This window comes from Rattus norvegicus, chromosome 12 (assembly GCF_021556685.1).
Source record: "Rattus norvegicus strain SHRSP/BbbUtx chromosome 12, alternate assembly SHRSP_T2T, whole genome shotgun sequence".
In the NCBI taxonomy this organism is placed as follows: Eukaryota; Metazoa; Chordata; class Mammalia; order Rodentia; family Muridae; genus Rattus; species Rattus norvegicus.
The window spans coordinates 9,352,726-9,424,814 of record NC_141545.1 but is presented as its reverse complement, the minus strand read 5'-3'; the positions used below and the strand labels follow the sequence as shown (position 1 = coordinate 9,424,814).

At 45.2% G+C, this 72,089-nt stretch overlaps 2 protein-coding genes across 2 annotated transcripts in view; one reads left to right on the top strand and one right to left on the bottom strand.

The window, feature by feature from the left end:
* Vom2r60 (vomeronasal 2 receptor, 60) overlaps positions 1-11,298 on the top strand; it is a 114,462-nt gene extending 103,164 nt beyond the window's left edge. Inside the window, 2 exon segments of the mRNA NM_001099480.1 lie at positions 4,136-4,259; positions 10,379-11,298. Coding sequence (NP_001092950.1) covers positions 4,136-4,259; positions 10,379-11,298 — 1,044 coding nt within the window.
* A 3,379-nt stretch (positions 11,299-14,677) lies between these two features.
* Cers4 (ceramide synthase 4) lies at positions 14,678-49,623 on the bottom strand. Its single transcript, NM_001107117.2, is given in 12 exon segments — positions 14,678-16,827; positions 16,921-17,077; positions 19,104-19,210; positions 19,684-19,812; positions 20,059-20,151; positions 20,846-20,896; positions 21,686-21,743; positions 22,021-22,139; positions 23,605-23,722; positions 24,884-25,057; positions 49,056-49,241; positions 49,581-49,623. Coding segments are annotated over 10 exon segments (1,182 nt in total). The 5' UTR covers position 25,057; positions 49,056-49,241; positions 49,581-49,623; the 3' UTR covers positions 14,678-16,650.
* Between the last annotated feature and the right edge of the window lie 22,466 nt (positions 49,624-72,089).

Below are 72,089 nucleotides of genomic sequence, written 5' to 3'. Positions count from 1 at the left end.
CCAACAACTGACATTTTTAATTCCTTTCAATAAAATATGGTACTTTTTTTAAAAAGAAAAAAAAAACAGAGACAGAAGGAACACCCATTCAGAGCCTGCCCCACATGTGGCTCATGCATATACAGCCACCCAATTAGACAAGATGGATGAAGCAAAGAAGTGCAGGCCAACAGGAGCCGGATGTAGATCTCTCCCGAGAGACACAGCCAGAATACAGCAAATACAGAGGCGAATGCCAGCAGCAAACCACTGAACTGAGAACGGGACCCCCGTTGAAGGAATCAGAGAAAGAACTAGAAGAGCTTGAAGGGGCTCGAGACCCCATATGAACAACAATGCCAAGCAACCAGAGCTTCCAGGGACTAAGCCACTACCTAAAGACTATACATGGACTGACCCTGGACTCTGACCTCATAGGTAGCAATGAATATCCTAGTAAGAGCACCAGTGGAAGGGGAAGCCCTGGGTCCTGCTAAGACTGAACCCCCAGTGAACTAGATTGTTGGGGGGAGGGCGGCAATGGGGGGAGGATGGGGAGGGGAACACCCATAAAGAACGGGAGGGGGGAGAGGGATGTTTGCCCGGAAACCGGGAAAGGGAATAAAACTCGAAATGTATATAAGAAATACTCAAGGGGCTGGAGAGATGGCTCAGCGGTTAAGAGCACTGACTGCTCTTCCAGAGGACCTGAGTTCAATTCCCAGCAACCACATGGTGGCCCACAACCATCTGTAGTGAGATCTGATGCCCTCTTCTGGTGTATCTGAAGACAGCTACAGTGTACTTATATATAATAAATGAATAAATCTTTAAAAAAAGAAATACTCAAGTTAATAAAAAAAAGGGAAAAAAAAGAATTCCAGGTCTATGCGTCTATTATTCGGGTGCTAAAAAGAACTAGAACAGATGTAGAAATTCCTGGAGTTATTCAGGTACATGGGAGGCAAAGAAAACCCTCAAGAATTACTTTTACAGGGGATTTACCTTCTACCTCTAGGGAGGCAACCAAAGGCAATAGAAGTAGTCTACACTTACGAAACTTTCTGGGACAGCCCTGGCCAACAACTCAAAAGATGGCTTCTTCCGTCTGATATTGGAGTTTTGTTATTCAAGATCACTCAATATGGTCTCTTCTAATTCCATCTATTTCCTCACAAATTCATAATTTTATTTTTTACAGCTAAATAGTCTTCCATTTGTCAGTTGTAGGACATTTAGGTTGTCTCAGTTTCCTAGCTATTATGAATAGAGCAGTAATGAGAAAGTACCTAGAGTAGGACGTTAAGTCCTTTGGACACATTCCAAAGAGTGGTATAGCTGAGTGATAGGATAGATTCATTTTTACTTAGTTGAGAATTTTCCTGATATTCTTAGTGGTTATACCAGTTTACAGTCCCACAAACAGTCAGTAGGGTTTGCCCTTTCCCCAAGAGCCCTAAAGCTTGATTCTTGTTCCATGGGGCATTTCCATTCTGACTTACGTAAGACAAATCTCAAAGCTATTTAATTTGCATCTCCCTAATTTCCAGAGATGTTAAACCTTTTTCAAAATATTTTAGTCACTTATAATTTATTTATATGTATTGGTGTTTTATCTGCATATATGTCTGAGGATGTCAGATCTTGATGCTATGGTCAGTTGTGAGCTGCAATGTACAAGCTGGGAATTGAACCTAGGTTCTCTGGAAGAGCAGTCAGTGCTCTCAACCACTGAGTCATCTCTTCAGCCTAAACTTAGCGATTTTATTTTTATTTTTAATTGTATTTTATGTATGGGGAACTCTCTATTCATGTCCCAACCCAGTTTTTGATGAGTCATTTGCTTTTTTTTAATTTGGTGGGAGGATATGTTTTTTGTTACACTTTATTTTTTTAGTTCTTTATATACTGTCAATGTTAACCTTCTGCCACATGAATAGCTGAAAAAGATTCTTTCCCACTCTGAGAGCTTCCTCTTCATTTAGCTGTTCACAAGTCTCTGAGTTTTATTAGGTCCCAGTTGTGAATCATAGGCCTTAATGTTTGGACAAATAAAGTCATATTTCAAAAGTCCTTTCCTATACACATGTCATAAGGGATGCTGCCTAGGTTTTCTTCTAGCAGTTGACTGTTTCAAGTTTAATGTTTAAGACTTTGATTCATTTGGAGTTAGTTCCTGTGCAGCATGATAGATACAGAACTAATTTTCTTCTAAACATGGAGAGCCATTTTCCCTGGCACCATTTGTTAAAAGTGCTTTCTTTACTCCAGTTTTTCAACTTTTGTCACATATTAAGTAGCTGAAATTACATGTACTCATTTTTGGATCTTCAACTTTGTTTCAGTAGTATACATGTCTGGTTTTGTGTCAATACCTTATTGATTTGTTACTTTGACTCTGTAATGTATCTTAAGATTTGGAATTGTAATCCCTTCAGCATTTTTCCATTCAGGCTAATTTTTCTATCCAGGACCTCTTGAGGCTTCATATAAAATTTAGAATAGTCCTGTTGCTGTGAGAATAAGATGGGGATTTTAGTTGAGATTGTATTGAATCTGTACACAGAGGTTGGAGTGGTTATTTTCATATTAAATCTATGCATCTTTGAGCATGTGATGTCTTTCCATCAATTACTGCTTCTAATGGGGAAGAGTCAATAACAATAACAAATACAGTAATTTCACAAAAATATTGAAGTGAATTTGCATTAGAAGACACTTGTATGTTTTTCCTGTTTCCCTACCATGGTTCAGAGATAGCATCACTAGAGTACTGATCAGACAAAATATCCCTAACAGATAGAGCACCCTTGATTCAGTTGTAAAATGAGGAGGGAATTGTGAAAATAAGGATAGAGAGAGTAAAGTAGGAGTGAGAAACATAGTACATGTTTTACAGGCATGAATAATAGTAGATAAAATATCTCACAGTAGTTCACCAAGGCATTGACAGGGGTGTATTCTGCTCAGGCAGTCATCTCCAGGATGCCCAGAGAGAATCTCAACTCCAAGCTCCTGTTCCTCTTTTCGGCTTCCATGTGCTCACCTGGTTATGTTCCAGTCATCAAGCCACCCACCGTGTGCCTCTCTGTACACTGGGTTGACACAATTCTACCTGCTGTTTTTCTAGTGTTGATGTCTAGAAGACACAAAATCTCATTGGCTGCTACCTTTGTCCTTTATCTGGTGCAGGCAAGATGGTGAAACTTGGTGCTCATTTGGCTATTCCTTTGAAAAGAAAAATTCCAATAGGCTTATTTCTTTTTTTTTTTTCCTTTTTTATTTCTATGCTAAAAGTAGAATCTCTTGTTCCTTACTGGGACTCTTTCATTGAGTCTTTTCAGAAGCAACTTTTAATCCACCATCATACCCAGCAATCTCCTAAACCATGAATATACTTTTTAAACTTTATATTTCCAATTTAAGGAAAAGAATTTTCTCATCTATTTTATGTAACTAAAGCACATTCATTACTAATGTGTATGTAAATGCTGTGTGTTTTCATTATTGACAACATATCTTCAGGATGAGTTTGGTGGTTTATATCAGAGACACATTTAACTGTTACTTTTGAATTTGTGGTGATGTACAGTAGTGTGGTGTGATTTGTAGAAGTAAAAGCCACTCACCTCATGGCAGCCAGCTAGCAAAAACAGAGGTAGGATTAGGCCATTGTTGCAATATGTCTCCCAATGACAAACCTCCAATGACTAACTTACTTTCCTTTAAAAATTTTTTTTGTTTTTCATTAATTCTATGAATACACACATATCTACCTGTTGAGTGCAGGTGCCCATGGAGGCCAAAAGGGGCTATTTGATTTCCTGAATCTGGAGTTACAGGCAGTTTTGAGCCATGTAATATGGGTTCTGGGAACCAAATTCAGCACCTCACCAAGAGAGTTACATGCCCTTATACTTAGCCATCTTCCCAAGCCCAAGATCTCCCCAATTAAAGGCTTCACCATGTCCAAGTCACAGCACACATTAAAGCTCATCACCATTCATTGGACATGTCATGTACAATCAATAGCAACATCCAGTTATTTATGGATAAAAGACTATGTTGATTAATGATCCACTTCTATGAGCAATATGCTCATTAGAGGAGTAGGCAAAAATCAGAATATAACCTACACATATGTGATTATCCTCAGACTCCCAGGTCTATATGCAGTGAAAGTTGTGGTCCTGGATTCAGAAAATCCCTCCCAGAAGGAAAAGTGAGCTGTTGTTTTGACTGCGTTCCATGCCCAGAGAATGAAATTTCCAATGAAACAGGTAAGTGTATGGAGAAATTCTCTACTTCTAACTAATAGTCCATTTTTTTATGAGAATTGAGGGCATCTAAGCTCAAATTCTCACATTTACTGTAAAGACTTTACACAATGAGCCATCCCCCTAGCCCAAGTTGTTTATTAATAAGAAAATGAATGTTGAGCAAAGTTTAGTGGTGCACCTACTTTCTTCATTCAGGAGGGAGAGATAAGCAGATGTCTGGGTTTCCAACCAGCATGATTTTCATAACAAATCCCAAGACAGCCAGGGCTACATAGTAAGAACTTGTTTTAAAAATAATTTTATTGCAAATAAATTGCCTTCTCAGAAATATCTTTGATTGTTATCACAGGGCTTAGAGGACTCATCAGTGCTCCTCTCTGTGTCTTCTGGGGTTATGTACAACATACAAAGAATGACTAGGTGCTTTCACACTCTCATTCACACTCTCATTCAGGTTTCAGTACTTAAAAGGTGATTGGCAGAAGTGATTTGACTGTGATAGGAGTTAAAATTCCTCTCTTTTATATACTGGGAGGAGCTGGTGGAGGATTTGGAATGAGACAGACAAATACTATGTTTCCCTGGTGGATGTTATCTCTGGATATGATCTTCAAATATCTCTAGTGGAAGAGGGAAGAAGGACAAACATGATATGCTACCCTCATTCTTAGAACTCTCACACTTGCATCCAGGCTTAAAACATAGGCAGCTCTCAACTCCCTCAGACTCAAAGAGGTATCTAAAAATGATTTTCATCTGTTTCCAAGGAAACCACTTTTTACCTCATTCTGTGAGTCTTGATTCCACAGTGCTGAACTCCACAGGTTTAGGTGAAAAATGCTCCCCAGAGCAAAGATTCCATTCTCTGCCAAGCCCCACACACAGGACTGAGGCCATATTGTTTGTCAAAGTGCGGTTAGTCCAATTTTCAAAGTTCCCATAACACTTCTATAACAGTGTCAATACTGTTTAAAAGTCCAAAGTTCAAAGTCTCTCCTGAAACTCAAGGCCATCTCTTAATTGCAACACCCAGTAAAATATAAGTAAAAATACTGATCACATACTTCCCACATAAAATGATGCAAAATAAGCATTAGCATTTCAAAAGAGAAGAAAAGGACCAAAGTCAAGAAATACTGGATCAGTGCAAATCCAAAAACAGGCAGGGCAAACCAAATTCTGCATCCCCATTTCTGATGCCAAAGCATCTTTAAGTACTTCCAACTCCTGCCAGATTTGTTGTCTGTGTTGTTGTAAAATTATGAAAAAAATAAATAAAGCAGTCTTTTTACCCGCTCTTGGTCCGGCACTGTGGTGCCCCAAGATATCTGATATATATCTTAATCTCACTCAGCAAAGCATCTCACCCAGTCTGCTCCATCCCATATCACACTGCCGAAGGCCTCTCTCTGAGCCAGCAACAATCTCCTACCCATCCAGTTCCCAAGGCAGGTTTCCATGACAGAAACACACATCCCAACTCTGTAGCAGCCCAGGCTCTCCAGCCATCACACACTCTCTTACACTTAAATCACTACATGAAAGAACACACAACAAAATAACCTTTGATCTAATTGATAAGATATAATTGCCCACCTAAACATACAAAGCCCAGTACACATTCATACCTTAAGAACATTCATAACAACCTGTAAAGATATAGCACAGAATCTTAACATCAGTTTCCATGTTGTGTCCCCAGCTTCTCTGTCTTCTCCTGCTCTCTCTTCCTCTTACCTTAAACCCTTTCTCCTGCCCATCCTTCCTTCTCATCCAATGACAGGCCTCATTCTATCCTGTACTGGCCCTGACCTGTATTTTACAAATTAAATGGTGAGAAGGATCTGGTGAAGTCACCTGAGTCCTGAGTACATGAATAGGCAATTGTCCTTGGGGCAGTGGAATTAGCATCAAAATACAGACAACTCCAGAGCAAACCACAACATGTCTGCAATAATTTCTCTCTCTTGGACTCATCCCACACCTGGTCAGAAGATACCCCACAACTGTGGCATTTCCAATATCTTAGGATCTCCAACATAATCTAAACTTCACCTTCACAGCTTCACTCAATGGTCTCGTTGGGTCTCAATTCAGGGATACGCCTAAAAAAATCCTGATAATTTACTTAGCTATGGAGGAAGACTCCACAGCTCATTTCATGGATTCTTGATCTAAATACAGAACCATGTGGATGAAGCTGCTACCACTCCACTATTTGCTGGGACTGGAACATGGCCCCCTCATTCAACTACATCTTTATTGGCTTCTGTTGTCAATGTTTTCTTTCACTGCTTAACCTTTTCTTTAATTTCTTTCCACAATTTGGAAGCTTAGATGGGTGGGATGGTGGAATCTTTCCCTGAGATTACCACTCCCTTTATTTATTTAGCATTTGGCTTTTCTCATGTATTATCTCCTTGAACACTGGTCTTATCTCCATTACATTTTCTGGTGTTCCTAATCTCCTAGAACCATACATTTTAGTTTGCTCAAATTACTCCTTTCCATTATAGGCCTGCACAAGGGTGACCACAAACAACCATGCAGCACTCAATACTAGACTGTCTTGAAATCTCCTCTACCAGTGCCATTAATCTAAATTCCTTCAATTTAGCCTTAGATAGATTTTTTTTAACAAAGTCAGAAAGCCGCAACGTTCTTCGCCAAAATATCATGAGAACAATCTCTAGGCTAGTGAGTAATATTCTCCTCCTGTGAAGCCTCTTGAGCCATCATAATCTACATTGCTCTCTGCACTGTCTTCCATGCTCTATCGAAGATAGTACATTAAGACCCACTTAAATCATCCAGCCACTATTCTGGTCCAAAATCCAAAAGTCTCCCACATTCCTACAACAAACATGGTCAGCCCAATCACAGCAACACCTTAGTTCTGTTATCAACTTCTTGGTCATTGTTCTACTGCAATGAAAATCCACACTGACTTTGACAATTTCTATAAAAGAAAGCACTTGTTAGAGCTTAACTTCAGAAGTTTAGTACATTATCCTCATAGTAGGCTGCCTGGTGGCACAGGCAGACATGGTGTTAAAGAAATAGCTCAGAGTTCTACATCTGGGTCTGCAGGAAACAGGAAGAGAGCCACTGGGCCTGACTGGCTTTTGAAAGCCTCAAAACCTATACCCCCCACCATGACACACTTCCTCTGACAAGACCTTGCCTTCTAATCCTTCTCAAGCACTATCACTCACTGATGTCCATGTATCCAAATATATGAGCCATAGGTGCCATTCTTATTCAAACCACAACACACATGGGACATACATGGAAATGAGAAGACAACGGTGGGAGATCAGTTCTCTCCTCTCACCTTTTTGCAAGTCCAGGAATGAAACTCAAGTTGTCAGGCCTGTAGAACAAGTGCTTTCCCCAACTAAACAATGTTGCCAGTGTCTCCAACGGGATAATTTTAGTTAAAATTATGATTCCTTCGCCACTGGCACTGTTCAGCTTTTACCTGAGTATGTTAATGTACACAGAATTAGACTTCATGGCAGCTTCTATGAATGTTCAGTGTTCTATGGCCCTTGCATTCTGACTATATGGGATAGATTTTAGAGATGGGAAAACCAAGTTTTCTACTTTCTCAAGCACAGTGGTAGTGCTGATGGTGTGAGGTGGGGAGTAGGATGTGCACACATACAAGTGTGTATCACCCTCCACCTTCTTTTCTGAGACAGGATCTTTCACTAAAACTGCAGCCTGCTAATTTGGCTACACTAGCTAGCTAGAAAGACCTTCCTGTCTTTGCCAAACTAGTTCTGAGAGTATACGTGCTGCGAATTGCACTTGCACTTTTACATGAGTGCTGGGAATTGAACTCAAGTTCCTCATGGTTACATGCATACATTTAACTAAGACATTTTCCCAGCCCCATTGGTGGATTTTGTCTATGATCCACTCCCTCTTTGTCCCACTTTAATAAGTTAACTTGACACAGCTGGTATCCTGTCCCTTTGCAGCTTCTATTTCATACAGAACATCAGAATCCCTTCCGATGGTTTGATTCTAGGACCTGCCATTCAAAAATATTTTAATGTGCTATTTAGTAGTTTTATACATGGATCCTCCAATATTCTCCTCTCAATTTCATGCCATCTTTAATTTTTTTGTTTGTTTGATCGCTTTTGACTTTATAACCCACTAAATCCAATCAGTGCTGCTAAAACACACATCTACTAGAAAATGGTAGACTTACCCGGAACATCCCAAAAGGTAATTGACTTTCCTTCCCCCAAACCCATAAACTTCTCATAGCCTAAGCTAGAGTGGGAGCTTATGAGACCCTCCCTGATCCATATGGAAATGTTAGCTGTCTCGATCTTATACAAGTCTTGTTCAGGCAAATGCATCTGCTCTGAGTTAATGGGTGCAGCTGCCACATCACGCCCAGAAGCCTTCCTACAGCATTCCTCCTCACCATTTTGCTCTTATATTACTTCTACCTCTGCTTCAATGATGGCCCCTAAGCTTTGCGAGGAGGGATGAACTATACATATCCCATCCAAAAGTTTGGTTTACTAGGGTTGTTTCTGGAGAATTTCCCCTCCTCTTTGGCTTTTCACTCTAGAGTGGAGGGGAAGTGACATTCCCACTTCCTTAGCATGTTGTTTGATGGTCTATGTTGAAGTCAGCTGAATCTTTTGTAAATCTAACATTAACTGTCTTTTAACAAGCCATAGGCTAAAGAGAATTGCAATGGGGAGATGGCACAGTAAGTAAAGTACTTACCCATAAGCCTGGGAACTTTGGTAAATTTCTAACAATTGTGAACCTCCTTCTCACCCAGGGCTGCTGGCCACTGGCTGTCAAGGACAAAGGGAGTGGGGGTAGGGGCAGGATCCAGAGGATGTGAGTACAGATAGACAGATTGACTTTAGGAACCAACTTCATTCAACTTTATTTGGGGTGAACAGGGGTATATAGATCTTAGGGAATCGGTAAGGAACTCAAAGGTAGATATATATTAATGGCTAGGGTAGGAATACTTCTAGGCAGGTTCTTGTATGGAAAGAGGAAGTTGAACCTACAATCTGGCCATAGGCTACAGACCTTCCTCAGAGGTTTTTTAGAGTTACAGGCAGTAAGGGCTAATTGGAGAGCTTTTCCAGACATGGTAGACTGCAACCTTAATAGCAGGGTTTGCCAACAGACAATCACATAAAAAGTCAGGTGTGGTGGTGGAATGTGCCTATAACACCAGTATTGGAGAGGCAGAAATACAAATCCCTGGCACTCCCTGACCAGCCAAACTAGACTAATTAGCAATCCCCAGAGAGACCACACATTACAAAGCAAATTAGATGGCTCATGAGGAATGTACCTTAAGTTGACCTCTGGGTAACACATGTACAAATACAGGTGTGCATACATATTCATGCACACATATGCATCAGCACAACTACAAATACTCACTTATTTACTCACAGTATAAAGACTCCCAAGTTTGAAAATACCACTGCTCAAATGTGGCAAGTGTCACGAAATTTGTTACTTTTCTAAATTGAGAGAGTCCTTGTGAGCAGGAGTGCATGTACCATGTTGCACATATGGAATCGGGGAGCCAGTCATCACCTGACTCTTTTGCTTGAGACTATGTCTCTCCACAGATGAATTAACTAGGCTAGATGTCCCATGAGCTCCCAAGACAAATTCTATCTCTGTGTCTCATGTCACTGTAGGGGGGCCCTGGAATTACAGACATTTCGGTTTCTATGTTCAGCCTTTACCTGGGTCCTGGGCATCCAAACTCACATCATCAGGCTTGGGCAGCAAGTACATTTACCTGGTGACCATTGGTCCCCATCCCAGGAAGTGCTTCCTATGGAGGCAATATTGTAATCAAACTGAGGCTGTGTAGTGTACATTCCTAAGTTTCTGATGGTGTCAGAATCTTCAGACCAATGTATAATTGATTTAGGAGAAATCATAACTTTGTCCATGTCACAATGCTGTAGTCACATTACTCCCTGCACAATGTTCATCTGATATCTGAAGTAATAGAGAAAGGCTATCAGGCTAATCTACTCAAATAAGAGGGGCTATGAGCGAAAGAATAATGATCATGAAATAACAAAAATATACATTTTCACCAGATGTGGATCAGTGTATGCAGTGTCTAGACCATCAATACGCCAACACAGCACAAAACCACTGCCTCCAAAAGTCTATGACCTTCCTGGATTATGAAGACCCCATGGGGATAAGTCTGTCCTGCATAGCCTTGTGCTTCTCTGCACTGACATCTCTAGTTCTTAGCATCTTTCTGAAGCAGAAGAACACTCCCATTGTAAAGGCAAATAACCGCACTCTCACCTACATCCTGCTCATTGCCCTTAACTTCTGTTTTCTCTGCTCTTTTCTCTTCATTGGCCATCCCAACACAGCCACTTGCATCCTGCAACAGACCACATTTGCAGTGGTGTTCACTGTGGCTGTTTCCACTGTCTTGGCCAAAACGATTACCGTGGTTCTGGCCTTCAAGGTCACCGCTCCAGGAAGAAGAATCAGGTGGTTGTTGGTAACTCGGGCACCTAACTTCATAGTTCCCATCTGTACCTTGATCCAAATTATCTTGTGTGGAGTCTGGCTGGGAAACTCCCCTCCGTTCATTGACACAGATACATGCTCTGAACATGAACATATTATCATCATGTGCAACAAGGGCTCAGTCACTGCCTTCTACTGTGTGCTGGGTTACCTGGGGGCTCTAGCCCTGGGAAGCTTCACCTTGGCTTTCTTGGCCAGGAACCTACCTGACACCTTCAATGAAGCCAAGTTCCTGACATTCAGCATGCTGGTGTTCTGCAGTGTCTGGGTCACCTTCCTCCCTGTCTACCACAGTACTAAGGGGAAGCACATGGTAGTTGTGGAAGTCTTCTCCATCTTGGTCTCCAGTGCAGGACTTCTTGGTTGTATCTTTGCCCCCAAATGCTACATTATTTTGTTAAGACCACAAAGGAACTCTATTCAGGGTCACAGAGACAAAATACATTATAATTATAAGACTTCATAAATTTTTATTAATTTTTCAAGTTAGTACATTATATTTCCATACATGTATTTTGTTCCTATTCATCCCCCTCACAAACTGATACCCCCATCCTCTCTGTTTCCTCTTTTTTTTTTCTTTTTCTTTTTTTCGGAGCTGGGGACCGAACCCAGGGCCTTGCACTTGCTAGGCAAGCGCTCTACCACTGAGCTAAATCCCCAACCCCTCTCTGTCTCCTCTTGTTCCTTGTCTTAAAACAATCTTTATTTCTATATTCATATATGAATCATTGCCCCTCCCCTTTCCCAGCTCCCAGACTTTCTTCCCTCTCGGTTACTTTCTACTTTCATGTTACTGGAGAGAGAGAATAAATGTGGTATCTATACTTATGATCATGGCTTAAGTCACATAACTTAACAATTTCCAAATCCATAAATTTCCTCTTAAATGCCTTGACTTTATTCATTTTTAAGGCTGAATAAATGCCATTGTGAATGTGCTCCATATTTACTTTATCTATTCATCTAGCATTTTTCCTTTTTTTAGTTACCATGCAAGTACATGGATGTGCAAATACCTCTAGATGGCTTCTGGGCCTATATACCCAAGAGTGGTATGGTTAGATTCTATGGTAGTTCTAGTATTCATTTTTTGAGTAACTTCTATGTCTTATATAGTGGTTAAAAATAACACTAAATGTAATTAAAATCACAAAGGAAAAAAAGATTAAGTATTGGGCCAGCTTCCTGAGGTTTCAGACTTTGTGAAGACCGGCAAAGAAATCAGTGAACTTGTGGTGCTTACTTTCCCTGTGGTCTAAGCTGTTGATGAAATTCACCACCACCACCAAATCTCCAAAATCAAGAAAAGACATATAAACCCAAAGACATGTAGACTGTGACAGAAAACACAAGAAACATTAAAAAAAGAAAGGCAACATTCTGAGATAGGTAAAATATCAGATGAATATTTCATTTCAAAGTTTTCTTGTAAAAAAAAAATTGATCAATGGCCTGAAAGTGAATACTCAATGGGAAAATTAATCCAATACAGGACCTACAGAGAAAGTCATCAATACAAAAGAAAAAGGCAGCAAGAGAGATGATAGAATTCAGCAATATTAAAGAAAACTTAAGCAATGAAACTTGAGAAGAGAAGGGACAAAAGGGTTGAAGATGAAAAAAAAAAAACAAAGCTAAAAAAAGCATATGGGAAGCATGGGCAATGGACTCAAAGCAGAAGAAAGAATGTCAGGATGGGGATGGGATGAGAAATAATACATATAGATACCAATAAGCAAAAAGTAAATGATCATGACCACAATGTCCAAGACCAAACCCAAGAACCCACAGGACTAGTGAAGTAAACACTAAAGGTACAGGAAATCCATTCAACCACATTAAGGCAGAAAATTCCCCAAGGCCAGAAGAAGAAACAAACATTCAAACACACGCACATTCAGAACCCCAAACAGACATGACCAGGAGAGAACCTCTCCACGGCATCCTAGAGTCAAGATGTCAAAGATACAAAGCAAAGAAGCAGTATTAAATGCTGTACAGGAAAAACAGCAACAAAACAACAACAACAAAAGAGAAGCGCTGGTGTACCATCAGCAACCCTGAACCAAGGAGTCATGAAATGACGTATTTCAAGTTTCCAAAGCAGATACTGGCTGGTCAAGACTACTATTGCAAGCCAAGCGGTCTTCTGAATTTAAAAAGAAATCAGGACATTATAACAAAAACACGACTGAAGGAGTTCCTGGCCACCAAGCTGGTACTTCAGAAGGCACTAAAGGAATACTGTAAGCAACAGAAGAAATTTCATTCACAAGACCACACAGGAAAGAACTGATTTCATGAACAGATGAGTTGAACAAAGGGGAGCCAGGAGGAGTCCATTGTAGCCAACAAAGTAAACCAGATACAAATGTGGGACAATATAAAGAACAATCAATACAACCAACAAAAGTGGGAAAAATCAGTAGATACTTCTCAATGATAATCTACATGTAATACAATGAAGAGATCAAACTAGTTGACTGGATTAAAAACTGAAAAACTCCATGGAGAACAGTGGAAGGTCACCACTTGACAGAGGTGACGAGAAGAGTGCAGAGGACTAGGGGCTGTGAAGTGACTCTGTAGGGTATTTCAGTGAGGTCATTACATATCTGTCAATATCTACCAAATGTAAGGCACAAAATATGAACTCCAGTTTGGTATCATGGTGCTCTCATGCAACTGCAGCATTGGGAAGCTGTTGAGAGGGCAATTTGAAAGGTAGCCTGGGCTACAGATAAAATCCTGCGTTAAATATAAAAGAACAAGGAGGAAAATAGGAACACTAATGAGAAGTGTGGACTTTGGGTGAGGATGGGTCAGTGTGGATTGTACCGCATACAACGCTGTGACAGGAAGATGTTGGTGATGAGAGAGGCTTACCCATGACAGGGAAAGGGAGCAATAAAACCTCTCAATGTTCTTATAAACTTCAAGCTCTAAATAATTTTCAACCAGGGTTTCTTCGGGTATCCCTGTTTGGCTATCCTAGACCTAGCTCTATAGACAATGCTAGCCTCAAACTCATAGAGATCCACCTATATCTGTCTCCCAAGTGCTGGGAGTAAAGGCATGCACCGCCACCAGCACCCAGCAACTAAATAATTCTTATAAAACGAAAATAAAATCTATTCATATATTTAAGGGAAGAAAACTAGATCCAACTCTATGAGATCTCCAAGAAACACACACACCCCCGATAAAAAACCAAAAGATGGAAAATACTCTATCGAGAGCACTAAAACCAAACACACCATGTGTTGAGGCTCCAACTTCATAAATCAAACATCAAATGGGAAAATAGGTTCCTATATGATACTAGTAGGTGAATCCAATACTAAACTTTCACATAGACAGGTCATCCAAAGATATACCATAGAGGAAATGGACTTAGCATATACAGAATATTCCATTCAATCAATATGAACAATCACATTTGGCTATACACATTCTTCTTAGCAGGAAATGGTGCCACTCAAGTGTACAAGTCTTCTCTCTTCAATCACCTTAATCAAAATATCCCCTAGAGGCCCATCTCCCAGGTGATTCTAGATTTCATCAAGCTGACAGTGCAGGTTAACCATCACAACTACTATTTTAGGAATCCAGCATTACTCTGTACTGACATTATTAGTAAGGCCAATGTGCACTTTAAGTTTATAAAAAGTAATGGGTTTCATCCTGACATCTTAATAAACAGGAATCATTCACTCATTACTCTTCCTGTACCCGTCCTCCATGCTGTCCCTTTCTGGTTGGTTCTTTTGTTTCCATGTCACATAGACTGTATTTTTCAACTCTTCCTTCCTTCCTTCCTTTTTTCTCTCATTTATTGTTTTTTTTCAAGATAGGGTTTCTCTATGTAACAGCCCTGTCCTGGATTTGCTTTGTTGACCAGGCTGGCCTCAAACTCAAGAGATCTGCCTGCCTCTGCCTCCCAAGTGCTAGGATTAAAGGCGTGTAACACCATGCCTGACCCATGACCCCTCTATTTTCATGACCTATAAACATACAAATGCAAAAAACACATATACACAAACATTTATCATTTGAATCTAATTTTTGCATAAAAAACATTCAGTATTTGTCTAACTGTTTTACTCTACCAAACATGGCTTCCAGTTGCATCCATTTTTCTGCAACTATCATGATTTATTCTTCACAGCTAAAAAGAAAAAAGAAAAGAAAAACGGAAATCCATTGTGTCCATGTATACCTCCACGCATTTCCTGTTGCAGTTGTTGCTTTTTTAGGTTGGTACTCCTTCCCAGGCTGGCCTCAAACCTAGGATCTTTCTGCCTCAGCATCAGGAGTACTGTGATTTCAGACTTGTGGCCACATCTTGTTTCCATCCCTCAAGTGCTCTAGAAGCTGTTACTCTGGTCAATGGCCCTCTGCCTTCCTTCTCAAATACCCTTTCCCGATCTTTTCCAGTTTTCTCATCCATGCACCATCAACACCATTTTCCTCTTTCTGTTCTTTTTGGTGTTGTTGTTGTTTCTTCATCCCTCCCAACCCCCTTTCCTTCCCTATCAGTTGCTTTGTCTTCCTGTCTCTTTCACAAGTCCCTATGCATACTCTACCAGTGTTACTTCTGTTTCTCCTACTGTTGTTCTCTCAACAGAAGCCACATTTCTCTTCCTTTTCCCCATATTTCTCCAAAAGACAAAAATCCGAATCTCACCTCACCAACCTGCTCTGCACCCAGAGTCACCCCTCATTCTTTTCCCATCCTTTTCTTAGCTGTTTCTATCTCGGATTCCGATTGTTTTCTCTTCTGGAGTACCTGTTCCTTGACACGCCCACCTGTTGTTTGTTTTGAGACCGGGCCCTGCTTTGTATCCCAGGTTCCTATGTTCTTCCAGTCTATTCTTCCTCTCTGATGTTAAAGATAGCCATGGGTCACCATGCCAGGCTCTGCTCTTTGTACCAAGAGCCTTTATTTTTGGAAGTCCCCTGAGACGACCTCTTCTCCCCACTCTCTTTCTCCCACGACACAAGGTTCCTCTTGCTCCCAAAGATGGCACGGTCTAACCATACATGGATCCTCTAGCTTTGATTTCTGAGTTAAGTAACACTGGTCACCCAGCCTCCAATCTTGGAGGAGGATCTCTTCCTATAGCACTCCTGAAGACAGTAACCTCATACCAAATCTTAGCTCTCCGCCATCCCAAGGGAGTATAAAGACCCCAGGGTGGGCTGCAGGTTGCTTTAAGCGAAGGACTACAAGGATATCCACAGGTTTCAGCTCTACCCTCTGGCTTGGACTGCAGACAGAGAGAGAGGTTGCATCTAAGCTTAATAATCTCTTTCCTAAAAGTCAGCCGGTATCGGCTAATGCTAATGTCCTGGAGGGATACTCTAAAGGAGAACAAATTGAAGGCACTGACTGAGGAGCAGGGAGTATCTTCATGCTGTGGTGCTATACCGGCAAGAGTGGACATAAATCCTGATGTGGCAGTGAGGAATCTTGTCAACACTGTAAGTAATGGAGAGGAAGAGCTGTGAAGGGAACTCAAGCTTTGCGGCAGAGAATTCGTCGCTGTTGAAGTTTTATTGGTCCTTGGAGCCAAAGCTCCCCAGAGCCCCCAAGCTATAGCCTGGGGGTGGCTCTGGCCAGATGCAGAGTCCACTGCTCCCCCAGGTTCTGTCAAGTTGTTCAAAGGGATAAAGTGAGAAGAACAGAAGGGAAACAGATCACCAGTCTTCTTCCTACTTTAAGGTAGGGCCTCCCTGTCTCCCAGAGTTACCAGTCCAGCATCTAAATATCCACAATGCTGGAGGCAACCCCTCAACGTCAATCTGCGGTTGTCTATGTGGCCCGGGTGTGCCCATTGGTCAGGCAAGCTGCTGCCCGGCTCCGGGGGCCATTGGTAATGGCTGCTCTAGACCCTCGAGCCATCCCATTCTTCAGCTGGGGACCTTCAGAAACTGCCTCGTCATCACTGGAGTCTGATTCTTCCACATCACTACGAATGTCCTCTCTCATCTGTGAAAACAGATGGGACCAGAGCTCAGAACAGGGCGAGGAACTATGAGCCAGGGCAGGGTCCTGGGAGCTGACCCTGTCAGGCTTCCATACCTGACCCTTCCTCAGGAAACTGCAGATCATGCGCAGGATGAGGCAGAACCAGTACACATGAAGAATCTGTAGCATCCCCAGGAGCACAATAAAGAAGTAGTAGCCAAAGAAGGGGCCTGAGTTCTTGATGGAGTCAAACACAGCAGTGTAGATGACCCTAAAGCAGGAGGCAGAAAGGAGTTTCACCAATTGGTATAGCTCCTCGTTCTATGAACTTGTGTGGATGAACTCTGTGCTCCCAAACCTCCCTGGTTCCCCCATCCTTAGATGGTCACCTGCTTACATTAAGACAGTGGAACATACAATTTGTCAGCTGGCCTTTCTAAACTCCAAGCTCCAAGGCAGTACCTAGTGTCCCACTGGCCCTTCTCAGTGACCCTCCATGGTTACTCATCTCTCCTTAGATACACAATGACTTCGCATCAACCTGAGACCTAACTACTCACCTCACAGAGCTACCAGAAGCCATTCAGAAACAATGTTCCTGAACCGGCTCTCCCTGTACCTCCGCCCTCTTGCCAGCTGTCCCCAGACAGTCTTTAACCGCAGCTCTGCTCACACCGTTTCTTCAGCAAAGTCACACACAGCTCGTTTCCTACACACACCCATTACCATCAAAACCAATCCTGCTGCTATTTCATATGCCAGAAAGAAAAATCCAGTCACACACCCATGACCAATCTTTGCCCCTGCTACTTCGTTTCTTTTCCCCTAGAATCTAGCACTTTCTAGGAGCACACGCCTCTCCCTCCTCCACATCTATCTCCCTCCTTCTCCTCTTCCTCCTCCTCTCCTTCATCCCTCCTCCACACTCATATCCCTTCCTCCTCCTCCTTTCTTCCCTCTCCCACTCATCTCCCTTTCTCTTCCTCCACACTCATCTCCTTCTCTTTCTCTCCCATACCCGTCCTCCATCTCCATCTTCCACATCCTCTTTTTCTTTCCTTTTCTCTTCTCCATTTTTCTTTGTCCTCTCCCCTTTCTTTTTACCTTCTTTCTTCTATCTTTCCCTCCATCTTCCCCCTTTACATTCTTTCCCCCTTCCTTCTCTCTCTTCCACTCCCTATCCTCTTCTCTCTCCCCTCACCTATCCTGTACCTAACAGGCACTAGGCAAACTCTTTACCACTGAGCTTTGCTAGGGATTCCATAACTTCTCCATCAGGGAGCTCCAGGATTTGGCTCGTATCCACACCTTTCCCCAGGTGACACTGTCCCTCCTCCTGCTGCAAATGCCTACAACCTGGCAATGCCTGCATTTACACCCCACCCTCCTAGAAAACTCAGCCTGGAATGCCATTTGCCTCCCCCAAGTCTACAAAGGAGCACAGCTCAAAACCAGCACAAAGCAACTGGACTGCTGATGCCCCCTGAAGTTTCTCCCAGACCTGATGGTGTCTCTTCAGTCTGGTCTCCTCTCACCTGCTCTGGTTCATCTGTCCCAGCATCCCAGCATCTGCCCCTCAACTCGCCATGGCTCCTATCTCCCTTTGGATAGCATCCCTAAGATCCTTCATGACTTGCCCTGGTCACCTACCTGCATTCATCTTAGCCTTTTCTCTGTTGCAACCATATGGACTCATTTCTCCTCTCTGATGCTGGAACAGTCTAGCCTCACAGAGCACATGCTGTTCCCTCCACCTGGACCATCTTCCTCTATGATCCATGACTCGTGAGCCCCATTCATTCTCTGTATATGATGCTATCAGTGAAATGTCCCTTGAGAGATACTCATCGAAGGCCAACCACTCATACACGTGCTTCCTGCACACTCCCAGTCTTACTTCCTTTTCAGTGTTATCGATGCTTTGCAACTTGTTTTCTGCTTGTTTGCTATCTACCCTTTTTCTCACCCAGGAGGCAGTCGTCTGCACTGCTCTCTTTGATATCTCTTCGCTTTCTGACACATTCCAGGCTCAACAAATATAACAAAACATTTACTGGACAAGCTTAGCAACCAGGCACTCAGACAGTGTCCTCTTCTCGCTTCCTTGTTCTGAGACTGCACTACACTAGTGCTGTCCTCAGGTTTCTGTTTCTCTTACCTCTCTGCCGCCTTTACATATGTTGTACTCTGCAAAACTCCCAGCCAACACCTCCAGTTCACTGAGGTAGGGCACCAAGGGTGAGGCCTGCCAGGATCCTGGACACACCCTACCCTCTCCCTAAATCCTCAGGACTTACTCGGTGGGGAAGAATACGAGGCGTGTGTAGAAGAAGACTAAGGAGAAGATGATGAAAAGAGTATCGCACCCTCGCTGAAAGTGGGCATAGTTGAGCATCTTACAGCCCTGAGGAGAAAAACAGAGAAACAGGCTTAGGACCACAAACCTATGGAAAGTGGTGGATCACATGGGAGACGATAAACTATGGGTGAAGTCAAGTGAACGGAGGTAAAGCCATGTGTCCAGACCTACCTAAAAAGGATAAGACAGAATATTTCATCTCTAGGGATACTGGGGAGTGGCACCTCTAGTCCCTGGAAGGCTTGGAGGGGCAGGGTCTCATATAAAGGAATCAGACAGAGATGGGGACTTCCTATCCCAGAGAGACCAGGAGGGAATAGGACGTATGTCACAGGGAAACGATATAGGGAGGGTTGAGCTTTCACCTTCCAAAGAGGTTGAGTGGGCAAGGCATTATCATCTTAGCGGATTAGGAGGGGCAAGGTCTCATCAGATACCCCAGTTGAGCAGGGCAGGGCCTCCTCTCCACAGCCAAGAAAACAGCAGGGCTGGCAGGGCAAATGCAGAGACAAACCCACCTCCAGCAGGTAGTCGGAGCAGTCATGCAACAACAGTACCACAGAGCCAATGCGGAGGAGGTTGACGCTGTAGGAGAAGACGATCAGTCCCACGGTCACGAAGTGGTGCGCCACCTGCTCCTTGAAGTCCTGCAGAAGACAGTGGGTCACCACCAGGACAAGACTCTGTGGCTGGATGGCCACATGCCTGTAAGCAAACCTTTTCAGAAGATCCACAGGGCCTCTGGACCCCATACTTTCTGAGGAATCAAGGGCACCTCAGGGTACAATGTTGAGGCCAACTCTTCCCACTTCGGGCCCTGCCCAGAAATTGGAAAGTATCCCCCTCCCTCACGGAACCGACATCTCCAGCTAGACTCTTGGCTCATAACTCACCTTGCGTTTGATGTCAAAGGGCAGAGTGATTAGCAGTGAAATGTAGAAGCCCAGCTCCAGGAGGTACCACCAGGACAGGGCCAAATTCAGGGTCTACAGCAGAGTAAGGGAAGATTAGCTGTGAAATGTGGAGGCTAACCTGAAAGAGACTTGGACGGAGGTTCTCCAGGTTGCCCAAAACCTGGACACTTGAGCAAAGCATGCACTCCCGATCCCTAGAGTTAATCAAGAACAGTGGTCTAGGGGAGCTCCTGGTATATTTTCCTCCCTCTTGACCCCTCTTTCTTCCAAAGAACCAAAAATAGAGGTGGGAGCACAGTGTCCTCACATCTAAGAGTCAGAAAAGAATGGGATCTCTTGACCCAGGGGGGCCCTAAGATGTGGGGCTGCATGGACCAAGGATTTGAGGTAAACCTTCGAGTCCCAGGAGACCAGGAGAGACTAGGCATCATAGCCAAAAGAGTTGTGGAAAGTTACAAGGACTCAACTTATCTGTCTGGGAGACTAAAGAGGAATGATGCCTTACATCCCAGAGAGGCTGTGAGAGTCAGTCTCAAGTATCAAGAATACTAGAAAGGCTGGGCCCTCAGCACTGAGGCAGGCAATGAAAGGTCAGGTTTCCTCACACAGGCAGGTAGGCAGGGAGAAGTCTCATAATCCAAGCAGGTAAGAAGGGCAGGACCTCAACATACAGGCAATTATTGGGGCTGGGCCTCATCAGCTAGAGAGCATGGCTCTTTTGCCTTGACCACAAGAATGGAGCTTCTGCACAGTCCCTGCCACTCACCTGATGTGGGTAATTCTCCCAGCACAATGCCGGTGTCCACAACCATGACTCCTATGGAGGAACAAAGATTCTCAAGCTCTCCAAAGGCAAAAGTCAGCCTCCTACCCTGAATCTGGATTCCCCATGACAAGCCTCCACAGCCTTCAAGGTACCAACTCCACTCTTCCCTGCTTTTACATTTTATATTTATATTTTATATTTTTCACTATATAGCTGATATTGCCCTCAAGATCATGATCCATCTGCCTTCAACTCCTGAGTGTTAACTCTGATAGTTGGTTTTAATTGCCAACAAAATTAAGAATCACCTGGAAAGGTGCCGTCAATGGAGGTTTGTCTATATTATGTTGGTCTGTGAGTGTGCCTATATGAGAGACTTTCTTAGTGGGGTTAAGATGGAAAGAACCGTCCTGAATGTGGTTAGTACTATTTCCTGAGGTGGGCCTTAGACTAGATGAAAGAGAGAGCTGAACACTCACATGCAGGCATTCCTTGCTGTCTACTCCTGATCAGGGATGTAGACTCTCCTTCAGACTACCTCCCTTGCTGTGACAGACTATACCTGGAAGCATGAGCTAAAATACGAAATGAATCCTTCCTCCCTTGAGCTATTTCTGTGTCATTACAGCAATGGAGAATGAAAACAAAACCTAGGAGAGCTCCTTCCTCCCACAGCTCAGCCCTCCTCTTTCCTCCCTGGTTCAGCTCTGCCTCCCACTCCTCCCCAGCAGATTCATTCACTGCAGGTGACCAGCTCCTGGTGCACAGTAGGTCTTCAGTAAGCACCCCGTGGGTGCTTGTGGGGTAGGTCCCTTCAGTTCTACCCTCAGGTTTACTCACATGGTAGAGGATAGAGGTGCCACCCACGAAGGAACACAGATAGAAGACAAACCTCCAGCTGCAGAAGGGGAGGAAGCTAGTAAGGCAGCTGCCAAAAGAGCAATGTCCAGGACCCAGAGGTAGAGCCTCATCTGACAGGGACACTGAAAGTGGTGTGGCTCATATCTCAGGGAATCTGGGAAGGGAAGGACCTCAAGTACCTAGGAGGCTAAGAGGGGGATGCCCCCTTACCCAGACAGGCTAAGAGAAGCAGGGTTTCATCATCCAGGCAGGCTAGGAGGAATGGGGCCTCATCATTCAGACAGACCTTACCTCCCCCTGAACCCCACAATTACCTGGCTTCACAGAATTTCTTGGACAGGCAAGGCCGATCCTGGTTCCGACGTCTCCTGAACCAGCGTTGAATCTGCCGCAACGTGAGGCCACACTGGGAAGCCAGGAGGACCATCTGGGTCTGAGAAGGGAATAATGAGGAGAAGGATTACACAGGCCCAATGCTGGTTTCCTACTCTTTGTCTCTGATCCCATTTGATTCCCCACTGAAGCTTAAGATCTTTCCTACAGAGGAAAGAGAGGAGAGGTAAGGTGGCATTTACTTCACTTCCTGCCTTCACTTCCCTCAGCAGTGGACTGTTACCTGAAGTTTAAGTTGAAATTAACTCTTTCTTCTCCAGCTTGCATTTGGTGTTTGCACTGAAACAAGAAGCAGAGTAGGACACTACCCTAGGCAGCCCTTCAGCTCTCTGCTGTATAGAAGTTATTCAGTACCCAGCCAGGGCACACTGCCATCACTTCCACCTTACCCAGTAGAGCCTGACCCATACCAGGCCAACAGGGCTGCCACACCAAGGACAAGAATAGAGGCAGAACCATAGGGCTGCTTCTGACACTCCAGCCACTACACTGGAACAAAAGTATCTTGTCCCTTCCCAGAACTGAAAAGAAACCTACTCTTCTTCTTCTTTTTTTTTTTTAAGATTTATTTATTTATTATATATAAGTACACTGTAGCTGTTCAGACACACCAGAAGAGGGCATCAGATCTCATTACAGATGGTTGTGAGCCACCATGTGGTTGCTGGGATTTGAACTCAGGACCTTTGGAAGAGCAGTCAGTGCTCTTAAACACTGAGCCATCTCTCCAGCCCCCAACCTACTCTTCTTAATGTGACCCCAGAATCTGTTTGTTGAGTGATCATAAGGTTGATGTTCCAGACTAAGAGACAAGAGCTTCAAATTTGAGGAAGCCTCACAGGGGTAGGACCTCATGTCCCAAGAAGCCTTGGAGGAAGGAACAGGACCACAATCCCCAAAAAGCCTAGAGGTACAGGGACTCGTTACCCAGGAAGGCTGGAACGTCACTTTCAAACTCTGGGGACCCTAAGAAGGATCAAATCTCAGGGAAACCAGGAGAGGCATGGCCTCATGTCCCAGGAAGGCTAAGAAGAGACAATTTCATAACTCAAGACCTTGAAAGTAAAGTTCCCCCAGGTCCCAAGGAGACCAGATAGGGCAGGGCCTCACACCCAGGAAGCCTGAAAGGGGCAGACACTCTTGACTCAGGAGATGAGGGGAATGGCTTTGCTTTCAGGAGAGAGATGAGGGATGGGGCTTCAAAACCTAGGGAACCTGAGACTAGGAAGGATGACCTCATGCTGGGAGAGAAGTGGTTTCAAGCCCTACAGAACCTGAGAAGGATGTTACTGGTACACTAGTCTCTGCACAGTGGGAAGGAGTGGGGTCTCACAAACCTGCAGACAGAGGAGCAGAGCCTCACCTATCAGGGAATCTGTGGACTCAAGCTGAGTGTAGGGTATGTCAGAGGCCCCTGTCCCACCTCTAATAAGGGACACACAGCACTTCTACGCCTGGGTCCCAGGGCAATCACCATGCAGTGGCCATCCTGACATGGGGCTCACCTCCACTGGTCTCTGCTTCATCCTGAGGAAGTATTTCTCCAGCACTGGGTTGGGCTTTATCTTTCTCCTGATTGGATCCTGCACACCCATCCACCGGCTCAGGGGCAAGGCCACGAATCTGAGTGTAAGGGAGACAGAAGTCAGTAGAACTCAAAGGAAAGAGACTTGACTATAACAGGAGGAAAGTGAGAGAACCTGAGGCTTAGGCAAGCCTCATCAATATGTATGGTTCAAATCTATCAGAGAAGAGGGTTTGAAAACCCAGAGCCAAAAGGCCCACATGGCCACCGCACAATTATCTGCCACCACTCCCATCCTTCATCCCTCAAGGTCCAAAGGGATTGCCTGTGTACTGTGCCAGACCAAACCTAAGAAAAGACACTAGCTGTGTCTTCAGGAGACAGATGCTCAGGCCAATTCATTGGAAACCCAGGTTCCTTCACCATCCTCATCCAGAATGAAGTCCTCTCACTACCTGTGTCCTGATGACCTGGTCTTGGTCTCTGCATCAGGCTCCTCAGGAGACGGGCTAGGCATGCTACCTGTTAAGTCTGATACCCCACTATCCCTCCTGCAGAAAAGGTACCTGGTTAACCAGTACTCACACTGCCCACAGGAGGGTGCCCCAAGACTACTGATGGAGACTGAACATGAGCTCTTTAAGGAAGTCAACCTCTTCCTTAAGGTCTATCTGAACTGAGCTTCCCCAGAATTCCTTACAGGCCCAGCCGATCTTACACATTGTATATTCTTAGACCTGTTACTAAAACTTCCTGTGTCTCCATTTCTCCTTCTGTGAAATGGGAGTAATAATAGTACCACGTCATATATTGGCATCAAGTATTGAGTTATGACACACATACATCTTAGAGCTGTATATGACAGAGAAGAAGTATATGAGGGCTCTGGGGAGATGGTTCAGTAAGAGTATTTATTTACCACACAAGCATTGAGGACATGAGTTCAAATCCCCAGCACCCATACAAAAACTTGGGTGTGGCCACATACTTGCCTATAACCTCATCACTCTGGCAGGTTGATGGAGAAAGACAGAGGATCACTAGGGCTTGTTACCCACCAGCCTAGCTATGACTAGCCTAGCTCCAGGCCCATCCAGGGAACCTATCTGATGGTGCTAAGATAAAGGACTTCTTGATGTCCTCTGATCTCTGCATGAGTGTGTACATGCTGTGCACGCATGCACACACACATACACGCACGCATGCACACACATGTGCATATATATTCAGGGCTTCACCAGTCACAGAATGGCACTCACCTCTCAAAGATGATACGCATAGCCACCAGGACCAGTGCAATTGGCAAGGCAGCAAGCACGTGGTGAGGGTGGGCGAACACCAGGCCATCACGGTCCTCCAGCTGTGCCCATGTGACATTGGGTGGTAACCAGTATGTCTCCTGCCACAGCCACTCATTCAAGCTGAACAGCATGCTGTGGACACACAATCAGGTAAGTGCAACTCAACTCAACTCAATGGGTGTGTACAGTAGGAGGGGCTGAATCCTCAGAGCCACAGAGCATTCTACCTGGGGAAATGTCAGCAGAAGGCGAATACTGGAGAGATGGTTCAGTGGTTGAGAGTACTGGCTGATCTTCCAGAGGACCAAAATTCAGTTCCCACATCCCACAGCGGCTAACGACCATCTGCAACTCCAATCCTGAGAGAGCAAATGCCCTCTTCTAACTCCCATAGGCAATGCACCCAGTGTGGTACACAGAAGTACATGCAGGCAGAGCACCAGTATACATGATGGTGGTTTGAAGAATGCCTCCACAGGCGCATGTTTTTAAATGTTTGATCCCTAGTTGGTGGCCTTGTTGGAGGAGGTGTGTGTCACTGAGAGTTGGCAAAGCCCACTCCAGGCCCAGTATCTTTCTGCCTACTACCTGCAGGTCAGGATGTAAGCTCTCAGCTACAGCTTCGGTGCCATTCCTGCCTGCTTGTTGCCATGCTCCCCAACTTAGTGATAATGAACTGAGCCCGCCGATATTGTAAGCAACTCCTATTAAATACCCTCTTTTATAAAAAGTTGTTTTGGCCATAGTGTTTCATCACAGCAACAGAACAGTAACTAAGGCACACATAAAAATAATTTTTTTTAAAGCCAGATAAGTAGTATTTCTGGTTTGTCTAAGAAACCATTTCTACAGTTAGATCCTGAAGGTTCTGACCCACTCCATGGTTAATCCTTGAAGGTTCGCAGTATGAGGATGCAGTAAAAAGTAGGAAGAACCTCTGGAGGTGGTAAGGCATGTCCTTGCGGCTGTGTCTTGCTGGGCTCTTCTTCTATTGCTTTCTTCTCCTTCCTGGCCACCATGTCTCAAGCTGCTTACATTCTCCCCACCAGGATGTACTGTCACTCCTCAAGTAGTAACCCAGAATAAATCTTTTTTTCCCCTTAAAGTATTTGATACATGTTTTGTCAAAGTAGTGATATCGCTTAACTGAGATTTGAAATATGCTTGTATGATCTTTGTTATGTTTTGTTTTGGGGAATGGGAGGATCAAGGTCACCACCCTTGGCTGCATAGTGAGTTTGAAGCCATCCTGGGCTATATAAGACCCTAAATCAAAAAGAAAAATTAAATTCACAATGGCAAAAAAGAAATAACAAATCAATAATGAGAACTGTAGGTGTCACTCTGTAGAATTCCTGCCTAGAACACAGGAAGGTCAAGTTTAATCCTGGGTGTCCTCTTCCCTAATCCCTCTTCAAAACACAAAAGCACTTCACATGCAAACCAGCACACGCTGTGTCTACACAAGATGCTATCAACATAAAATTCAAAATCAGGCCAAATAAGTCTATGCTGCTGAGGCTCTTTGGCTTCCTGTGGCTACTCTTGCAAACCGTTTATCTGGCAGTTCTATATATGGGTCAGTAGTTCCAAACGGAGCTCACTGGGCTCAAAGTAAGGTGCCAGGCTGGCCTCCCCTGAAGGCTCCTGGGAGAATCTGAATACTGCCTTTTCCAGCCACAAAACTCTAAATTCTACATCTTGGCTCTGCCCCCAGCCTGACTCGGATTCGAAACAGTCACTCTTGATGAAGTAAGATGAAGGACTCGAGGGTTCCTCAGCTTCCGCCTTTCTCTTTGAAACCCAGCTCCATGTCCTCACATCTCATAGGTCCAATCTGAGAAATGAGTACAACAGAGCCCTACTTTACTGGGGTATGATGAGGACTAGAGTGGAGTGGACGTGGGAACAGGCGAGGACTCATCAGCTCATAAATACTCCATCCTGCTTGGTTTAATTGCTGGCTCAGTCATTTACCAATTACATAACCTCGGAAGTAGACGCCTTGCTCCCTCTGTGACTCAGTTTTCCCATCTGTAAATGGGATCCAAAATAGTTCCTTCCTAGTAGGAGGCTGAAATGATGCCTAGAGTGGTGTGAGTATGAGTAACTGTGTCAGTGATGATTTGGGGGAGGGAAGTGGTTTGAGAAAGACTGAGGGGTCACTGGTATGTGGCAGCTTCTGCATGACTCTGTGTTGTGGGCAGCTCTACACATACATGTGGAGCCCAGAGATAGACACTAGGTATCTTCCTAAATTGTTTTCCACTGTATTTTTTGAGACAGGGTCTCTCCCTGTAGCTTATAAGTTGGCTAGACTGACTGCCCAGTGAGTACCCAGGATCCTCCTGTCTCTAATCCCCAGCGTTGGTAGCAGAGGCATTTCTGAGAGTGTTGGGGGACTAGAATTCAAGTCTTCTCACTTGCTTGCAAATGCTTTACCCACAAGGCAGTGGATGTTTTCCTTCTCCTTGCTCCACCCCCAGGTCTCCAGACCCCCAGTTCTGAGAGTGGAACCCAGAACCTTGGACAGGCTAGGCAAATGCTCTCCAATAAGACACAGACCCAGAACCTCACTGGTGGATTCTAGGTAGATAATCTACTACTGGGCCACAACCCCAGCCCTAGATAGCACTCTACCACTAAGACATGACCCTAACCCCTCACTGGAGGATTCTAGAATAGGACTTTACCACTGAGTCACACTCCCAGATCCACAACCACCCCCAGCCTCTTATTAGAGCATCCTAGGCAGGCCCAGCCCTCCTGACAGATCTAGATAGGGACTCTACAGCTGAGCTATACAATTCCAGCTCCTTACTGGAGGATGCTAGGAGTATATGATCTACTGCTGAGCCACATCCCAATGCTTAGCTTTAAAGGAGAAAATCTTACCCAGTGTTGCCTCCACTTCAAGTGCTGAGATAAAGGGCACCTGGTATAATAAGATTACTAGTATATTTGCAGTGCTGGGATAGGTCCTATGGCCCCTCAGATGTTAGTCAAGCACTCACCAGTGAGCCACCTCCACCCCACCCCACCCCTGGTTTTCAAAGTCAGGGTCTCCTTAAGTAATCCAGGATGTCCTGGAGTTCAAAATCCTCCTGCCTCTGCCTGCCCAGTTCTGGGATGGAAGGTATGCATCATCACCACAGGTTTTATGCTTCCTAGGCACTTCCCAGCAGGTTCACGCTGCCTGGAAACCCGCCTGACCTTCATTGTCCTGTGCTTAAATTCTGTGCCTGTGCTCAAGCTGGGTTGGGCCAGAGCAGCCAACAGGGCAAGTGAATGGGAGGGAGGTCAACCAGAGTCAGTGTCGGTGGCTGTGCCAACACATCCAGTATGAACCTTCATTATTCTCAAGGCCCTCCTACCCCTGGCTTTCTCCCTCCTCCCTCAGCTCTTTGAAGCCTGGCTGGCTCCTCTCCCAGCTAGGCCCCTGCCACCTGGAACTCAGCTGATAATCCCTCTTACTGACTAAAAATATCCCTGTGTGCAAGGAGAGAGAGACCAGAGCTTTGTGCTCAGGGGCCCAGCATAGGGACCAGCTAAGCTGAGGAGAGAGGAAGGGAGGCGGGGAGAAAAGAAAGGCAAGGAAAGTGGAGAAAGGAGCTAAATGTCCCACTCTGCCCTGACAGTGGTGGGAAGTTGGAGGGGAGGGGTGGGAGGGGGGAATGAGTGTTTACATTTGATCCTAGCTGTTCTGAAAGTCCCATTGTAACCAACCTAACAGGGTTGAACCCACTCTAAACAAACACTTGGGTCCCTCATTTTGGCTATCAGAGTACTGAAACAATGGGCCCCAAGAAACTGGAATTCCCTCTCCCCCACCCAGGAACCTCCAGCTGGGAGAGAAGAAAGTCCAAAGCCTGGACCAACAGAGGAGAACTTTCTCCAGGAATGCAGTTTCACACTGTGCCAACAACTTGTCAGACCACCTCGCTGGAACCCAGACAGCCTTGGCCAGGACCATACCTTGACGGGACATGCATAACCCTGGCCTCTACTTAATCCTTCACCTCCTTTTAGGACCCCCAAAAAAATTTGGGAGAATCTCTAATTAAATTATTTTTATCTCACTTCACAATGTAGCCACATTGAGTAAATCTGCTTTTCACTATTAGTTTGGCTCTTTAATTGACATATGGAGGATAAGTGGCCGATTCTGGCTTGTTGGAGCACAGGTTGTCACCCCAAATCCTATCACACCAGCACCCCTTGTCAACCTTCAGAACTTTGCAGGGGGCGGGGACCGCTTTGTTTTGTTTTCTGTCTTCCTGAAAACAAGATTATGGGAAAGTAAATCAATCAAGACTTCACTGGCACATTCACTCACAGGAGGCCCATTCCTGCCTAGGATCACCTGATTCTTGCAGGCAGAGGCCCAGACCTTAACACACCAGGGCTCTCACAAGGTAAAGGGAGTGTTTTCTTCAGATTGCTAAAGCCAGTCCTGCACTGGAGCCCTTGTTGTCCTTTCCAAATGGCCCTGGCTCCCCCAGGGCAATCAGGGAGTGCTAACAATCAGACATACAGACATGCACCATGCTGTTACCTGGCAAAGATCCAAAGGAGGGCCCTAAGTCTAAGACTCTGCCTTGCCCCAGTCCCTCTTAGGTTGTCTTGCTTCTGCCCTCCCCACTTGGACCCTGATCATCCCCCTCCCAATTCAATTCTCAACAAGGCAGCTTGTTGAGCCTCCACTTTACCTTGTTCATGGCCCAGGACCTCAGTCAGTGGGAGCGCCTGATGCCAGGCCTCCCCAGGGTGGAGAAGAGAGACAACTACTAACTGCAAGCACATTCACGAACATGTCCTAAAAAACTGATTGAGATGTTAATGCTAGGAGCTGGGTGTAGCAAACATCTGTCACCATAGCCCTTGGAAATACAAGTTCCATGTGAACAGCTTGGCCTATATTTTGAATGGCTCAATTGGTGAAGTGATTACCCAGAATGCATGAGGCTCTGGTTTCCGCCCCAACACTTGATGGGATGGTGGTGCATGACTGGTATCCTCACAAAGGATATTTGGAAGATAGAGGCAGATGGATCAGAAGTTCAAGACCACCATTGGTTTGGAGTTTGAGGCCAGTCCATCCTGGATCAGATATTGCTTCAAAACAATAAAAATTAAAACAGAATGGCAAGATGGTTCAGCAAGATGTCACTAAGTCTGATAACCTGAGTGCAACTGCTGAGACTCGAGTGATGGAAAGGGAGCAGTAGCCACCTCAAGTCGTACTGTGACCTCAGCATGTGCTCTGTGACACGTTTGCCCACACAGACACACAAGTGAACACAAGATAATAGAATGCAAAACATGAAATGGAAAAGTTGTTTAGTATCACAATATATTGAGTTTCAAGATTTTTAGTGAAGCGCTGAAGTTCATTCATTAAGATCACCGACTGCTGTTGCAGAGGACCCAGGTTCAATTCCCAGGGCCCACATGGCAGGCAGCTCCTCTTCTGTCAGTCCAGTTCTAGTGGATCTGGTGCCCTCCCCTGGCCTCTGAGGGCACTGCACATACATGGTGTGCAAAACACCCATACAGATAGAAGTGACCGTTTTAAAAAAAAAAAAAAAAACCTTTTAAGTGTTTTAGTGAAACACATTCCCCAGGCATCTGCAAGTCGGACTGTGTTTTAATCTTCTCTACTCAACTCACTTCTCACCACCTCCACTAGTCTCAAACCACCATGCAGCCAGGTGTTGGCCCTGTGTACTTCCTTCACCCCTTAATTGCTGAGTGTAGTGTGTCCTTTGACTGCTGGGTCATTTGAAACTTTCTCCCATGGTGACTTGGATTATAAATGTCCTCAAAAAACCATGTGCTAAGGTCTGGACCAGTGTTCAGCAAAGGAGGCTGTTGGACATAAGCTCATAATGACTCTGGACTCACCAAAAAAATAAAAAACTGATACGCTAATGGAGTCATGGCTTCATGGGCTACTGAGAGCAGTGGGAACTTAGCAGATGTGGCATTAAAAAAGCAGGTCACTAGTGAAGAGACTAGCTCGCTCATCTCTAGCTTTCTATTTCTTTCTCTGTATCTCCCTGTCTACCTCCCCCCTTTCCTCCTCTCTCCCTCTCTTCTCCTCTGCCCTCTGCTCTCCCCTGCCTCCACCCTGGACCCATGAGGTGAGCAGTCTGCTCTGCCCCATAGGTTTGAATGCTCTGCCTCACCACAGCTAGGGATGGTGACCTCTGGACCCACTACCCACCACTCCACTCGCACCACACTACTTCCATGGGGCTTGGAATGAACATGGCTGGGTCTGGGTCCCCACAGAAATAGCATTTCCCCAGGAACACCAGCAGGTCACTGGGGAACAGCTGGATATGGTGGCGTGGATCTGTCATCCCAGTACTTGGGAACGCTAAGGCAGGAGGGTGGTAAGTTCCAGCCCAGACTAGGCTACAAAGTGAACACCAGAGGGGACAGAGGAGAGGAATACAAGGGAAAAGAAGAAGAGAAAGGAGGAGAGAGTGAGAAGGTCTCATTGTGTCCTCAGTGAGCCCAGGTAATTTCAAATTCACTATGTAACTGAAACTACCCTTAAACTCCTGATTCTTCTGCCTCCGCCTTCCAAGTGTTGAGATATTACAGGCATGGAACACCACTCCCAGCACAATCTAATGTATTTTGACATATATCAAAGCCCATGAGGCCATTGGCTCTATCATGATAAGGAACATATCCATCCCTTCCCCCTTCTTGTATCCCTTCAGAGTCCCTCCTCCCTCCTGCTAAAAGCAGTCTTGATGTGCAACAGGGAGTAAAAAAATCTCTAGGATACCATACTATAAGATGTCACAGGAAATTTAAAAGAAGGAGAAAGATATAGTTTGGATAAACCTTGGAGACATTATAGTGAGTGAAAGAAGACAAGACAAATCCCTCCATGATCCAGTGATCAGAGATCTCTAGGCAGTCAAATTCAAGGACAAAGGGTCTGGGGACATGGCTCAATGGGTAGTGTTCACTGTGTAAGAATCCCAGAACCCAAATAAGAAAACCAGGCACGCGATCACGCACCTGTCATCTCAGCTCTGAAGAAGTAGAGGGAAAGAGAAAGAAGGATCCCCAGAGCTGGCTGGCCAGTCAGTCTAGCTTCATCAGGAACTCTGGGTTCAGTGTGCATCTTTAAAAACTAGATGAAGAGCAATTGAGAAAGAACCCTGACAACTGACATCAATTTCTGACCTTAACATACATGCACGTGTGTACGTGCATGTGTGTGTAAAATAGAGATTTCCAGAGCTTGGCAGGAAGAAGGAGAACTGGGAGGTTAATGTTTAATGATTATAGTTTGAATCGTGCAAGATGAAAACATTCTGTAAACTGCGGGGCACAGCTATATGAATAAATTAGGAATACCAAACTGCACATTTAAAAGAGTTAAGGTGGCTAACTTCTGCATGCCGTTCACCACAGTTATTCATCTTGATTAACAAATGTTACTCAAAGCTAGGTAGAGATGGCAGGAGAGATAAGTGAGTTACGTTGCCCGGTGTGGGCAGATCAAAAGCTTAAAAAAAGAAAAAAGCAAAAGCAGAACCCAGGGAGACACTGATGGTCAGTGACATTTCTAATTTATGTAATGGAAAGCCACCAACATAGCTCAGCCTTGGGTAGTGATGGAGAAAGCCCACCAGACTTGCAGATGTTAATGGTAAACGTAGGTGGAGGCATAAAAGCACTACTGAGCCAGGTGGGTTGCAGCGCGCCAGGGAGGAGAGCTACAAGGCAAGCTGACCTACATGCAGGACTAAGTGTGGACACTCACCCAATACACAGAAAAGTGTGGGCAATATCCCCAACATCACAAAATTCGTATTAGTATTTATTAGTATTAACAAATGTTTTGGAAAGAAACAGTACCTAAAACTCTAGTCCTCATGAAGCTATTTAAATTTTATTTTTTAATTAAAAAATTTTAACAAATCTTAATTTAAGATAAGAGTCTTGCAACATAGCCAAGGTTAGTCTGAAACTTATTACGGAGGCTACAATGGCCTCAACTTCTCAATCTTTCTGCTTCAGGCTCCCAATAGCAAGTGGCTACTTAAAGTTAAACCAGTTTGTCCCGGGGGCATTCACCAGGCTATAAGTTTCATCCCCAATAAAACACACACACACACATACACACACACACACACACACACACACACACACACACACACACACACACACACACTTCCCAGAACTCACATAAAACCATGACAGCATGCATCTGTAATTCTAGCACTGGGGAACAAAAACAAATGGCTCTCAGGACTAGCCAGCTGGCCAGCCTAGCCAAATTGGTGAGCTCTAGGTTCAGTGAAAGACCTGTCGCAAAACAGTAAGGTGCAGAGCAATAAAGGAAGCTGACCTCTGACCTCCACACACATGTGTGTGCATGAACACACACTCACACACCCCACATGCACAGTCTTACCAGTTCTATATATATATATATTACACACTCCACTGCCACATTTGGGTAGCATTCACTATACCAGTCAATGCTGATCTGAGAGGTTTCCATCATCACACAACATGGTACTAGACAGGACTGCTCTAGACAGTGACCAGATCCAGGAATGAGCTAAATGAAGTTGCAAATGTCTGCACTCCAGCACTCAGGAGGCTGAAGCAGGAAAATCAGGATGAGTTACAGAATACACAAGACCCCCATCTCCTAAAAAGGGAAAAATGGGAAGAAAGGGGTAAGGGGGCCGGAAGCAGGGGACAGGGAAGAAAGATCTATTTTGTTTTATACTTTCCACCATTATGTAAGGATATAGAGGGGCCATCAAGATAGCTCTGCAGGTAAACGTGATTGCTGCCAAGCCTGATGCCCCAAGTTCAACACCTAGAACTCACACGATGGAAAGAGAAAGGCTCTCTCTGAATAGTTCTAGTAGAGAGAGGACTGTAGCACACTTCTCGCAACCATACACAATACAACAAAAAATGCTTAAAAAGCTAAAAATGTATAGAGCCTGAGTAACTTTTAGGATAACGTCAAAAAGGTCTCTCAGACATGCACAAAGGATTAGAATACTAGAGGGTGGGGGAAAAACTCAAGGGGATGTGACTTAATTGGTACAACACTGGCCCAGCACACATAAAATGCATCCCAGTACTAAACAAAGCCAGCTGAAGGACTGAAAGCTTTGTTGTCCAGAACTTGGGAGGTAGAGCCAGGAGAAATGTGTCTCAAATAAAGAAATTAATTAATTAATTAGCTGTGGCAGTGTGTGTCAGGGATCCCAGGATGTGGACAGCATGAAAATCCTTGGACCTCACTGGAGAAACAATATAGGTGAACTGGAGAGCTGCCCAGGAGGAAGAGACCTGTCTCAAAAATAGATTGATAGATGATAGATAGATAGATAGATAGATAGATAGATAGATAGATAGATAGACAGACAGACAGATTGATCAATCAGGTGGAGAGCAACTAAGAAAAATACCCAATGTTTACCTCTGGGTTTCACAAGTCTCTGTGTATATGTAAGTACACAAGTACATAATGGGAAATAAATTGTTGAAGAAATAAAGAAAAAGATGTCTGAGACAACCCCCTGGGCAGGGGGCCTGAGCAGATCAGTAGACTGCTGCATGGCCCAAGTGGGCAGGCCACATCCGAGAAGACCCCTGCCTGGTGCACAGCATGGATGGGGCATAGCGCTCCTGACACTGCTCCTCAGAGGACCCGTGATACCCCAAAACCCCAAGGGCCACTAAAATGAACAAGGAAGTGGTGGAGAAATGGGAGAGAAAGAAAAGCAGAAGGATATATACACAACGAAAAGAGGCAGAACTGGAGATTCAAGGGTAATGAGGAACACCCTGATGTGAGTAGCCGGTGATGCCACATAAGGCCATGGTCTTGACCTGTGCTGCCATTGAGGGCCATGTCTGGGTCTATGGCCCTGCAACAACAGGGATCTGTTACCACCAAAGGCCAGGCAGATGTCCTGATCTGGGCTGCTGCCTGGGGCCATGTTGATAGCTGAAGGCTCTGCAGAACTGGCCCCACCCCTCCCCCGGGTATCATAGGAGAGCTAGCCCAGAAGGCAGAAGAGCTGGCCCTGCCCCTTACCAGCTGCAATACTCAGGAGAGCAGGCCCCACACCTCGCCCAGGAAGCACAGTAGAGCTGGCCCTGGTTGTGGGAGTTACCAGAGAGTTGGCCTAAGGGTGTGAGCATGGAAGAGCTGGCCCTGCCACTAGTCTACCATGTGGTAGTGTGGATAAGGAAAAGATGCCACGCCATCACCTCATCCCTTGTCACTTGGGGCAAATGGAAAAGCTAATCCCAGGGTCATGAAAGCCAGAAAGCAAGCCCTCCTGTCACTAGCTTTAGCACTTGGGAGAGTATGTCTTGTACCTTGCTTGGGCAATACAGTAGAGCTGGCCGTGCTTGCATGGTCACAGGTGAACCAGCCCCAAGGGCAGGAAAGTGGGAAAGCTGGCTCTTCCCACTGGATAAGTTAGCTGGGGCAGTGCTCAAGAGCTCACCCTGGTGGTGCAGGTACAGAAGAGCTATCAGACTGACCAGTTCAGCTACCACACAGGCCCAGATCCAGGGCTTTAAGTTGGCCTACCCCTATATCCAGCCCATCAGTGAACTGCTGGGGCACATGAAGGAGCCAGTCTTACAGATCCAAAGCTGCAGGATCTCCATGACACAGGTCAACAACAGGATACTGAAGAGGAGGCACGAGAAGATCCAATATTGACAGTATAGAAGCCAGAAGCCTCGAACCAGTCCAATGACTCGTTGCAAGCCAAGAACTATGGACAAAAGGGTGTACTGTGGGACATACTGTGACACACTACTGCTTCCACAATGAGATTCTTTTCCTTCTCTTCTTTCTTTTCTTCCTTCCTTCCTTCTTTTCTTCCCTTCTTTCTTTCCTTCTTTTTCTTTTCCCCTTTTCCAGCAGAAGTTGCAAGGGCAGATATGAAAAGATGGGGAGATGAATGGGAATGAGGTATATGAGGTGAATTCACAAAGAATCAATAGAAAGTTTTTAAAAAGAAAAAGAAACAAAGGTTATTGTTTTGGTAGGTTGCTTGATTTTTACTACATTTGCTAGTTTGTTTATTGGCACTTGTGGCCCTCAGCATTTATGAGGAGGTCAAAGGACACCCTATAAAAATCTAAACTGTCCTTCTACCACGTGGGCTCTGGGGATCCAACCCAGATTGTCAGGCTTGGCAGCAAACCGCTGTACCCGCTGAGCCATCTCAATGACCCCAATCCTTTGTTTTGAGAGAGGGTCTCTATAGCTCAGACTAGCCTCAAAGCTGTGAGCATCCTGCTTCAGCCTCTTGAGCGCTGTGACAGCACGTGAACCACTATGGCTGGGAAGTCAGTAGTATTGTTCATGCTTCTACCCTAAAGTAAAGGCCTTGCCTTTCACCAGGTTCTTCCATGACACTTTCCCACGAAGGCCATTCCCAGTGCAGATTCCTTGCCCAGAGTTTATGGCCTTTAGCAGGACGTATCCCTGCTTCCAAGAACTGCAGCCTTCTTGTTCACCTCCTCTCAGCTACTCTGGCTCTAATCCATGCTGTTTCTTCCCCTTTGTCCTCAGGTCATGCTTGTCTTGGATCTCTTACTATTGCCCCATCCCCGCCTGAGAAACCTCACCCACTCAGAAGCTATGTTCAGCACATTCACACCATGAATTTCCGGATTTCTCTGTCAAGGCCAAACCTATATATCCAACATCGACTCACCATTTTTTATCCAGATATGTCACCCCAAGTCACCCCACCCCTGCACTTGCTTTCTTTTCTACTCGGGGTTGCTGGGCCAAGAATCTACCATGTACCCAAGAACGGCTGTAGCTCAGCTGGTAGGGCATGTACCTACCATGTAAAAAGCCCCGAGCTCCACCCCCAGCACCATACAAGCGAGGCACGGTCATGTCTATCACCCCAGCACTCAGAGGAAAGAGGAGAATTAGGAGTTCAAGGTCATCCTCAACTACATAAAGAGTTTGACGTCAGCCTGGGTTATAGGATATCCTACCTCAAGCAGAGGGTGTGGTAGAAACAGGCATCTACAACAACTCCAGATAACACCCTATGCCTGCCCTGTTCACATGACCCTGTGACTATGTCCACAATCCCATAACCACCCCTTTCCACCCTAACTCTTGTCACGGTGCTCTATTAACTGAATCATTTTGTGCCTTCTGGGTTTTTCCCTCACCAGTGTCCTAAAAGAGATATAACCACCCACTCATAAACTGGATTATCCAAAAGTCTCAAGGCAAAGCGAAGCCAGCAGAGAGCAGACTACTGCAACAATGATGGGAACCTGTGTGGCCAGTTTTCATGTCTACTGCCCTGTCTATACTTGGGGTGGGGATGGGCACAGAACCGGGAGCATGCATTGGGCAAACACTTTACCATGTAGCCACATCCCAGAACTCTAGTCTGTTTTCTTTATTATCCATCTGTTGGTTTGTTTACTGCACACTTACGCGTGGATAGAGGCCCTGGTATACGTGTGGAGACTAGAGGACAGCCTTCAGTGGTCCGTTCTCACTTCTTACAACGTGAGCAGCAGGGATCGCGCTCAGATCTTCAGGGTGAGCAGCAATGGCTTTTACCCACTGAGCACCATGGGGCAGGTGAGTCGTGAAAGCGTGGCCAATTGGAATAAGAGCAGCCCGAGTGGACCAGGACAAATTGTAACTCAGGGTTAGTGGCAGGAAAGTAGGCAAAATAGCAATCGGGGGTTGATCTCTGCCCAGCTCTAATGTGTTAAGGCTTATTATAAATGTAAACTTTTTGTCTTTTTATCTGGGAAACGAATGAACAAAGGCAGGGTTAAAAGTCCCCAATTAATATTAATTTTAACCACAGCACTGTATACTGTATACTGTGTTCTCACATTCCCTCCCTCCTTCTCCCCTACCCAAAAGAGAGAGAAAGAGAAAGAAAGAGAGAGAGAGTGAGTTTCAAACTTGCCACTTTCTTGCCTCACTGTCCCAGGGCATGCAACAACACACCTTGTTTTGTTTTGTTTTGTTTTGTTTTGTTTTGTTTTGTTTTGAGATGTGATCTTCTGTATCCCAGACTGGCCTCCCTATACAGCCAAAGGTGATCTTGAACTCTTCGCCCTTCCCTCATATTCTAAGTGCTGAGATAGAGGCATATACCACCCTGGTCAGAGTTAAACCCAGGGTTTTCTTAATATGTTAGGCAAGCCTCCTACCAACTGAGCTACATTCCCAGCTCAGTGGCTCTTGTTTAAAAGGTCTCTTCATTAAAGCAAGAAGCCAGACGGAATCACTAACTATTCACATTACAAACAGACTCACCCACTGCCAAAAGTCCTAGGTGCCTCCAGGTCATTAAGGGGCACATGACTAAATGTTTGTTTTCAAAAGAGACTTCCCCTTCCTCCCTCGGCAAACCAGCATCTGCAGGGAAGCAAAGTGTCCATAAAAACAAACACAAAATACAAAATCGACTTCTATCGTCATGCTGCTGGCTCATGCGGTGGTGGCAAGTGGCCACACATTTAAGTTTGACTTAGCTTTAGTTTCATTGTTGGTGATGTTGTTGTTTGGATTTTTGTTGTTGTTTTGTTTGTGGTACTAGAACCCATAATCTCATATGTTCTTGACAAGCATCCTACCAGTGAGCCACATCCCTAACCCCTCAATGGAAGATGCTAGGCAGATGCTACATGCCCATCTCTTTTGCTTATTTTGAGACATGTCTTACTAAATTTCATAGGCTAGCCATAGGCTTTTATGATCCTTATACCTTGGGCTCCAAAGTACCTGGGCTACCATGCCTGTGGCTGTTTGTTTCTTTTTGTTTTGCTTTGATTAAATATTTCATTTTTAATTATTTATATACATATATAAGTATACATATATGTGCACATAAGTGCAAGTGCCTACAAAAGCCAGAAGAAGTATTAGATTCGGGCTGGAGAGATGGCTCAGTGGTTAAGAGCACTGACTGCTCTTCCAGAGGACCTGAGTTCAAACCCCAGCAACCACATGGTGGCTCACAACCATCTGATACCTTCTTCTGACGTGTCTGAAGACAGCAACAGTGTACTCATATATAATAAATACATCTTTAAAAAAAGAAAAAAGAAGTAGTAGATTCTCTAGAGCTGGAGTTCTAGGAGGTTGTGAGCCATCGGAGTGTTGCTGGGAAGCAAATCCTCCGAAGAGTAGTATCAGTTTTTAACAGATGAGCCAGCCATCTCTCCAGCCCCAGACTTGTCATGTTTTAAAGAATGACAGCATCCATGTTGCCTGTGACCCTATATTAAGGGAAAGAAACAGAAAGGGATGATGATGTGAAAATAGCCCTGTACTACATGGGTTGCCCTCCAGATGTAATAGGCTTTGTGGGAACATCCTATGGAGACAGGAGCAGCAATAGGCACGGGGCACACATCCTTCTTCTAGATTGGATGGGTGGGCTGAGGTTCCTTGCCAATGCAATAGCTAAAAATGTGGATTCCCAGTGAAACTATCGCAGCCTCTTAGTGGACCAGAGGTATTAATACTCACTGGTGGTAGCAGGAAGGTAGAGGAAGCCCACTCTGGTCCTATCTGTCCTTCCTACACCAATCCAATAGCAGCTCTTAGTTCAAACCTACCCATCCCTTCTGATTGTGAGCCTGAGGGCTTCTCAGGGCTCCTAGTCTGACAGGGTGAGGTCTCCATGGTTACCAGGCTCTTCTTACCACTCCACCCAACCCCACCTTGACTCTATGGTTCTCGGCCTGTGTCCTCAGATTCCCAAGATCCAAGCAAACTTCAGAAACAGCACCTTGGGCAGTTCGAGGTATGACCTTGGCTGTTCCCTCCATTGAGTCGTTCATTCACCTTTTCCACTAACTGATCCCAGGACGCCCACCTGACCTTGCATGTAAGACGTTTTTCCAACAACTGCTTCCAAAAAGCCTCCAGAATTCCCAGGCTAGCTCAGGGCATTCTTCATGTCTCCAAGGAGTACAGTGCCTCTGCTGGGACTTCATTACTCTGGCTTACAACTACTTGCCCATAGGATAGGGCTAGAAGGTAGTAAACGCACCCAAATCCTACCATAATGGTTAATTTCAGTTGTTAACTTGACCAGATTATGGAGTCAGCTAAGATATATGCCTCTTAGACTCAGTTGAAGGTATCCCCTGAGAGAATTAGCTGAAGAGACCCTACCCACCACCAAGAGTGGGCAGCATCTTCCGGCAGCAGCCCAGATAGAAAGAAGTCTGGGAGGAAAGCAGCTTTCCTTTGCCTGTTTGTCTTCACTAACTACTGTGAATGCATCTAACTTGCTGCTGCCACTGCAGCCACCATCCTATGCTAACCCTAGAACTCGGCTCCTTCGACTTTCCACCGGAGACTGGAGACTCTCCAAGAATCATTCAGGCCTTCAGGACCAAATTGGACAACTGAGCTACCCAACCTTTTAGGACTGAGCAGCTACTGGGTTCTCACCCTTTCCGGCACGTAGGCAGCCACTCTTGGTCTGCCCAGTGCATGTCATGTGAGCCTACCTAACAAATCCCCTTTGAAATTTATGTTGAGTCTATCAGTTCTGTTCCTCTACAGCAGCAGTTCTTAACATGTTGGTCACGACCCCCACAGGGTCACCCATCAGGTATCCTGCATATCAGATATTTATATTATAATTCATAATAGTAGCAGCATTACAGTTATAAAGTAGTAACAAAATAGTTTTATGGTTGAGAGTCACCATGACATGAGGAACTGTCTTAAAGGGTCACAGCATTAGGAAGGTTGTGAACCACCGCTCTATTGAATCCTAAGACAGTGTCTATTGCTGGCTCCAAATCCAGCCTCAACCTAAATAGCACTTTTCGAGAGAGGCCCACACCAAACAAAATGGAGGAAGCCCCTTCATCCTCAGACCGATTCAGGAAAAAAAGAAAACAAGAAAATCTAAATACTCTGCTTCAGCATCAGAGGTCCAGGAAAGTCTAACTAAACAAGACTCATCCCCAAGTCCTTTCGGCCTCTACCTATGTCTCCAAGAAGCCACAACTGAGATTTCTACTGAAGACTGGTGGCTTCTATCATCTTGTAGCTTGCTGGAGAAACTGAGGCACAGAATCACCCAAGATCATAGAGGAAGAAATAGAAAGCTGAGAACCAGAAGGTAAGCTCACCTGTTCTATGAATCTGTACCCCAACTGAGCCTCATTTTAACATCAGGCCTGATCTCTACTTAGGCTGTATCTAGAGTACCCAGATGCCTAGCATCATTTGATCAACAACACTACTGGAGTCTCCACAGGGAACTGAGCAAACTGTATTACTATCTCAAGAATTTATGTTTTTAAAAAGAGTTGCAGGGGCTGGAGAGATGGCTCAGCCGTTAAAAAAAAAAGGCTAGGCTCACAACCAAAAATATAAAAAGAGTTGCAGGAGGGATACACGGTATAGTTTGTTAATTATTTGTTTCATTATATCAGGCAGCAACCAGTCTTATGGAGAGAAGAAATGAGGCCGGGAGGGGAATGTGAAAAGGGATAAAGAGAAACCCAGGGGCTACCTTTGAAAGACAGGTCAGAGGAGACGGTTCAGTCAGCAAAGTGTATTCCACAAGTATACGAGCCTGCGTTTGATCTCTAAAACCGACATTTTAGAAAGGAAGTCAGGCCTGGGGATACACACTTGTAATCCCAGAACTTGGGAGGCAGAGACAGAGGCCGTATCCCTGGGGTTTGCTGGTCAGCCAGCCTAGCCTAATTGGAAAGTGCCAGGTCCCAGTGAGAGGCCCTGTCTTAAAAGAGGTGAACTGCCTAGAAGGAAGGACACTTAAGGTTGCCCTCTGCCCTCCACATGTGCTTCCACACACAAAGAAGGGAAAGGAAAAAGAAAGAGTAAAGAAAAAGGGGAAGAGAGAAAGAAAAAAGAAAAGACACTGGTCAGGAAAGCATCCTTGAGATGGTAACATTTTAAGTGCAGGAGACAAGGTGGAGAAACAGGTCATTCTAGCCAGAATGAACAGCCAGTCCAAAGGTCCTGAGGCAAGTCAAGCATTGGATTTAAGACACACTGAAAGTGGCAGGGCCACAGCAGAAGGAATGCTGGTTAGAAATGACAATAGGCCAGGGTCAGCGAATAGGTCAGGGTCAGCCGTTAACATAGAACTGTCCTCACCAATCTCTCCGACAGAGGCCTGCTTCTCTTCTCTCCATCACTCCCTATCACCTCCCAGAAGCCCAGACCAATGTGAAAACTCTGCTAATTAAAGTCAAAGTCACCATGACTGGATAGCCTCTGGGCTCGACACACTATGGGACACTCCATACATTAGTGGGGCATCTTCTTCTCTGACGTTGTCTGAGGAATTCTAGGCCCCCACATAAGCCTCAACCTAAGGAATGTCACGTAGCTTCAATTACATTACAGGATTGATTTCCTTTCTCTAGACAAAACCTGTTCAGCTAGCACCTGAGATTCCTGAAATGCTTCCCCATGCTAATGAGGCATTTCAGGTACCTGAAGCCCCCAACCAATGACCTTTGCCCATCCTGGATATACTACTTACCCTCTGTCCCCCAAAACTTTATGAGCTTTGAATTACCCTAAGTGAAGTTGATCTGCCTCCTGATAGCCATCCCGATGTGGTCACTCATAATACTGACTCACAGGGCTTTCAAATCACCACCACCACCACCACCACCCTGGTTGTCTGCTCCCTTTGAAGGGACTGAATTGGTCAATGATCCACGAGGGCAGAAAGACCCACAGAGGCCCTCTGCCTCAGCCCCAGAAGTGAGCCCATTATACCTGCCACACCTACAAGCAGAACAAGGGTCAAAGAGTACCTGCCACAAATTTTGAGAGGGACAGAGGGAAACCACCCAGCACAGTATCCAGACTCAGTAAAGGTTAGGCATGGTAGCACACCTTTAAAGACACAACTAGGGAGGCAAAGGCAGGCAGATGTCTGTGAATTAAAGGCCAGCCTGGTCTACATAGATAATTCCAGGCTGCCCAGGGCTACACAGTGAGATTCTACCTCAAAATTAATTCATTTTGGATCTCAGTTCCAGCAAACTGGGGTCAAAATCTGCTCAATGAAGCCAGAGCAGGTGAATGACTCGTCAGTAGCAGGAGTGGGGAAGGTGACCAGAACCAAATCACCAGCTCTTGCCCATGTGAGGCCCAGGGAAAAGGAACAAGTTTAGTCTCCATCATCTGTGGAGAGAGGAGCCACTGGTCAGTAGCTGTCCCATCCTCAGAACGCACCTGCTTGGCTCCTATGGTTTCCGTTCCAGGTCATCATCTTTGCATCCTTCAGACCCCTGTAGCCTGCCACCCTGCTCTATGCATTGCCTGACCTTCACCGACTCCTGCCTCCATACTGACAATCAGAATTCTCTCCCTAGCTAACTCCTTTTCCCTGCCCCTGATCAAGAAGGAAATCGAGGCCCTTCTAGGATGTTTCCCTGGGCCACCCCACCATGTGTAAAGAGAAGATGTTTTGCCCTGGTGGAAAAAAGGTATGGCCCTGTCTTGATCTTTTTAGGGTTCGTCGACACACATATGGAACAAAATTAGAAAGCAAAAAGTCCCAACTACTCCTCTCTTCTTGAGTAAGGACTTCCAAGGGTGAGCTGTGGTTGATGTTCAGGTCCTCGGACCTTCAGCCTCTTATTCTGCTCCTCTTAGAACTCTCCCTCCCTGTCCCTATTCTAGCCACGTCAGCCCCTTGCTGTGCCCCAGCACACACCAAGTGTGTGGGGGTCCTGGGGCCTTGGCACCTTCTGGTCCCTCTGCCTATGATGTGCCTCCTCATCCTTTTTCCTGTCTCTTCCTCTAGGAACATAGGTTCCCGACACCACTGGATATAAATAACACAAGCAGGGATGGAGTGGGAGAAAACCAATAACAGGGCAAACTGGGACTCCTGGGTGTTGCTGGCAGAGAAAAATCCCTTTTTAGACACTCACGGAACCTTGGGCCTAAATATGGTATCAGGAGCCTAAAAGTCGCTGAGCACTACCCATGCTGGGACAGATGGTAGCATCACCAACAAAGATATAGAGTCCAGACTGAGAGAGGAGAAAGGCTTCTTTACGTTTCTCTGACAGAAGCCATGCTGAGTTTGAGGGGACCCATTAGAAAGGAACCAAAGAAGCCCTAGAGAAGGTCTGAAGGAGGAGGCAGGATTGCCCCACAGGTAAAGGTACACAGAGGCCACCAAACTTGACCCAATTCAGTCTCTGGTACCCAATGGTAGAAGAGCTGACTCCTACAAGTTACACACACACACACACACACACACACACACACACACATATACAATACACACACACACAAACACACATACAATATACACACACAAACACACATATACAATACACACACACATATACAATACACACACGTATACAATACACACACATGCACACACACAAACACATACATATACAATACACATACATATACAATAAACACACACACAAACACACATATACAATACACACATACACACACAGAGACATATACAATACACACACATATAATACACACACACAAACACACACATATACAATACACACACACATACACACACAAACACACATATACAATACACACACAAACACACACACAAACACACATATACAATACACACACAAACACACACATATACAATACACACACATACAATACACACACACAAACACTCATATACAATACACACACACATATACAATACACACACACACACACACACACACACCCCACTATGAATAAACTGAAAGTGCTGTAAAAAGGGCAGAGGAGGAGAAGAACAGGTACATCTGAGAGGAAGATTCTCGCCAGTAACACTCCAAGACAGTTTCTTATTTATATTTTAATTTAAGCATTTATTTTGTAGTGTGGGAGAGGCTAATCCAGTCTTTACACTTGCTAAGCAAGAGTTCTGCCTTGACCTAGGTCTCTAGACATGACCTTCCTTTTATTTCTTTCAACATTCTACTCATTCATGTATGTGGATGTGGGTAGAGTGCCACAGTGTATGTGAGGCTCAGAAGAGAACTTGAAGGAATTGGGTCTCTCCTTCCACCATATGGATTCTGAAGATCAACCTCAGGTTATCAGACTTGGCAGCAAGGGTCTTTATCCAATGAGCCACACTACTAACCAGATTTCCCCTTTACTACATCCATAGCACCCTTGACTCTTTGTTTCCACCTACTTCCTGCCTTGTTGTCCAGCCAGCTCCCATTTTGTTCCTCCAAAGCCTGCCTGTGTCACTCCTCCACCAGCTTGGGGTCCAAAGGCATGACAAAGGGCAGATACCAGAAACAGATTGCTGACTTCAACGGAACAGTCGTCCCCTCATGCCAGCCACACACATCAGTGTCTGCTCCAACCACAGCTCCATCCCACCTAGGCCATCCAAGATGCATTGAATTCTCACCCATCCAAACCTCCATTCAATCTAGAATAGTCACCTCTCTTCTGGTCTCCTGGCTCCTGCCATCACACCACTGTTTTGTTATCTGGGATCAAAATAACATAAATTCCCTGTTGAGGCCTAGCCATCCTTCTATCCTCTAGACTTCAAGGTTTTTGGTTGGTTGGTTGGTTGGTTGGTTGGTTGGTTGGTTGGTTGGTTGGTTGGTTGGTTAATAGGTGTTGGGGGTGGGGGAAGGAAGGAGAACACAAGAACATGACTACAGTGCCTGAAGAGGCCAGAAGAGGGCATTAAATTCCCTTGAGCTAGAGTTTCACCAAGTGGTTGTAAGCCACCTGATGGGGCTGCTAGGATCTGAACTCAGGTTCTCTGCAAGCAAGAACAAGTGCTCTTACCAATGAGTAATCTCTCCAGCCCCCATGGATCTCAAAGTCCTTTCATATCTCTCCTAATTACTTCTCTAAGCACCCAGCAATGTGCTTGGAGCCTTGAATCTGCTGATCCTCTTTGGTTTGGAATACGTTCTTCTGCCCAATCCATTCTTAGCTGAATCACTGTAGCATTCTACCTGGCATGATGTCCAGAGGGTTGGCACCTAAGCTCTGAAGTAGCCTTTTCTCAGTGGTTGTTATCTGAGATTTTATAAGGTTGTTCTCAGAGCCTTTGCATAACTTAGTCCCGAGACATACCGGGGAAGAAATTAGGTATGGCTGCAAATTGCTTAGGTGATGGTTCCTTCAAGACAAACCCTAGATCAGATAAAAGATGTGATACACAAAACTTACCTTGCTAAAAGTGCCTTTTGTATCACGATAAAAAACACTTCTAGGAGATCATGAATGGGGCTGACCTAGGTCATCCGCAGATATGTAACAGTTGTGCAGCTGGGTCGTTATGTGGACCTCCTCACAGCAGAAGTAGGGCTACTTCAGAATCTGTTGCCTGCCTTTAGATCCCTTTCCCCTAACTGGCCTGCCTCGTCTAGCCTCAAGAAGATACACCTAATCTTACTGCAGTCTCCCCTTTTCTGAAGAAAAATGGGGGAAATGGATGGGGCAGAGGGGTGGGGATGGGGAAGGACTGAGAGGGAAGGAGAGGAGCTGCAGTCTGGATGTAAAGTAAATAAATATTTGTTTAAAGGGCTTCTAGGAAGCTGCCAACATTCAGTCCTTGAGAGGCTGGTCCTCCAGCATAAGAGAGAATAAATTCATCCCACAGTGTCTCTATCTTCAATCAAATCATCCCATGTAACCCAGAACACAGAGAAGTGTCACCCACCCAGGAGGCCTTTCCTGACTCTGAGCCAAGCCATGTTACTGCATTCAGTTCTGCCCTGAGGCATGAACTCTGCAATATTCCTATGTTAACAGACTGATTTCATCAGGCACTGATTACTAGCCAGATATTGTCCTCAGTTCTTCTAACTATGCAGGGTGTTTAAATACCATTGGTCCCATTTTACAACTGGGGAAAATGAGGTGATCCCACTAGCCTGAGGGCTGCACCACTCTGCAAGCCCAGGCTGGAGTTGTGAGCAACCTGGGGCACCCAGATCAGAGGGGAGCATTCCCGGGTGCAATGCTTTCTTGTGTCATCCCAGGGTGGGAGGCGGGCCTTTACTCACTCTCTCTGTCATCTTTAGTAAGCCCAGAGGCTCCTTTGCTAAATAGTCAGTCCCTCCCAGGCACTGTGCCAACTAGATGCTCCCCTCACCCCTCCAACGGCTAATGGCCTTGGGTTTAGAAGTGGATAGTGTTCTCCTTATCTCAGAGTGGGCATGGAAGCCAACCACAGGCTCTCAGGAATGTAAAGGGCAGAGATTTTCAAGTACTATCAACAGCTGCGGACTCATTAAGGAGAAAGGTACTTCAGACCCATTTTGCAGACAGGCAAACAGAAATTCAGAACCCTTTCCTGCAGCCAGGAGTTCCCAGTTCTATGTCTATTGCCTCTTCTCTCCTGGACTCCGGAAAATAAGCTCCTTAAGTGAGAAGATAGGGAAAGGAGATCCCCCAGCATTCCCTGCAAGAAGGCTCAAGGCATGCTGAGTGTCGCTACTGGAACTTGACCCAAACTGCATCTCTGGCTGGGAAGATTCCAGCTGTCAAGGATGTGGGGCTTCCAAGACAAGTTCATAGTCTGAGATTCCTTTCTCGGGGCTCTGCATCCAGGCGATAGGTCCAGGTCACCCGACTGGAGACCACACTAGTGCCTAGGTCCCTGACTGGGCCCAAACTTCAGTCTTAGGCAGCCCTGTCTCCCACATCCCCATATCAGCTCATAGATTTTGCAAGCCCAAGGCATGACTAGCTTACAGAATGAGTTCAAAGGCAGCTTACCCAAGTTAGTGAGATGGTCTCAAAATAAAACCTCAGGCTAAGCTGATGATGACGGACAACTCAGTGAGTCCTGCCCGTGCCTGCTGTGCAAGTGTGATGACCTCCAGGTTCAGTAAAGCGACCCTGTCTCAAAGCATAACGTGAAGGGTGGTAGAGGAAGGCATAAGAAGTCAGCACTTGAGCTCACACAGACACATACCTGCACACACATGTACACACACATATACACCACATGTGTGTACAAATACATGAAGAAGGAAACAACCAAAGTATTGCAGTGCTTGCCTAGGACAAGGCCCTGGATTCAACCACCCACCCCCCCCCCAATAAAATAAAATAAGGCCCCTTCCAATTTCTCAGAAGCTCGGTTCTGAAAGCTCCACAGATATTCCTCACCTCTCGCTTCCAAACAAGCATGAAACAATCCTTCTGGGGGGGAAACAAAGAATTTCTAACTTCCTATCATGTCACACACCTTCCATCAGAGCCCCCACCCACAGCCCCACCCCCGACAGTCGCTGGGGCTGCCCCGGTGTCTTTTCAACTTTCCCTACATGGTGCAGGATGTTCCTCTCAAGACACAATCAGATGGCTGTTACTTACTGCTTTAAGCACCCCTCCTACACAAAACCCACAGAATGGAACTGATAGCTCCTCGTTGCCTTCCAAGCTTGGTCAACCAATTCCTACCTCCTTTCTGCCCCGTATACCCTTCACCCTCTTTTCTGATCTGCAAACACACCAACCTGGGCCTTTCCCTAGGATTTTGTTGCCTGGGCCCAGAAAGCTCTCCAGAGCAGGTGCTATCAAGCCAGGCTGCCCCTTTCCCTCAGACACCGTACGCTTCCTCACTACACTCCAACCCCCTTTGAATGGTGCTCTGCACACTCCAGGCACCATCTGAAACCACCTTGTTTCCCAGAGGACCGGTCTACGTGATTTTCGTCAAGACCCTGCTGTGCCTGCGGCCTTCGCGGGTCAGTAGCACTCAGCAGGCGCTCTGCACCAGTTCTTGGGTGACAGACACTCCTGTGGCGCAGGGCCCGTTCACAAGTCCGGATTCCCCACGTCACGACAGCCCCCATTCTCTCCCGCGCATTTTCCTGTCACGTCCACCACCTGCACTTGCGCCCTCGGAGGCACCACAGCTCTCCGGAGAATGCAACCTGAGCCCCAAGCAGATGGGAAACCCTGAGAAATACCTTGTGGGAGGAATGATGGGAAACTAGTGATCGTTTTGGCTCCGACCAAGGCAATATTAAGCCCTGGAGGAGAGACAGGAGAATGTTTCGAGGGTAACTATTAGGGCGGCGCCCCCAGAGAGGGGCGCTTGCTTACCTGGGGGTGCAGACAGCAGGATGCAGGCCGACGCGGTGCGGGGATCAGCTAACCCGAAGATACCGTAGACACGCCACAGACCGCGTTGGGCCGAGAAACTCCTCTCTACTAAGCCTCCACCCGCGAGAGAGGAAATGGGACCGGAGGGGGCCTCCGGGAGGAGTTTGATGGGGCCTTGGGCGTGGTCTGAGCAGGGGATAGGGGCGTGGCTTCAGTGCTCTCCGGCCCAGTGCTCGCGAAGAACCGCTTAGCCTAAGACCCCTGAACCCTAAACTGCCCAACCCGCGGCCTGGCCTCGCCCCCACGCCACCAAGCCCCTCCCCAGGCCCCGCCCTACAATCATTTGTCGCCTCCAGACCCCGCTCTCAGCCCCTAATCCTGCAGCCGACCCTGCTTAGAGAGAAACCCAGCCCTAAACTAACTTGCTCGGAGGTTCCAGGCCCCGCCCACAGCCTCCCCCCGCCCCGCCGCGGCCGCCAGGACCGGCCCCCAACTCCACTCAACCCTTGGTCTGCCACTCCTCACCCCAATCCCTGCTTTCAGCCTCTTCCTTTGACTGCCAAGGCCTGGTCCCTAGCCCAGTCCGGCTTTGTCAGGCCCCGCCCCGACCAGAGGCTGTTCTGGACACCTGGCCTTTCTCCAGCCTTGCTGTAGGTTTCTGCAGATCCTGTCTCTGATGTTTTAACCCAGCAGCGTCTACTGGGCACTCTCTCTGGCTCGTGCTTCATCTGTTCCCTGTTTTCCAGTCCAAGGTCTCTTCTTTGTGATGCTCTGGTTTGTCGTTCTGCCTGCAGTCCGTTTCTCAGATGCACTGCTAGTCTCTACAAAGGAAGCTTGAATCATTACGCAGGCCTCGGTACCCTAGTACATGAGTACTTGGAGTCTGTCAGACCAACCCAGAGGATTGCTCGGCCTAGACCCACCAAAAGGCCGTCCATAGGATTGAGAGGGAGAAGGGAGATTACACTAATGTCAGCTGTGGCTTTGTTAGATACAAAGGTCAGGCAAGATCTGAGAGATGAAGCTGAGATACAAATTTAGTGTGATAGGTGTTGCCACAGTTTGAGCCAAGACAATGCAGGAGGATGTTTGGCCTCTCCTTGCCTAGTACAACCAGAAGAAAGATAATTCTCAGGCAAGCAGTTACCAGTAAAAGGGAAGAGGCTTCTAATGACCTGTCATCTTCAAAAACAGAAAACTTAAAATAAGGACATCAAGCCTAGCTCAGACTGTCTAGCACACAGGAATCCCTAAGCTTGATAAACCAAGGGTGATATACAGACTTCAGATCCCAACACTCAGGAGCCATAGAAGCCTGGCTGAGCTACAGGGAAGCCTGACTCAAAAAACAAAATAAAAAAACAGTTCTCAGTGGGTCCCAGGATAAACCCAAGGCCCATTACAGGAAGTCGAGATATTCCTACTTAAGGGATCCTATCATTGGGAGTCACTTCCTTAGAGGGGTCCATCCCTGAATATACCACCCACTATAAACATCCATATGTTTTTTCTTCCTGAGTTTTTGAGACAAGGTCTTTCCTTTGACAACCCCACCAACACACACACAGACACACACACACACAACAGACACACACACAACAGACACACACAGACACACACACACACAACAGACACACACACACAACAGACACACACACGCACACAGAGACACACACAGACACACACACACAGAGACACACACACACAGACACACACACAGACACACACACAGACACACACACACACACACACACACACACACCAGCCTCAAACTCAGCCATCCTCCTGCCTCTGCTTCTTGCATTCTAGGACTGCAGGTATGCACCACTAAGTGGGGAGCAGGGACGATATTCGCCCTTTATTTCCTTTCTGCCCCTCTGAAATTTGTGTTGCTTTTGTGGAAGAGAAAAGTCTCACAGGATATTCCTGAGCTCTCAAACCATGGGAGCCACTTGCATGGATACTGACAGGGAAAGCCAGGCCAGAGATCCATAGAAACGTGGAGGATTTGAGTGTGCGCGAGCCATGGAGAGATTTTCAGTGGAAGTTATGGCCAAATTTGGATGGCTGAAGAAGAACGAAGCTTTTGATTTGCATGCCTAGGCCTGATCCCCAGCCTGGAAGGAGCTAGGTGTTCTTGGAAGAAGCTACTTGTGGCTCTTTGGAGCTGTGTAAATTAAAGGATTAAAAGAAGCGTCCGCTAACAAGGTAACTCAACAAGTAAAGATGTCTGTCACCAAACCTGACAAGCTGAGTTCAATATCCAGGACATGGTGGTAGAAGAGAACCAATTTCCATGAGTTGTCTTTTGACATCTACATGTGTACCCACACGTATACATGTTTGCACAAAATCAATAAAAGTAAATGTAACTAGAAGCACCATCGGGGGACAGCAGTGTAGAGTCAGTCCTCCACTAAAACCTCACAGGGTTCTCTAAGAAGAGGTATAACCCATTTTTTTAAAAAGATTTATTTTACATATGTGAGTACACTGTAGTTGTCTTCAGACACACCAGAAGGGGCATCAGATCCCATTACAGATGGTTGTGAGCCACCATGTGGTTGCTGGGAATTGAACTTAGGACCTCTGGAAGAGCAGTCAGTGCTCTTAACCGCTGAGCCATCTCTCCAGCCCCGGTATAACCCATTTTGAACTTGGGTTGCATGAGAGGAGCAATGTGGAAGTGTGGAAGATATGGGAGTTTGTCATTCTGGAAGGCATGACCCAGGGCTGGTCAATAGAAGGAAGATGGTGTACCCAAAAGATTTAGAATCAACGTGGACAGGGTTAAGAGAGAGAGGGGAAGCTGTGCCTGGCTGGTATGAGATAATAGGAGATTTCTAAGCTGGAGAATACAGTATGTATGCTCTAAGAAGGAGAACCCTAACTAAGACTGGATCTCAAGCAGGAGAAATGGAAGCTCCCATGTTTTCTCTTGCAGACTTTTGTTGCTTTGCAGTTCTTTTTCATTGTTATTTATTTTTGAGACAGACTCTCTTATATTTCAACCTGGTCTCAAAATTCCTCTGTACCTGAGGATAATTTTGACCTTCTAATCCAACTGTCTCCACTAATTCCTAAACTCTGGGATTGTAAGTGTGAGCCACCACATGAGGTATTGTGTGTGTGTGTGTGTGTGTGTGTGTGTGTGTGTGTGTGTGTGTGTGTGTGTGTTTCCCAGGGCATCTTACATGCTTGGAAAGCACTCTCTCACTGAGCTATACCCTATCACTACCCCCCACCCCACCCGGACACTCACATGCTTTGACACCCTTTGTAATCTCCTCGTCCAGGCGAGTCTCAAACGATTAAGGAACCTACTAAGTGCCAGGACACAGGAAGCAGCTCTGTGCTGCTCCTCCTCATCTTAATTACTTTCTTGTTGCTACAATGAAACACTCTGGCAAAACTAATTTAGGAAGAAAGCATTTATTTTAGCTCACTGTTCCAGATCAGTCAGGAGCCTGGGGCAGCTGGTCACATTCAGTCTGCAGTTAAGAAACAGAGAGTGGGGGTTGGGGATTTAGCTCAGTGGTAGAGCGCTTGTCTAGCGAGCGCAAGGCCCTGGGTTCGGTCCCCAGCTCCGAAAAAAAGAAAAAAGAAAAAAAAAGAAAAGAAAAGAAACAGAGAGTGATATATGCTGGCACTTAGCTCACCTTCCCTTTCTCTACACTCTAGGATCCAGACAGGAGTGCCACCACAGTGGACAAGTCTTCCCATTTCAATCTGACAAGGCAACTACCGACAGACATATTCAGAGGTACCTCTCCTAGGTGACTCTAGATATCATCAAGCTGATAATCGAGAATGATCATCATGGCCTCCAGCTAGGGGGTCCAAAGTAGACACCTATATAGATCTTCTCCAGAACCTGGGTTTGTTTTGGCCAGGCCTGAAGACTGGACCCTGGAACCCACAAAGCCTAGGCTAAACACAGTAAGAGTTATTCCAACCTCTCTGTCTTAGGGTTTATATTGCGGCAATGAAATCAGTACCACCTGGGTAACTCTTAAACTACCGAGTTCTGCCACCAACATGAGGTACAACCTTGGTCACCTTTGGAACACAGTTTCTATGTGCTCTCAGAAAACACTTCCAAGAAGAGTTCACTCAGTGATGCTGGTCTCTCTTTCATCCCCTCTAATTTCTCAGCTCTAGCTAACCAGCATCAATTGTCCTAGTAAAACAAAGGTTATACTTTAGTTGTTCTGGTCTTCAGCTCCAACTGATCAGACACTACAGACTCTTCACACGAATGGCCACACTAGAGTCTTTGCTTCCCCCTGAAGCTTCATCGGCCAGCCCTCCATCTTCTGCACTGCTCTCAACATTTTTCCAAGCTCCAACAGCATGGCTCATTGAACATTCAATGGCTTTTCTTGCTCAAAATTCCAAAGCACATGCACAATCCTGTCAATAACACGGACAGGTCTGTTGCAGCAATACTACACAATCCTGGTGGCAACTTGTCTTAGTGTTTCTATTGCTGCACGAAACACCATGACTAAAGCATATTGGGGCTGTAGTTCTCCACTGAAGGAAATCAGAACAGGAATTCAAACAGGGCAGGAACCTACAAGCAAGTGCTGCTTCCTCGCTTGCCTATCATGGCTTGCTGAGCCTGCCTTCTTATAGAACCCAGGACCATTAGCCCAGGAAGGGCACCACCCACAATGGGTCGAGCTTTCCCCTGTCAATCACTGATTAAGGAAATGCCCCACAGGCTTGCCTTCAGTCAGTTCCCAAGGAGGCATTTTTCTCAACTGATGCTCCCTTCTCTGAAGACCCTTGCTTGTGTCAAGTTGACATAAAAGTAGCCAAGACAATCTGAGATTTTCCTGACCTCTGAAATCTGTGACTTTGTTACCTCAATTTGATTTTATATTTGTTTAAGGGAAACACTTATGTGCCACAGCGTATATGTGGGGTTCAGAAAACAGCTTGCAAATGTCAGTTCTGACCTTCCTTCTACCACGTGGGTTCCAGGGATTGAACTCAGGTTACCAGGCTTAACAGTAAATGCTTTTACTACCTGATCCATCTCATTGGCCCCTAAATGTGTTACTTCTCATGATAAATAAGATTACATGTGGATAACATGAAAGACTTTAGGAAGGGAGAAGACTCAGGGCTATCTGGGCCCTGGTGTTATCACAGGGTCCTCGCTGTATTGATTGCAGTCATGAGCCTGAGTCACAGTGATGCCTGCTGAATATTGGAACGCAAGTCAGACCAGACTCTGCCATGGTCATGCCCAACAGCAGCCAGTCTCTCTCCTCCCTCATAGCTGATTCTGTACTCAGGCCTCAGGCTATGGACTTCATTCACATTATCAGTGCATATCTGTGACACAACCCAAATGACAGATATACATCAAATAGATGGGTTCCTCTCCTAACTCTCCAGGTCCAGGGAGTTAAAATAGCTTGACCACAAGCTCATACTGTGGGAGACATGGTATAAACCCTTCCTATACCTCTGAAACCTATAGGAAGTCACGTCAACTCTACCCTGGTATCCTAAGCTCTCCCCAGAGAGAGCTGTCTTCTTGTACATCCTTGGACTTCAATGCGGTGAGTAAGCTAAGTTTGAGACTGCTACCCTCCAACAAGGTGAGTATCTATGTCGTTTTCTTTTTCTATTTTGTCTGTTTATAGGCATGCACATGGTTTGGTTTTGTTGTTGTTTGGTTTTGTTTTTATTTTTATGTGTGGGAATTCACTGTATGGGAATGCTTGTGTGAGTGTGTGTGTGTATGTGTGTGTGAATGTGTGTGTGAGTGTGTGTGAGTGTTTGTGTGAGTGTGTGTGTGAGTGTGTCTATGTGTGTATGTGTGTGTATGTGTGTGTGAGTGTGTGTGAGTGTTTGTGTATGTGTGTATGTGTGTATGTGTATGTGTGTGTATGTGTGTATGTGTGTGAGTGTGTGTGAGTGTGTGTGAGTGTGTGTGTGTATGTGTGTGTATGTGTGTGTGAGTGTGTGTGAGTGTGTGTATGTGTGTGTATGTGTGTGTGAGTGTGTGTGAGTGTGTGAGTGTGTGTATGTGTGTATGTGTGTGTATGTGTGTGTGAGTGTGTGTGTAGAGTGTGTGTGAGTGTGTGTGTGAGTGTGTGTGAGTGTGTATGTGTGAGTGTGTATGTGAGTGTGTGCATATGTGTGTGAATGTGTGTGTGAGTGTGTGTGAGTGTGTATGTGTGAGTGTGTATGTGAGTGTGTGCATATGTGTGTGAGTGTGTGTGAGTGTGTGTGTGTGAGTGTGTGTATGTGTGTGAGTGTGTGTGAGTGTGTGTGTGAGTGTGTGTATGTGTGTGAGTGTGTGTATGTGTGTGAGTGTGTGTGCATGTGTGTGTGAGTGTGTGTGAGTGTGAGTGTGTGTGCATGTGTGTGAGTGTGTGTGAGTGTGTGTGAGTGTGAGTGTGTATGTGTGTGAGTGTGTGTGCATGTGTGTGTGAGTGTGTGTGAGTGTGAGTGTGTGTGCATGTGTGTGAGCGTGTGTGAGTATATGTGTGTGAGTGTGTGTATGTGTGTGAGTGTGTGCATGTGTGTGAGTGTGTGAGTGTGAGTGTGTGTGCATGTGTGTGTGAGTGTGTGTGAGTGTGTGTGAGTGTGTGTATGTGTGTGTATGTGTGTGTATGTGTGTGTGTAAGTGTGTGTATGTGTGTATGAGTGTGTGTGTATGTGTGTGTAAGTGTGCTCGCACACACACACACATGCACGCGCACCTGTAGAAGCTCTAAGTTGATATCAGGGATCATCTTTGACCATCCTTCCATCTTATTCACTGAGGCAGGGTCTCTTAACCACATCCAAAGTTTGCCAGTATGGCGTGCTTGCTAGCTAGTTTCTTCTAGGGATTGATTCCCCTGTTTCTACTTTTTCCAAAGCTGGCACTACAGGCAGACATTGTATGCTGCTTCCTCCACATTCACTGCCAGGATGACAAGTGTGTATGCCATTACAACTGGCCTGAAAAGGAAATGTGAAAAACGGTCCAGAAACCTCTGGGAGCTCTCAGAGACTGAGCCACTAACCAAAAACTATACACTAGTTGAATCTAGGTCCCCAGCACCTATGTAACAGATGTGCAGCTCAATCTCCCAATGGTTCTCCCAAGAACTGGAGCTGTCCCTAAAACTTAGTCTGAGTGTGGAATCCATTCTCCAACAGGACTGCCTTATCTAGCTTCCGTGGGAGAGGAGGTGCCTAATCCTTCAGAGACTGATGCACCAGAGTGGGTGGATATCCAGGGGGGGTCCCACCATCGTAGGGGAGGAGAGAGGGAGGAAGGGAGGGACTCTGTGAGGAGGGGGAAAGCATTTGGGTTGGAAACAAACAAACAAACAAACAAATATAAATAAATAAGAAAACGGTCCTGGTGTCACTGTTGTGGTTTGCCCTGGAGTTATCTGTATTTTGATGCTAATTCCACCGCCCCAAGGACAGCTGCCGAGTCAAGGACTCAGGACTCAGGTGACTTCACCAGAACCACCTCTCCATTGAATTTGTAAAGTACAGGTGAGGGGCAGGTACAGCATAGAAGGAGGCCTGTCATTGGAGGAGAAGGAAGGATGGGCGGGAGAGAAGTTTGAAGGAAGAGGAAGAGACTAGACAGAGGACTGAGAGAGGGGCACAGAAGCCGTGGCAGGACAAGATGGCAGGTTATGTTAAGATTCTGCTCTGTGTATTTACAGGTTGTTATTAAGGTTCTCAAGGGATGGATGGTACTGGGCTTTGTATGTTTAAGTGGGCAATTATATATTATCAATTGGATCTAAGATTATTGTGTTGTGTGTTCTTTTATGTGAGGGTTTGAGTGTAGGAAAGTGTGCAGCCGGGATGTGTTTCCACCAAGATATCTAACAGATATCTTGGGGCACCGCAGTGCAGACCTAGCGGGTAAAAGAACCAATACTTTATTATTACTATATTTTTACAACAACATGTCACGAGTAGTGTCTGCATTCCAGCACTTGGAAGGTGGAGGCAGGAGAGTCGTGAGTTTAAGCCCAGCCTGGGCTTCATAGAGAGTGCTGGGATGGCAGGCACTACTCTTGCCTGACCCCTGGGCCTTTTTCACAGTTCCTTTTCAGGCCAGTTGTAGTGTCCTAGGTTAATCATCATGGCACTGGATGTGGAAGAAGCAGGAAGTGGAAGCAGGACGATCAGGTGTTCAAAAATCATCTCCCAGGTGTCATAGTGAGCTCAAGACCATCCATGAGACCATGTCTTTAAAAAAAAAAAAAGCCACTGGATGGCTCACTGGATAAAGGTGATCTCTGCCAAGCCCGCTGACCTGAGTTCAGTCCTAGGACCCCCATGGTGGGAAGAGAGCATGCACACATAAACACAATAAAGAACAAATTGACTTTCAACCTGTGGTTCCACTACCCCATCCACCTGCAAAAATGATTGTCTGACATCGACTGGGGACTTCCACATGCACGCACATGTCTGGGAACAGCTGAAATTACAAACATGTACCATCGCACTGGCAGATTTGTGAGTATTTATTCTGATGACAGCTGTGAAAATCCTATAGTCTAGAGCCTCCCAGCAGAAGATCGGTCTTCAGGATGAACCCCTCTCATCAGATCCTTCCCAGGCAAGATGAACAGCCCCTGCCATGCTTCCTCACCCACTCTTTCTGCCTCTCAACGGGCCCTGCTCTAGAAGGTAGGAGTGCAAGGGCGTGGTGGCTCAAGTTCAGAGTAGCTGCCAGTTGGCCTGAGGGCTGATCTCTCAGCCTTTCCCTATCCTGCCTTCCCTGGCATGACCTTTGCCAAGCAAGATTCCTGCTCTGCACTGGAATTAAGGGATTCTCTGTTCCAAAAGGGATTTCTGTTGAAGATAAACTGACAGCCTGTGTGACTCTGAATGCTAACACAACCTCTCTAGACCTAATATTTCCATTTTGAGAAGGAAAATAACCACGCTGATCTTGAAGTGGGGCACGGGGTGTAGCAAATACCTAGAAGGGAGTGACCACTGTCCACATTTGGTCTGAGAAGGTATGAGCACAGGAAGAATGGGGATATAGAGCACTGACTGTTTACCATGCCAAGAAGGTTCTTCTACCTCCTTTTCTCCTGCTTTTCACCAGACTCAGCTTGCCTGGCCCATCCCCCAACAGTCCTCTCTTTCCATGTTCTCTTTTCCTACATCCTTGGTCTCCTTGGAGAGTTCCCACTCCATCCCAGTGCCCAAACAGCCCAGAGCAGGGTCTTATGCACAGAGAGCTGATGCAGGTTGAAACAGAATGGGGAACCACCAGAGGTTCAGGCACTCCTGGGTGTGTGCCCACTTAGCTAAGCCTGTGATTGTCCACGTGTCTCTGGGGTGTGTGTCTATCCCTGGGAACATCTATCTGCAAGACCTGGGTAGGCGACTGTGTGTTGGCTTCCTCTGCGTATTTCTCTGCGGTGTCTGAGTATTTCTGTGTGTACATATGTCTGTCTCTGTGCATTCTGTGTATGTGTGTGCCTGCGTGTCCCTTCTTTTGGAGTGTTTTTGCATGTATACATCTTTGTGTCTTCCTTGTGTGTATCTGTCCTCTGTGTATATATCTGTCTGCCCATGTGTTTATATATTTGTCTATTTTTCTGTGTGTCTTTACGGGTGTCTCTGTCCATTTGTCTGTCAGTGGGCGTATGTATGTTTATCTGTGTTTGTGTATGTGTATGTCTAGCTGTGTGTTTCTTTCGATATATTGCATTGGCATTTGTGTTTCTCTGTAGCTCTGACCATGTGTATATGCGTGTAAAATCTCAAACCCAGAACAAATGGCTGGCTGAGATACCCCTTAACATATCAGAGTGGGTGCTGACAGCCAGTCTCCCTCAGCATCCCTCCGTCTCTACGTGTTATAGGGCCCTCCTGGCTAGCACACCCTACCTTCTACCCTTAATGCTCCAGTCCAGATATTGAGCTGGTCTTCCCTTCCCCACAGCTCCTCTGGCCCCTAAACAATCCAGCCATTTTGGCTATGCCAATCTCTTGGCCAGGCTACCCCTCTTGGGCAGTGGCTCCTCTCTCTCATCTCCCTTCCCTCATCTCACATAGCCCAACTCGGTCATGTTCACTCTGGACTTCAAGATGTCACCACATCTGCCTTGTTCTCTCTTATTTGTCTACAATATACCTTCTCCTCCACCATACCTAGACGCAATCATGTCCTTTTCAAATTTCTTTTTTTATTCAAACTGTATACCTGTATATGTGACTATCTCCATATTTGTGTGTATATGTGTCTGTGTTTATGTGTCTGTGTACTTCTCTGAGTGTGTTTGAGCTGTGTGTGTTGCTCTGTATCTCCCGTTTCTGTGTCAGCTGTGTTTCTATTTTTCTGCATCTGTTCACAAGTATTTCTGTCTCTGTTTCTGCGTGTGTGTGTGTGTGTGTGTGTGTGTGTGTGTGTGTGTGTGTTGGCATGTACCTGTGTATATGTCTATGTGTGTTTCCAGTGATTGTATCTCTGTGTGTGTATGTGTTTTAATTTGTCTGTCTGTCTGTGTCTGATCTGTCTGATCTGTCCATCTGAGACCTCCCCCACTGTGGCAGGTGGTATGGGATCCTGCCTTCCCACCCACTAGTAGTGGCGATCGGGCAGCCGTCTTGCTTCTTGCCTCCTCCCCACCTTCTCCTGCTGTGCCTCAGGCTCTTCCTTCCCTGGAGCAGAGGTTGGGTGTTAAGATTCTCTTTATCTCTGGTTTGGATCCTATCCACCTTTCCCCGGAGCATCTGGCACTTGCTGCACAGGGTTGAATAACCAGTTGGTAATGGCAAGGCTTCCTGCTGGCCCACAACCCACGCCTGTTTCAACAGTTAGGAGAGGTCACAGCTCAACCTAGGGAGGACCACAGCCAAGTCATGTCCTACAACAAGAGTCCTTAAAAAAAAATCCCCATTTTATAGGTGAGTTCAGAGTATTGAGGGAACGAGGGAGGGAAAAGGGGAAAGAGGGGGTTCTGATGCTTCTAAGGTTTTTACCTGTCCAGGACTGCATTAAGTTATTAACCCAACGATGGATAAATCCATTGGTGAGGTCAAAACTCTCATCATCTGTTTCACTTGGGGTAAGCCTTTACCACACGAGGAACATTTAAAATCAAAATTATTAACACATGATAATTCCACTATTAACTTTTACAAAACCCTACACCTTTGTTTTTTTATGTTTTTGGTTTGTTTTAAGAATTATTTATTTTATGTATATGAGTACATACCCTAGAAGAAGATAGGAACTCCACAGGAAGCCCAACAGAGTCAACTAACCTAGACCCTTGGGGCTCTCAGAGTCTGAACCACCAACCAAGTACATACACAGGCTGGACCCAGGCCTCCCCACACATATGTAACAGATGTGCAACTTAGACTTCATGTGGGCCCTGAACACCTGGACGAGGGATGGGGAGCTATCCCAAAAGCCGTCACCTCTACATGAGATACATTCTTCTAGCTGTCCTGCTTTGTCTGGCTTCAGGGGGAAAGGAAGCAACTAGCCTCATAGAGACTTGAACTGCCAGGGTGGAGAGATACCCAGGGGAGTCCCCACCCCCTCAGAGGAGAAGGGGAGAGGGGATGGGAGAACTGTGGGAAGGGGTGACCAGGAGGGGGCAGTGAGCAGGATGTAAAGTGAATAAGTAAAAAATTAAATTAAATTTTAAGAATATTTATTTATTTATTTATTTATTTATTTATTTATTTAATGTATATGAGTACACTGTAGCTGTCTTCAGATACACAGAGGAAGGCATAGGATCCCATTCCAGATGGTTGTGAGCCACCATGTGGTTGCTGGGAATTGAACTCAGGACCTCTGGAAGAGCAGCCAGTGCTCTTAACTGATGAGCCATCTCTCCAGCCTGATCCTTGATTTCTTTTCTTTTTTTTTTTTTTTATTATTAGCTTGAGTATTTCTTATATACATTTCGAGTGTTATTCCCTTTCCCAGTATCCGGGCAAACATCCCCCTCTCCCCTCCCCTTCCTTATGGGTGTTCCCCTCCCAACCCTCTCCCCATTGCCGCCCTCCCCCCACTAGTCTAGTTCACTGGGGGTTCAGTCTTAGCAGGACCCAGGGCTTCCCCTTCCACTGGTGCTCTTACTAGGCTATTCATTGCTACCTATGAGGTCAGAGTCCAGGGTCAGTCCATGTATAGTCTTTAGGTAGTGGCTTAGTCCCTGGAAGCTCTGGTTGCTTGACATTGTTGTACATATGGGGTCTCGAGCCCCTTCAAGCTCTTCCAGTTCTTTCTCTGATTCCTTCAACGGGGGTCCTATTCTCAGTTCAGTGGTTTGCTGCTGGCATTCGCCTCTGTATTTGCTGTATTCTGGCTGTGTCTCTCAGGAGCGATCTACATCAGGCTCCGGTCAGTCTGCACTTCTTTGCTTCATCCATCTTGTCTAATTGGGTGGCTGTATATGTATGGGCCACATGTGGGGCAGGCTCTGAATGGGTGTTCCTTCAGTCTCTGTTTTAATCTTTGCCTCTCTCTTCCCTGCCAAGGGTATTCTTGTTCCCCTTTTAAAGAAGGAGTGAAGCATTCACGTTTTGATCATCCGTCTTGAGTTTCATTTGTTCTAGGCATCTAGGGTAATTCAAGCATTTGGGCTAATAGCCACTTATCAATGAGTGCATACCATGTATGTCTTTCTGTGATTGGGTTAGCTCACTCAGGATGATGTTTTCCAGTTCCAACCATTTGCCTACGAATTTCATAAAGTCGTTGTTTTTGATAGCTGAGTAATATTCCATTGTGTAGATGTACCACATTTTCTGTATCCATTCCTCTGTTGAAGGGCATCTGGGTTCTTTCCAGCTTCTGGCTATTATAAATAAGGCTGCAATGAACATAGTGGAGCATGTGTCTTTTTTATATGTTGGGGCATCTTTTGGGTATATGCCCAAGAGAGGTATAGCTGGATCCTCAGGCAGTTCAATGTCCAATTTTCTGAGGATCCTCCAGACTGATTTCCAGAATGGTTGTACCAGTTTGCAATCCCACCAACAATGGAGGAGTGTTCCTCTTTCTCCACATCCTCGCCAGCATCTGTTGTCCCCTGAGTTTTTGATCTTAGCCATTCTCACTGGTGTGAGGTGAAATCTCACCAGGGTTGTTTTGATTTGCATTTCCCTTATGACTAAAGATGTTGAACATTTCTTTAGGTGTTTCTCAGCCATTCGGCATTCCTCAGCTGTGACTTCTTTGTTTAGCTCTGAGCCCCATTTTTTAATAGGGTTATTTGTTTCCCTGCGGTCTAACTTCTTGAGTTCTTTGTATATTTTGGATATAAGGCCTCTATCTGTTGTAGGATTGGTAAAGATCTTTTCCCAATCTGTTGGTTGCCGTTTTGTCCTAACCACAGTGTCCTTTGCCTTACAGAAGCTTTGCAGTTTTATGAGATCCCATTTGTCGATTCTTGATCTTAGAGCGTAAGCCATTGGTGTTTTGTTCAGGAAATTTTTTCCAGTGCCCATGTGTTCCAGATGCTTCCCTAGTTTTTCTTCTATTAGTTTGAGTGTGTCTGGTTTGATGTGGAGGTCCTTGATCCAATTGGACTTAAGCTTTGTACAGGGTGATAAGCATGGATCAATCTGCATTCTTCTACATGTTGACCTCCAGTTGAACCAGCACCATTTGCTGAAAATGCTATCTTTTTTCCATTGGATGGTTTTGGCTCCTTTGTCAAAAATCAAGTGACCATAGGTGTGTGGGTTCATTTCTGGGTCTTCAATTCTATTCCATTGGTCTATCTGTCTGTCTCTGTACCAATACCATGCAGTTTTTATCACTATTGCTCTGTAATACTGCTTGAGTTCAGGGATAGTGATTCCCCCTGAAGTCCTTTTATTGTTGAGGATAGTTTTAGCTATCCTGGGTTTTTTGTTATTCCAGATGAATTTGCAAATTGTTCTGTCTAACTCTTTGAAGAATTGGATTGGTATTTTGATGGGGATTGCATTGAATCTGTAGATTGCTTTTGGTAAAATGGCCATTTTTACTATATTAATCCTGCCAATCCATGAGCATGGGAGATCTTTCCATCTTCTGAGGTCTTCTTCAATTTCCTTCTTCAGTGTCTTGAAGTTCTTATTGTACAGATCTTTTACTTGCTTTGTTAAAGTCACACCGAGGTACTTTATATTATTTGGGTCTATTATGAAGGGTGTCGTTTCCCTAATTTCTTTCTTGGCTTGTTTCTCTTTTGTATAGAGGAAGGCAACTGATTTATTTGAGTTAATTTTATACCCAGCCACTTTGCTGAAGTTGTTTATCAGCTTTAGTAGTTCTCTGGTGGAACTTTTGGGATCACTTAAATATACTATCATATCATCTCCAAATAGTGATATTTTGACTTCTTCTTTTCCGATCTGTATCCCCTTGACCTCCTTTTGTTGTCTGATTGCTCTGGCTAGAACTTCAAGAACTATATTGAATAAGTAGGGAGAGAGTGGGCAGCCTTGTCTAGTCCCTGATTTTAGTGGGATTGCTTCAAGTTTCTCTCCATTTAGTTTAATGTTAGCAACTGGTTTGCTGTATATGGCTTTTACTATGTTCAGGTATGGGCCTTGAATTCCTATTCTTTCCAGGACTTTTATCATGAAGGGGTGTTGAATTTTGTCAAATGCTTTCTCAGCGTCTAATGAAATGATCATGTGGTTTTGTTCTTTCAGTTTGTTTATATAATGGATCACGTTGATGGTTTTCCGTATATTAAACCATCCCTGCATGCCTGGGATGAAGCCTACTTGATCATGGTGGATGATTGTTTTGATGTGCTCTTGGATTCGGTTTGCCAGAATTTTGTTGAGTATTTTTGCGTCAATATTCATAAGGGAAATTGGTCTGAAGTTCTCTTTCTTTGTTGTGTCTTTGTGTGGTTTAGGTATAAGAGTAATTGTGGCTTCGTAGAAGGTATCCCGTAGTGATCCATCTGTTTCAATTTTGTGGAATAGTTTGGATAATATTGGTATGAGGTCTTCTATGAAGGTTTGATAGAATTCTGCACTAAACCCGTCTGGACCTGGGCTCTTTTTGGTTGGGAGACCTTTAATGACTGCTTCTATTTCCTTAGGAGTTATGGGGTTGTTTAACTGGTTTATCTGTTCCTGATTTAACTTCGGTACCTGGTATCTGTCTAGGAAATTGTCCATTTCCTGAAGATTTTCAAGTTTTGTTGAATATAGGTTTTTATAGTAAGATCTGATGATTTTTTGAATTTCCTCTGAATCTGTTGTTATGTCTCCCTTTTCATTTCTGATTTTGTTAATTTGGACGCACTCTCTGTGTCCTCTCGTTAGTCTGGCTAAGGGTTTATCTATCTTGTTGATTTTCTCAAAGAACGAACTTTTGGTTCTGTTGATTCTTTCTATGGTCCTTTTTGTTTCTACTTGGTTGATTTCCACTCTGAGTTTGATTATTTCCTGCCTTCTACTCCTCATGGGTATATTTGCTTCTTTTTGTTCTAGAGCTTTTAGGTGTGCTGTCAAGCTGCTGACATATGCTCTTTCCTGTTTCTTTCTGCAGGCACTCAGCGCTATGAGTTTTCCTCTTAGCACAGCTTTCATTGTGTCCCATAAGTTTGGGTATGTTGTACCTTCATTTTCATTAAATTCTAAAAAGTTTTTAATTTCTTTCTTTATTTCTTCCTTGACCAGGTTATCATTGAGTAGAGCATTGTTCAATTTCCAAGTATATGTGGGCATTCTTCCTTGATTGTTATTGAAGACCAGTTTTAGGCCGTGGTGGTCCGATAGCACGCATGGGATTATTTCTATCTTTCTGTACCTGTTGAGGCCCGTTTTTTGACCAATTATATGGTCAATTTTGGAGAAAGTACCATGAGGAGCTGAGAAGAAGGTATATCCTTTTGCTTTAGGATAGAATGTTCTATAAATATCCGTTAAGTCCATTTGGCTCATGACTTCTCTTAGTCTGTCTACATCTCTGTTTAATTTCTGTTTCCATGATCTGTCCATTGATGAGAGTGGGGTGTTGAAATCTCCCACTATTATTGTGTGAGGTGCAATGTGTGTTTTGAGCTTTAGTAAGGTTTCTTTTACATATGTAGGTGCCCTTGTATTTGGGGCATAGATATTTAGGATTGAGAGTTCATCTTGGTGGATTTTTTCCTTTGATGAATATGAAGTGTCCTTCCTTATCTTTTTTGATGACTTTTAGTTGAAAATTGATTTTATTTGATATTAGAATGGCTACTCCAGCTTGCTTCTTCTGACCATTTGCTTGGAAAATTGTTTTCCAGCCTTTCACTCTGAGGTAGTGTCTGTCTTTGTCTCTGAGGTGTGTTTCCTGTAGGCAGCAGAATGCAGGGTCCTCGTTGCGTATCCAGTTTGTTAATCTATGTCTTTTTATTGGGAAGTTGAGGCCATTGATGTTGAGAGATATTAAGGAATAGTGATTATTGCTTCCCGTTATATTCATATTTGGATGTGAGGCTATGTTTGTGTGCTTTCATTCTCTTTGTTTTGTTGCCAAGACGATTAGTTTCTTGCTTCTTCTAGGGTATAGCTTGCCTCCTTATGTTGGGCTTTACCATTTATTATCCTTTGTAGTGCTGGATTTGTAGAAAGATATTGTGTAAATTTGGTTTTGTCATGGAATATCTTGTTTTCTCCATCTATGTTAATTGAGAGTTTTGCAGGATACAGTAACCTGGGCTGGCATTTGTGTTCTCTTAGGGTCTGTATGACATCAGTCCAGGATCTTCTGGCCTTCATAGTTTCTGGCGAGAAGTCTGGTGTGATTCTGATAGGTCGGCCTTTATATGTTACTTGACCTTTTTCCCTTACTGCTTTTAATATTCTTTCTTTATTTTGTGCATTTGGTGTTTTGACTATTATGTGACGGGAGGTGTTTCTTTTCTGGTCCAATCTATTTGGAGTTCTGTAGGCTTCTTGTATGCCTATGGGTATCTCTTTTTTTAGGTTAGGGAAGTTTTCTTCTATGATTTTGTTGAAGATATTTACTGGTCCTTTGAGCTGGGAGTCTTCACTCTCTTCTATACCTATTATCCTTAGGTTTGATCTTCTCATTGAGTCCTGGATTTCCTGTATGTTTTGGACCAGTAGCTTTTTCTGCTTTACATTATCTTTGACAGTTGAGTCAATGATTTCTATGGAATCTTCTGCTCCTGAGATTCTCTCTTCCATCTCTTGTATTCTGTTGGTGAGGCTTGTATCTACAGCTCCTTGTCTCTTCTTTTGGTTTTCTATATCCAGGGTTGTTTCCATGTGTTCTTTCTTGATTGCTTCTATTTCCATTTTTAGTTCCTTCAACTGTTTGATTGTGTTTTCCTGGAATTCTTTCAGGGATTTTTGCGATTCTTTCAGGGATTTTTGAGATTCCTCTCTGTAGGCTTCTACTTGTTTATTAATGTTTTCCTGTGTTTCCCTAAGGGAGTTCTTCATGTCTTTCTTGAAGTCCTCCAGCATCATGATCAAATATGATTTTGATACTAGATCTTGCTTTTCTGGTGTGTTTAGATATTCCATGTTTGTTTTGGTGGGAGAATTGGGCTCCGATGATGCCATGTAGTCTTGGTTTCTGTTGCTTGGGTTCCTGCGCTTGCCTCTCGCCATCAGATTATCTCTTTGTTACTTTGTTCTGCTATTTCTGACAGTGGCTAGACTGTCCTATAAGCCTGTGTGTCAGGAGTGCTGTAGACCTGTTTTCCTGTTTTCTTTCAGCCAGTTATGGGGACAGAGTGTTCTGCTTTCGGGCGTGTAGTTTTTCCTCTCTACAGGTCTTCAGCTGTTCCTGTGGGCCTGTGTCTTGAGTTCACCAGGCAGCTTTCTTGCAGCAGAAAGGTTGGTCTTACCTGTGGTCCCGAGGCTCAAGTTCGCTCGTGGGGTGCTGCCCATGGGCTCTCTGCAGTGGCAGCAACCAGGAAGACCTGTGCCGCCCCTTCCGAGAGCTTCAGTGCACCAGGGTTCCAGATGGCCTTTGGTGTTTTCCTCTGGCGTCCGAGATGTGTATACAGAGTGCAGTCTCTTCTGGTTTCCCAGGCGTGTCTGCCTCTCTAAGGGTTTAGCTCTCCCTCCCATGGGATTTGGGTGCAGAGAACTGTTTATCCGGTCTGTTTCCTTCAGGTTCCGGCGGTGTCTCAGGCAGGGGTCCTGCCGCTCCTAGGCCCTCCCCCACGGGAGCCCAGAGGCCTTATACAGTTTCCTCTTGGGCCAGGGATGTGGGCAGGGGTGGGCAGTGTTGGTGGTCCCTTCCGCTCTGCAGCCTTAGGAGTGCCCACCTGACCAGGCGATGAGGTCTCTTTCTGCCATAGTCTTTCTATTCACAGATCCATTGTATTCTGAGTCCGATCAGAATGAGTATGTTCTCAACTCAAGTAGTCTGTAGTCCAACTCCCCAACAAGAGTCAGCGGTGAAAGGGAAGTCCAAGGATCTAGTAGTTGCTCAGTCCCTCAAGACTAGTTGTCTCAGCTGGTCTTCTATACAAGCAGATTCCAACAGACGTGCTCACAAGTAAATGCAAGCAGGCAAAGAGTCGCACCTTGATTTTTTACCTTAGTATTTTTAGGAACTCGTGTGTGTGTGTGTGTGTGTGTGTGTGTGTGTGTGTTTGTGTGTGTGTGTGTGTATTTATATACAAATATATGGCTGTACATGTGCATATATGTGTATGTGTGTATATATATATGTGCATGTGTTTGTGTGTATTTGCATGTGTGAATTTATGTGTGTTTGTGTGTTTATATGTATGTGTGTGTGTATGTGTGTGTGTATGTGTGTGTGTATTTATATACAAATGTATGGCTGTGCATGTGCATATGTGTTTGTGTGTATATATATGTGCATGTGTTTGTGTGTATTTGCATGTGTGAATTTATGTGTGTTTGTGTGTTTATGTGTGTGTGTGTGTGCGTGTGTGTGTGTGTGTGTGTGTGCATGCTCACGGTTAACATTTGGTGTCTTCCTCTATTGCTTGCAACTTTAATTTTTACAGTTGCTCATTAAACCTGGAGCCCAGTGCTTTGACTTGGCTGATTGACCCACTTGCAGAGCTGGGACTAGAGATGAGCAGTACTATGGAATCCAAACCTGGGTATTCCTGCTTGCACAAGTACTTTAATGATGAGCTATCTACATAGGCCTTCCCAGTGTTCAAGGCCCATTAGGACTAAATCACTTCCTCTGGTACAGAAGATGGACTCTCTGGCCTGAGTGGAGACCCAGCATCACAGGTGGGTGGGTCAAGCATCTAGCTAAGGAATACCACTCCAAAAGGTAGATCTACTATCTTGAGCTGTCGCTTACATACCTCTGATCCTGCAGCCTCCTAAATTGACTTGCTTTTCTGAATTACTAAGAAACCCTTAACTTTTTCCTTCACATCTCTTTCCTACGCAGGCTTTCCCTAACACCAAGCATGGCCTTTCCTTCCTCTAATATCTGCTGTGTGACACATGGTGCTTGTCTGCAGTGCGGATGACCTCCACACCAGCATGCTTTCCTCTCTTCTGTCTTCTTCCTCAGGCAGCCAGCAGGATTTACAGCCTGTCTGCATTTTCTTTTCTCTTCTTTTTCTTTTTACTTATACCTCTTTCATGTAATACATCCAGACTGCAGCCCCCCTCCCTCCACCCCTCCCACACCTGCCCCCTCAATCCATTGCTTTTCTGTTTCCCTTCAGAAATGAGCAGGCCTCCCAGGGATATCAAGCAAATGAGGCCTGCCAAGATCTGCAGTCTTTTAAACTCTAATAAAAATTGTCATTGAGCTTTCTTCTGAGTCTTTTTAAAAATTCTCTTATTAACAAGACTAGAATCCCAAGAAGAAATGTCGATTTCCCCAGTAATGTGTGGTGATTCTATCAGGACTCCTCAAATGTTCAGTGACACTTGGAGTCTTGGAAGTAAATATTTATTGTTTTGTTTTCTTTCTTTCTTTCTTCCTTCCTTCCTTCTTTCTTTTTTTCCTTTCTTTCTTCCCTCCTTCCTTCCTTTCTTCCTTCCTTCCTTTCTTCCTTTCTCTCAGCCAATAATGAACCTACTTAAAATGTCCAAGCCCCAGAGTTTTTATACAAGTCACAGCCTAGCACTTTTTAAACCTTCCTTTGGTTTGTTTGTCCAAGACTGTCTTTCTAGGTAACCCAGGATGTCCTTAGACTATCTCCCTTCCTCAGACTCCCTACTGTAGGGATTGAAGGCTGATACTACTGTACCTGGCCTCTGTGTGTGTGTGTGTGTGTGTGTGTGTGTGTGGTGTGTGTGTGTGTGTGTGTGTGGTATGTGTGTGGTATGTTTGTGTGTGGTGTATGTGTGTGTGGGTGTGTGTATGTGGTATGTGTGTGTGTGTATGTGCTGTATATGTGTGTGTGGTATGTTTGTGTGTGGGTGTGTGTATGTGGTATGTGTGTGTGTGTATGTGTTGTGTGTGTGTGTGGTATGTTTGTGTGTGGTGTATGTGTGTGTGTGTATGTGTATGTGGTGTGTGTGGTGTGTGTGTGTGTGTGTGTGTGTGTGTGTGTGTGTGTGTGGTGTGTGCTGTGTATGGAGGGGAGTGTGGATCATAATAAGTATGTGGGTATGGGTGTATGCATGCTTGTGGAGAGTAGAGGGCAAGTTCAGCTGTCATTCCTCCTGTGCTTACCTTGGGTTTTGTTTGGGATGGTTTTGGTTTGGTTTGTTGTTCTAAAATATGGTCTCTCGTTAAGCTGGGCTGGCTGGCCAACAAGCCCTAGGCTCTTCCCACTGTTACAGAACTAGGATTGCAGACATGCTTCCCCATGCTTGGCTGTTAAAATACAGGTTCTGGGGATCAAATACAGATCTTCCACTTTTGCAAAGCAAGCATTTTACTAACTAAGCCATCTCCCTAGCCTCCTTCCTTGTCTTTATGACTGCATAATATCACACCCAAGAGGAGCTTCACTTAATGAATCTTACGCAAGCTTCTAACTAAAGTGGCAGCAGTCGGTTAATTTATTATAGAAGTTGTATAACCCATGAGTATATCTCCTGAATAAAATGTTTATAAGCGAAGCCACTCAGAAAGGCTTGAGGAGGCTCTGATAAGTATTGCCAAAGGTTTCCCACAAATGTCATCATTGTCCTCAAACAACTCTATTATCAGCAGCTTTGTTAACCTGTTCTAGTTTATATTTTTATCACTTCTGTGCTTAAAACGCCAATGTGTAATCTTTTCCTGGAAAGCATGTTGTGGTTTTTGGCTGTCGTCTTTTTCCATATTTATGCAAGGAGTGCCTTCTCCAGCCCCAAAACACACACACACACACACACACACACACACACACACACACACCCCGGAGCTTTTGAGCCCTATGCTGGGCTTGGAGCCCAGAGCCTTTGCTATGCAAGTCAGTTGCCTCACCTCAGAAATACATCCTCAGCATAAGGTGTGTGTGTTGATGTGTATGTGGGATAGAGGCCAGAGAGTGTCATTCCTTAGGACCCAGCAATCTTGGTGTGTTTGCTTTTTAATAAACTGTTTTTTGTTTGTTTGTTTGTTTGTTTGTTTGTTTGTTTGTTTGTTTAATTCGTTTGTATGTGCCCATGCCATGAGGCATGTGTGTAGGTAAGAAGACATCCCGGTGGAATCAGTACTCTCCTCCCATCATACAGACTCTGGGGATGAAGCACAGGTTGTCCCGCTGAGCCATCTCACAGGGCCCCAGCCTTGCTTTTTTGAGACAGAAACTCTCACTGACCTGGAACTCAACAACTGAGTTAAACTGGATGAGCCCACAAATCTGAAATCTGTCTGTTTCTGCTTCTCCCCACTCTGGAGTGACAAGCAGAGCCCCCTCTCTTTTTTCCTGTGTGTTTTGAGGATCAGACTCAGCCCTCACACTTGCACAGAAAGCTGTTTACTAGGCTATATCTCCTCAGTTAAATTTCCTTTTAATATTAAGGATTGGGATTCATCTTAATTTTTGAATTAAAATTAGAGATTTGTTTTTTACTTTTAAAATTATGTGTTACTTTATGTGTAGGAATGCTTTTTTGTTTGTTTTAGTTTGTTTTTTCCTGCATGGATATCTTTGTACCAAGTGTGTACCTGGTGCTGTTAGAGGTTATAGGAGGGCATCAGATGCCCTGGAAAAGGAGTTACAGGTGATTGTGAATGAAAATCAAACTCTAAGATTGTCTGTGTTAGAAACTGCCCACATTCCAGAACCAGGTACTACCCCAACTCAGCCCAGGTTCTATGACTCAGCACCAGCAGCCCTCTATCCATCTGTCTGTCTGTCTGTCTGTCTGTCTATCTCTCATCCCAACTCAGAGGTGGCTTTTTGCACTCCCCCCAAATAAATCTTTTGAGTGAGATCTGTTGTATAATGCAATCCCTGTAGCATTCTTTGACTGTGTAAAACCCTAACATTGATATTTTCTCTAAATAAAAACACTCTTGCCAATTTCATACACGAGTGATGGTCTCTATGCTGCACTTCCAGACTTAACACCACTTACAACAATGGTAAGTGACCCCTGTCAGTTAGTGTAAATGCTTCCCTGAGCCCTCAGTCTTCCCAAGTCCTAGTCCTTCTGTTTCCCATGGACAGGATAAGGGACCCAGGTGCTTATTTTACATATCAAAGCAGACCTGGCCTCCACGTTCTCCCAGCAACCCTCAGTCCCTCCCTACCTGGCATACCCTGAACTTTCCAGCCAAGGGCCTGGGCTGCCCTCCCCTCAGAGTCTCTTCTCTATATAATCCCAACATTTGTGGCTCTCTTCTTCTTCCTCTTCTTCTTCCTCTTCTTCTTCCTCTTCTTCTTTCTCCTTCTCCTCTTCTCTTCTCTCTTTGTGCCCTCTCTCTCTTTCTTCCCCCACCCGACTCCCCTAAAGTGAACTCACCCCAGAGCAGCTTCCCAATAAACCTGCCTTTAGTGTAATCTTACCTGGCTTGAATCGACTCATTTCATTGGGGGAGAAATAACCTATCAAATGGTGCTGATACATCCACGTGGACATCTCTCTTTTCTCCTGCTCTCTCCCCAGTTCTCTGGCCTCCCCAAGGATCTGCAGTCCTGCCTG